The 70,431-nt window shown below is 43.5% G+C and overlaps 5 protein-coding genes across 12 annotated transcripts in view; 3 read left to right on the top strand and 2 right to left on the bottom strand.

The window, feature by feature from the left end:
- Positions 1-1,596: 1,596 nt before the first annotated feature.
- On the top strand, positions 1,597-7,804 carry f3a (coagulation factor III, tissue factor a). Its single transcript, XM_085172727.1, has 6 exons — positions 1,597-1,728; positions 2,326-2,437; positions 2,530-2,723; positions 3,461-3,636; positions 3,724-3,892; positions 7,270-7,804. The coding sequence occupies exons 1-6, from the start codon at positions 1,653-1,655 to the stop codon at positions 7,401-7,403; spliced, it is 861 nt and encodes a 286-aa protein (XP_085028853.1). The 5' UTR covers positions 1,597-1,652; the 3' UTR covers positions 7,404-7,804.
- A 1,860-nt stretch (positions 7,805-9,664) lies between these two features.
- Positions 9,665-17,147, bottom strand: LOC146510893 (tartrate-resistant acid phosphatase type 5-like). The gene is made up of 6 exons (XM_085172712.1): positions 17,032-17,147; positions 14,538-14,728; positions 12,577-12,704; positions 12,170-12,361; positions 11,810-11,957; positions 9,665-11,556 (listed from the first exon to the last, which is right to left on the bottom strand). The coding sequence occupies exons 1-6, from the start codon at positions 17,105-17,107 to the stop codon at positions 11,317-11,319; spliced, it is 975 nt and encodes a 324-aa protein (XP_085028838.1). The 5' UTR covers positions 17,108-17,147; the 3' UTR covers positions 9,665-11,316.
- A 1,557-nt stretch (positions 17,148-18,704) lies between these two features.
- Positions 18,705-35,642, bottom strand: abcd3a (ATP-binding cassette, sub-family D (ALD), member 3a). 4 transcript variants are annotated; one of them, XM_085172672.1, is made up of 23 exons: positions 35,463-35,642; positions 34,944-34,974; positions 34,756-34,854; positions 33,808-33,896; positions 33,473-33,542; positions 31,993-32,090; positions 30,297-30,420; positions 28,971-29,027; positions 28,427-28,569; positions 28,285-28,354; positions 28,051-28,120; positions 27,823-27,920; positions 25,369-25,460; positions 25,135-25,226; positions 24,991-25,057; positions 24,780-24,843; positions 24,495-24,572; positions 24,348-24,413; positions 23,935-24,024; positions 23,748-23,867; positions 22,104-22,208; positions 21,483-21,539; positions 18,705-20,030 (listed from the first exon to the last, which is right to left on the bottom strand). In XM_085172672.1, the coding sequence occupies exons 1-23, from the start codon at positions 35,567-35,569 to the stop codon at positions 19,953-19,955; spliced, it is 1,965 nt and encodes a 654-aa protein (XP_085028798.1). In that variant the 5' UTR covers positions 35,570-35,642; the 3' UTR covers positions 18,705-19,952. The 4 variants fall into 4 exon arrangements, with proteins under 4 accessions (XP_085028798.1, XP_085028797.1, XP_085028795.1 ...); XM_085172671.1 differs by lacking the exon at positions 33,473-33,542 and adding an exon at positions 32,372-32,441 and having other exon boundaries at positions 35,463-35,640; XM_085172669.1 differs by lacking the exon at positions 33,473-33,542 and adding an exon at positions 32,372-32,441 and having other exon boundaries at positions 24,991-25,063; positions 35,463-35,640.
- A 1,966-nt stretch (positions 35,643-37,608) lies between these two features.
- On the top strand, positions 37,609-42,069 carry LOC146510895 (neurogenic differentiation factor 6-A-like). Its single transcript, XM_085172708.1, has 2 exons — positions 37,609-38,751; positions 39,045-42,069. The coding sequence occupies exons 1-2, from the start codon at positions 38,623-38,625 to the stop codon at positions 39,972-39,974; spliced, it is 1,059 nt and encodes a 352-aa protein (XP_085028834.1). The 5' UTR covers positions 37,609-38,622; the 3' UTR covers positions 39,975-42,069.
- A 3,730-nt stretch (positions 42,070-45,799) lies between these two features.
- Positions 45,800-70,431, top strand: part of itprid1 (ITPR interacting domain containing 1) — a 28,172-nt gene continuing 3,540 nt past the window's right edge. The window contains exons 1-12 of one of the 5 annotated variants that reach the window (XM_085173085.1): positions 45,800-46,779; positions 46,850-46,979; positions 47,342-47,393; positions 49,852-50,003; positions 52,861-52,914; positions 53,925-53,973; positions 57,142-57,219; positions 57,307-57,509; positions 57,851-58,356; positions 58,878-58,938; positions 64,339-64,463; positions 64,633-66,756. In XM_085173085.1, the coding sequence (XP_085029211.1) occupies positions 46,874-46,979; positions 47,342-47,393; positions 49,852-50,003; positions 52,861-52,914; positions 53,925-53,973; positions 57,142-57,219; positions 57,307-57,509; positions 57,851-58,356; positions 58,878-58,938; positions 64,339-64,463; positions 64,633-66,756 (3,510 nt within the window). In that variant the 5' untranslated portion in view covers positions 45,800-46,779; positions 46,850-46,873. Of the gene's footprint in view, positions 46,980-47,341; positions 47,394-49,851; positions 50,004-52,860; positions 52,915-53,924; positions 53,974-57,141; positions 57,220-57,306; positions 57,510-57,850; positions 58,357-58,877; positions 58,939-64,338; positions 64,464-64,632; positions 66,757-70,431 lie in introns of all 5 variants that reach the window. The other 4 variants (XM_085173084.1, XM_085173086.1, XM_085173087.1 and 1 more) reach the window with 4 other exon arrangements.

Raw genomic sequence — 70,431 nt, forward strand, 5'->3', positions numbered from 1 at the left:
CTCCTCAGAAACAGGCTGTAAGTCTGACCAGCATCAGTGACTCATTAACCCTCATCAGTGTTCATGTGTTTGCCAGAAACTGCACGGATTTCAAAAGCAGACATAATAAGCCGAGCGTTGGGACAGTCCTGTCTGCCTCGACTACCTGAGTCTGAAGATTAAGATCGATGATTAAGACCCAGCTCCAGCTTCAATGTCCCAACTTGCCAAGAAAACAGCCTAAAGTGTTTGTTACTGGTCACCAGTTCCTTGCTGAATGCAGTAAACAGAGCAGTGTTACTGGTTAGTCGGTGATACGCTGCTGCTCCCTTCCTTCCTTTCAGGAATGAGCCTGTGAAAGTAATTAAGGCAGGAGGGAGGGCGACTCGCCCTGTGTGCAGGGTGCTCCCACACCGTGGTGCATTTCTCCATAACAGAACAGTAGCTGTTAGGAAATGCTTGAGATATGGTGACAGAGATAACTGCTGGGGTGAATAAGTGTTGTGGACGTTGACCACGTGAACCGGGGAAGCAGAACATGCACACTGAGTAATTCATTATCAGTGATGATCAGTGCTCCAAACATCAGGTTACATCTCAAACAGCTGAACTGCAAACGTTGAGACGAAGCAGGAAGCCGCCATTAGAAGCTCTCACGCCGCTTTTCTTCAGAGGAACTGTTGGACTCCAGCTTGTGTATTCACTCCTTCCTGTTTGAGACTTACTCGGTATTCAAAGCCACACTGTACCCTACGGCAGTCGGGCCTCTCATTATCTCTGCTCCGCCCTCTCAGAAGGAGGACGAGGGGGCCAGGGCTGCCAAAGTGCAGGCAGATCCATTAAAGGCTGAAACAGCCAGAATAACAGCCTGGAACAAACAAATCAGCTCCAGCTTTCTTTAGGTATCATTAACAAAGCCAAACTGTTATTGTGCTACACTGTTCAGGCTCTACGCCACTTTAACGTGTGCAAGTGTGCACTCTGAAACTGGACGAGAGGATTCCAGCATTTTGGGACAACCTCTCCATCCACATGTGTGTGAAATTCAGCAACAGTAATCAGATCTATAAATGGAGCGGTGACTAAAGGTCTTGACTCGGTGAGTTACAGTGAGCTGCGGTGACTGTAAGGGCCACGCTGCGTCATTCCACTGACCTCTCTAGATGTAGTCAGCATGAGCGCGCACTAAAACACGACCTGCACAGGGCTGCCTGCAGAAACACAACCGTGTGTCTGTAGCACCACACAAACCCAGAAATCTTGTGATTTCACATCAAACCTCTAAATAAACTGTTTCACTTTAAAACACTTTCAGCGACTCACTGAGAATAAAGTCAAACACAAAAACCATCATCAGGTAAGCAAACAACCCAAAGCTGGTTCCGTCCGGATCAACAGAAGTTCTTATGATGTAATAATGATCGGCTGAGTCCGAAGAAGCCATTGAGCCGCTATATCCGCTCAGTGACTTCAGCGGGACAGGCACGCAGCGCATACCGCAGCGATGTGATGACGAGGGAGCCGGACGCTCCTTATTTGGTCATGTTGGACTGAGTTAAACTGCTGCGAGCGGAGCTTTTTAGTCCTGAGCAGAGACGAAAAGTATCCCAGTGTGAAAGGAGGCTCCGCGCGCGGACAGCTGTGTGATCTGGACTACACTTCCCGAGGCTACCATGGCGACCACAAGAATAGAAGCTGGACTTTATTTTCTTTACTTTTCTTTTTTCCCCACGCTGCTGTCTGCCTCAGGTGAGTCCGGCGCGTTCTGTGGATGCAGCGACAGAAACTCTTCTTCTTCTCATGATTATTATTATTATTATTATTATTATTATTATTATTATTATTAGAGGCACAGTCAGAACACGTCTATTGTTTTTTTTGCCTCACTTGTGAAAGAGTGAGACAGCTGCAGTGCTGAAGGGGAAGGAGGTACTTACACCACAGAGGTCTGCAAACAACAATATTTCAGACAGATTTGCGATCCTCGGTGTAAGAGGGGGGAGGCTGTGGTGCGCTCTGTGGGTGGCACACTTTCTGTGGTCAAAGTGCAGCTCGAACAGTCCGTCTGTAAAACTACACGAGTGGGACCTTTTCCTCCACCCTGATAAGAGCGCAGCTCTGGGATGTTCACCATGTGAACCTGCTGAGATGATGAATCTGAGCTCAGTTTGGGTCGTTTTGCTGTTGATGTGCAACCCTGTGTTAAAGACCTTCAGTCACTCAGACACTGTCCTTCAAAAATAAATGGGTTTAAATGGGTTTAATCTAATATTGCTATAGTTGCTATTGCTATAATAATATAGAGTCTGATGTCCATCACGTGACTGATCCACTCCTTGTTTGCAGGCTCGTATCCACAAGCACAGAACGTCACCTGGAAATCCACCAATTTTAAAACGGTTCTGGTCTGGGAACCCAAACCATCAGCGGACTACTCTTACACAGTGGAGCTGTCTCCGTGAGTGCCACCCTCACAGCCCATCAGTTCACTTACGGCAGCACGTTTTCATGTATGTGGGTGTTTCATGTGTAACGTGTCACATGTTGCAGGGTTGGAGGGAACGCACAGAGGATCGCTTACTGCATCCGGTCGTCACAAACGATGTGCGATCTGTCCACCGCCATGACTGACCCCAAAGCCTGCTACGTAGCTGATGTCCTATCTCAGCCCCCACAGGGGGCGACCTCTGACCTCTCCGAGTTTCCCCACAAAACCTCGCCGAAATTCTGCCCATACCATGACAGTAAGACCCTTTGATGTTATTTTTATAAATCAGAATAACATAGAAATGAAAGCATGAAGCCAGCGTAGGAACAGCTTTGACATTAACACCCACTCTCATGGCCGCTGTCAGTGAGGATGATGAAGTCTCACCGTCACAGTCTGGGTTGTTTCCATCATCGCTCCCTGGATCTGTAGAATTTCACAAAGTTGTTGCCCATCCAATAAATAAATGCCCGTCACAGGAGGTCATTAGGTCTCAAACCCGAGGTCACCCTACCTCTGCGCTTGATTTAAACACGGACACAGTGACAGCAGCACTGCTGCCTCGAGTCACACAGAGACGTGTTTATTTAGTCGAACGGCTTCAGAGGGAGGAAATAAAGTTTAGTCTTGTTTTACAATATTTGAAATGTAAACAAACAAACTCCTGTTTTCTTGTTTTGTACACTTGAACACTGACGTGTCCTCCAATGAGACGACAGCGTCAGCCCACAGTGTGACGCCCTGTCATCAGGTGTCGTTCTGTCTAAAGGTCCAGAGAGCAATATTAATATCATCAGATTATTTATGTGATCATTCAGCAAACGCAAAGAAAAGTTGATCGTTTTACGTCAGCACTTTGAGAAATAAGCAGTTTTTCTGAAGCTGTCATTTCTCATTTAGTTCAGAGTGATATTGGAAGGTTAACAGAGACGTCAGTGATCACAGGACGTACGTGGGCACATGTCCAGCAGTTTAAAAACTTCTCCTCCACAGCTGAACTCGACAGGCCCAAGTTCACGCTGGAGGTCAGTAAAGGCATCGCCACCCTGAATGTGACCGACTCACCAACCGCCATCGTCAGCGGGAAACACCTGCAGACTTTGAGGGACGTCTTCTCCGAGCAGCTCCACTACAGAGTCACCTACTGGAAGAACAAGAGCACTGGCAAAGTGAGGAGCACCCACCACAGACAACATCACAGCAGCAGTCTTTATACGTGCATGACATCACCGGCCTTTTCCTTCTGCTGTCCACAGAAAACATCCGACTATAACACCAGCATGATAAACGTGACTGGCCTGGATCAAGGGGAGAGCTACTGCTTCCAGGTCCAAGCCTACATCCCCAGCCGCTCTTATGGCAAGCAGCTGGGAGACCTGAGTCACGCGCAGTGCTCAAGAGACGAGAACGAGACCATCTTAGACGGTGAGCTCTTATATTTCTTTTATTTTGAAAATATTTTTATTGAAAAAAGAAAACAACAGTACTCGCAGTTACCGAAATACAATTAACCTTTCTTCATTTTCCTAAGTAAACATACTTTTATATATATATATGAAAAAAAACAACTACCACACAGATCAACACAACCATCAAACATGTTAGAGGAATATAACAGTAGCAGAAGTACATTTAAACAGGTGATACCGCTAGACTAGCAAAATAAGAGATAAAGGGTTGGTGAGCACAGCACTGACCACGAGCTGCTGACAGCAGCGTTACAGCAGCGTTACAGCAGCGTTACAGCAGCGTTACAACAGCGTTACAGCAGCGTTACAGCAGCGTTACAGCAGCGTTACAGCAGCGTTACAGCAACGTTACAGCAGCGTTACAGCAGCGTTACAGCAATGTTACAGCAGCGTTACAGCAGCGTTACAGCAGCGTTACAACAGCGTTACAGCAATGTTACAGCAGCGTTACAGCAACGTTACAGCAACGTTACAGCAGCGTTACAGCAGCGTTACAGCAATGTTACAGCAGCGTTACAGCAACGTTACAGCAGCGTTACAGCAGCGTTACAGCAACGTTACAGCAGTGTTACAGCAGCGTTACAACAGCGTTACAACAGCGTTACAACAGCGTTACAGCAGCGTTACAGCAGCGTTACAGCAGCGTTACAGCAACGTTACAGCAGCGTTACAGCAACGTTACAGCAACGTTACAGCAGCGTTACAGCAACGTTACAGCAGCGTTACAGCAACGTTACAGCAACGTTACAGCAGCGTTACAGCAACGTTACAGCAGCGTTACAACAGCGTTACAACAGCGTTACAGCAGCGTTACAGCAACGTTACAGCAGCGTTACAGCAACGTTACAGCAGCGTTACAACAGCGTTACAACAGCGTTACAGCAGCGTTACAGCAACGTTACAGCAGCGTTACAGCAACGTTACAGCAACGTTACAACAGCGTTACAGCAGCGTTACAGCAGCGTTACAGCAGCGTTACAGCAGAATGTGTGTTTGTGATTTATTTGACTAGCCCAGGGGTGTCAAACTCAAACACACAGTGGGCCAAAATTCAAAACTGGAACAAAGTCGCGGGCTAATATTAATATTTATTGAAAAAATAAATCTTCCTCCAGATATAAGAATGAATCTTTTCTTATGGACTCAAACACGTTTTGCTGAAAAACTGAATATGGAACAAGCAAAGCTTAATACTAAACAATATATATATTAGCTGTATAAAACCAGTAGGCCAGCTCTAATAGTAATTTGGTATGGCTTCGCGGGCCAAATGTAATTAGGCTGTGGGCCAAATTTGGCCCGCGGGCCAGAGTTTGACACCTATGGACTAAACAATCGTCTGCAGAAGCCTGTTGACTTGATGAGTAACTTATCATTTTGTGAGGTGAAAATAGAGTTTTCACAAACTCCATGTGTTTTGATACGGAGGAGAACACAGGTCTGTAAAGTATTTGAACACTGGGCCAGGCTGTCTTCTCTGGTGTGTGTCTGTGTGGGTGTGAAGGAGCTGGGAAATAGAGGTGAGGCAGTGAATCGTGCCTGATCTGATTTATTACATGACTGTGACTCCACTACAGTTCAGTCTACAGAATGAGAGGGCAGGTACCAAAATACCAGAGCTCACACACACTGTGGTGCTGGGATGTCTGCCTCGGGGACAGGGGGCGCTCCCGGACCCCAGCACATCCACTTCCCACAGCCTTGTGCGTGTGTGCGTCCAGAGCATGTACATCGTCAGTAAATATTTGGACTATAAATTCACAGCATGTTTATTTATAGTCTTAGTGAAACAGGTGGTCGTGAAGCACCTCCAGAGGTCTTCAGGACTAAAACAACATTAAATCTACTTTTAATTCAGTTTTATTTACACAACACGTGACCTCAGTGTCCTTTATCTGTGAACAATAACACAAACGTGTTAAAGTGAGCATGTGTAGTAACATCAGGACATCAGGATGTTTGTGCACATAAACAACACTTTTATTTATTACTCTGAAGGTTTGTGATGAACGTACAGCTGCAGTGTGTGCCTATTCTTAATAGAAATCCCACAGCGCCCCCTTCAGGACGCTGCGACAGTAACAGGCAATAACCCCACACGGAGCCATGGAGACATCACTGTGGACGCACGTCAGTCTACAGATGTTAGTCTGAATTAGCAAACAGTGAAAGTAATCACATTACTCATCACTTTGTTTTGTTCTCAAAGTAATGCAGTATGTTCATTAGTTAGTAAAGATAAACCAAGTGTGTGAATAGTTATTAATCCTCCGTGGTCACAGCGTCTCCACAGCAGTAAGAACAGTGACTAAAGAGCCTGGTTCTGCTGGAGGTTTCTTCCTGTTAAAAGGGAGTTTTTCCTTCCCACTGTCACCAAAGTGCTGCTCATAGGGGGTCATATGATTGTTGGTTTTTCTCTGTATCTATGAAGCACCTTGAGGCGACTTGTGTGTTGTGATTTGGCGCTATATAAATAAAATTGAATTGAATTAAATAAATAATACAATATTTTACAAAATAGCTCCAATTACTGGAACATTTATAGGTACATACAAATATCATTACCTATAAATGTCACTTATGGATAATAATAATAATGGATTGCATTTATAAAGCGCTTCATTCACACACTGGTGGAGGCAGCTACAGTTGTAGCCACAGCTGCCCTGGGACAGACTGACAGAAGCGAGGCTGCCATATCGCGCCATCGGCCCCTCTGGCCATCACCAGTAGGTGAAGTGTCTCGCCCAAGGACACAACGACGAGACTGTCCGAGCCGGGGCTCGAACCGGCAACCGTCTGATTACAAGAAGAACTTCCCGCTCTTGAGCCGCGATCGCCCCGTTTGTTGAGCGGTTTGTTGAGTCTGTTGGCGTCTGTGAGCCTCCACAGAGACTCACAGAACATGCTGTCCGACAGATGTTGAACGACCTCAGAGACGACTGGCCCGTCCTGTAGAGGCGGTGGTGCTTTTAACCCAGTCCAGGTGTTTTCTGTGTGTGCTCTGAGGCATTTCTGCTCGTCCACGACGTCCACATCCACCTCCTGGACTGAAACAGGTCACAGGTTTCTCGGTCCTCCTACAGTCCACAGTCTTTGTCACGTTGAGCTGCAGATGATTCTGCTCACACAGCATGCATGTGACTGTGTTACACGGTTCAAACACCACACAGTCTGCCTGTGGATTTGTGTGAAAAGCTTCAGTGTGGCTTGTACTGTAGTCCTAAGTACTCTGAGTACTCTGACTACAGTAATCCGTAATCCCGTGTGGGTTAGTGGTTAGAAATGAGCAGTGAAGCTTTGGTGTGACAGACTGTGTTGTGTTTTCCACAGTGTACTCTCCTGCAGTGATCATTTCTGCCATCATCCTCATCCTCCTGCTGACCGGGATCATCATCACCGTCACAGTGGTGTGCTGCAAGCGCAAGAAAAAAGCTGCAAAAGCTGAAAAGAAGGGCGTAGTATAAAGTACGTGCTTCACTGCACATCTCTCGCGGTACGTTGAACTGGACACATGGACATATGTCGCATTCCTCAGCCAAACACTGGACTCTGGTTTAGTTTCTGTGAAACAACCTTATTTTTGACACTGGGAAGATGGGAAGACTCTGTTAAAGCTCTGCTGCAGTACTGATACTGCAAACACTGCATTTCCTGTGCTGTGCCTGTGACTACTATAGTAAAATATAACAGGTTATTTCTTTTATTTAATGTTACAGTCTGTTGTGTAAATCATGCTTATACTGTAGCGGGGATTTTCTCTTGAAACACATTTTTATGGAATCAAAATGTAGGATGTATATTTTTGTATCTGGTGTATTTATTTTATGTTTAACTGACATTAAAGACGATAAACATGTTACTCCAAATGTTTATTTCACTGATAACAGCAGAGCATCACTGGCTTTGGTGATCATCAGCAACACAACAACAACACACAGCAGGACGCTGTATGAGCTGATGCAGGATGAAACCCCGCGGTTGGCTCAGACCATCAGTTTAATACATTTGCTGCAGCAGGCTGGATGTGTCCCGTTGTTTATTTACAGATCATTTATAAACAAACACCTTCATTATGTGTTGATTTACTCAGGACACGTGCTTGTTTTTGTTATTTTACATTTTCCTGGTTCATTCATTTCTTCACCAGGTTCAAACGGCCAGTTATTATAACAATCCATGTTAAAATGTAAAATAATGGTGGTTAAAGGATTTAGACAGATATGGAATTTCTTTGAATATGTTTAACGAGTTTTCAAAGAGCATTTAAAATGTATATGGTCCATTTTGACCAGCATCCTGTTTTATTGTGAAAAGCTCGTGATTGTAAGAGGAAGTGAATGTGTTTGTGATCAGTTGCTGAGACCAGCTGTGAGGAAAGTACCAGATGTTTGTCCAAGTGTCTGCATGAGCCGGACTATCTGCTCGTCTTTGTCAGTCGCTGCATCCACGAGCAGCGTCTCTCGTTTGAGCATCAAGAGCCTGAAACATCCTGAACGTGTCCACTCATGACTCCTCCACAGTAACTCTTATGATCCAGTCCCGTTTCACAGGGCTCATACTGCTACTGTCTCAGCCACAGATGACAGCTGCAGACACAAAGCTACAGAAAAATGACCTGGTAGCTCACAGACATCATGTCCTCCACCCTCTGGAGACATCAGAGCCTATAGAAGCCAAGTTTGACGTTTAAAAGACGTCCACAATGACCACATAGGGACTGTAAATAGCCGCACACGTGAACACTAGACTAGAGATGGACCGATCCGATATTACGTATCGGTATCGGTCCGATACTGACCTAAATTACTGGATCGGATATCGGAGAGAAACAAAAAATGTAAACAATCCTTTAAATATCAAACAAGCACCTCACAAAACTAAGACACTCGGCTCATAACCGAGCAGTGTGCATCACGTGATAGAGCGGCTGTGTGTGTTTGTAGCGTCGCTACCAAACCAGCATTTCATCTCCGAGGAAGTTTTCCCAGAGAGAAGTAAAGCAAGTGTGTAAGTTCATCTCTGAATGTTTGTAAAGCGTTCCAGCTTTAAGCTTAACAACAGATATATGGAGTGACTGCCTCTCTCTCTCTCTCTCTCTCTCTCTCTCTCTCTCTCTCTCCTGCTTCAATCATAAACTGATCAATGATCAGCTGATCGTCTCTCTTGTTTGTTTTTGTCCCACTTTGCACCAGAAAGAGGAAACCAGCGGCTGAACAACAGCAGCACGTTTAAGCTTGATCAGCTGTTGTTAGAATTTATTTAATATTATTTCTACACCAGGATCTTTTTCTACAGCTGACGTAACTGTGCAGGGGCGGAGCTAGCAAAGTTTAGCCAGGGGGGCCGATAGGGCATGAACAGGGAAAAGGGGGCACAAAGACATACTTTTCTTTCTTATTCTCATTTAAAATGTCGAGGTTTTAATAAATAATTATCTGACTCTTACACCCAAAGTTTTAATCTGATGTAAAATATATAGAAGTCCATTACTGTATATAGTAACTGTTAAGTCTAATATACCCTAGTAAGCTGTAGTACTTTTTCCTTTGGGAACCATCTGTGCAATTCTGTTGAAGAAAGATGTTGAATCTATTTAATTATTCTTGAAAAATAATTTATTTCTGTGCATTTTTTTTCACACTGCATCAAATTAAAGTTGATTACATCGATTAAGCATCATGAGGAAGAGGTTGGGGGGTGGTTCCCTATTTTTTTTTGCTGGGAGTTTGCAACCCTATTAGTCAGGTTGCTTAATATTTCTGCTAAGTACTCTTTAAAATACCAGAATAGGGAGGATGGAGCAGGTTTAACTTTATTAGATTGATCTGTTTTGCTGAACTATGAAATATTTTGGGTGCAGTGTATTTTTTACATACAGGTATAACAGAATAGCTTTAGTGTTGTTGTTTATTTAAACTTGAGTATGAACTTATACAAAATGCAGCAAGATATTAAAAAATCAGTTTTATTGATTAAAAAACACTATATTGGATTCATATCGGTATCGGCCGATATCCAAATTTATGATATCGGTATCGGACATTAAAAAGTGGTATCGTGCCATCTCTATACTAGACGTTCAGTAGACGTTCCTGGTGTTACAAAACAGCTGCTTCAGTGGACCAAAATCACCAGGGGTCCAAAACTGACAGATCAAAGACGTCCCTTTGCACAGTCGGGGAACCTGGAAAAGCTGTAACGAAACCTTTAATTCACGAGTCGAAATGCAGATCTGCCACCACCAAAATGAAAAGTTCTTTAAAGTTTTGTAAACGTCTTGGTCAAATGAATTTTCTGATCTTGTAATCTGACAAATGTAATTCTGAGTGAGTGTAACAGGAAGAGGACGAGGCTGCACAGAGCCACTCATCAGTGGGACTGGACTCCATATATTACAAACGTATCAGGGACACATTAAGAGAAAAATATTGTCAATCATTCTGAGAAAAAAGTGTATTTCAAGAAAACAAGTATTTCTGTTACTTTGTGGTAACATATTGATTCCAGAGGGAACGTTGCACATGTTCTAAAGAACAAAGCTTTGACGTCAGCCGCAATCAGGTAGCTTCATTATAGATGATTATCACCATCATCATCATCAATCACAGCATCTGATCGATAACTGATCAGGAGCCGATCAATTCAATTCAATTCAATTTTATTTATATAGCGCCAAATCACAACAAAAGTCGCCTCAAGGCGCTTCATAGATACAGAGAAAAACCCAACAATCATATGACCCCCTATGAGCAGCACTTTGGTGACAGTGGGAAGGAAAAACTCCCTTTTAACAGGAAGAAACCTCCAGCAGAACCAGGCTCAGGGAGGGGCGGGGCCATCTGCTGTGATTGGTTGGGGTGAGAGAAGGAAGACAGGATAAAGACATCAGTGCTTAATTATTTTTAAACCGTCTGTGACCATGAATGTGAAACTGAATTTACATTAAATTTGTTTAACAAAAGCAAAGAAAACAGTGCTGATGGTTACAAAATAGTAACGAGTTATTCTTCACACAGGCTGCTTTTCTGTAACCAAAGCAACAGTACTCAACAAAGTAACTGTAGTGTTATTGCAGCACCTGTAACTTACAATATAAAGTGCTTTGAAGCGGCTGCTGTTGTGATGTGGCATCACATATATTTCCCTACATATTCATATGCAGGTATTACGCATACACGCTGGTCTATTCATAAAGATTAGAGGTGTAAAGCATTACATTTACTATTATTGACCAAACAGCTGTTTAATTTCACAATAATTAAAAGTTGTAATTAAAATGAAGGTTTTATATTTTACAGAAGGCCGGAGTAAATGACACAAAGCTGTGCAGCACATGAACAAACATGGCGGCTCCTGATGGTTACGCTCTCTGCGGCCTCAGACTTTGCGTTTTGGCAGCTCAGCCTGGTAAACACATTTCCCATCTGTCTGCATGTAGCTGACTGTCATCTGACGCTCAGTCACCTGGAAGAAAGCCAGGCCGCCGGCTGTGTGATTGACAGGACTGGAAAAGAGCTGCCAGGACGGAGGGACACTGCTGATGTGACGAGTGGAACGGTCACTGACCATCCCACTCCCGCTGACAACATACGAGCTCCCATCATCCTCTCTGATGAACTGTTGGAGGAGAGAACAGAGAAACTTTTGATGGGTTGCATTTTCACACTTTCTACACAAAGATCAGAAACCAGCATCTCTTTGTTTAACATTGATATGATCTCATCTGGTTTGGGCACAGAAACCGATCAGCAGTCAGGAAACACTTGGTCATAGCACAGGACTGGTTGTCCCAGCAGTTCAGTGCGATGGACGGAGACACTTCATTTACTGGTTTTAACTGGTGAACGTGATGTTCTGTATGTGAACACACCTGCAGATCATGATCATGGCCACACAGGTAAACTGTGGCTCCGTACTTCTTCAGCAGAGGCCGTAGTTGGTCGACTAGACAGGCTGTAGGTCCATGATTGCCAATAGACCACACAGGATAATGACCAGCCACCACCACATAGTCAGACCTGCACAAGTCAGACAGCCTTTAAGCTCACACAGAGGGACCAGCAACACCAGCAGAGCTAACTGGTTTAAACTGGTGGGTGTATGTTTCCCTCTCTTTGATGCTCTTCTTTATTTGGTATTCTGTACACTGTATATTTATTTAAATCCTCATTCTACAAACGTATCTTTGTTTGTATTGAGACATCTGCAGATAACTGGTCAAACGAATCACCTGCTGCTGGCCAGTTTAGCACTGATCCAGTTCCACTGGTTTGCTGCTGCCGTGGAGTCCTCTGGTCCCACAGGCTGGACCCGGTCATTCGTGTTTCCACAGAGCACCACCGTATCAATCATCAGGATGCTCACGGACACGTTTGTGTGTGGAACAGTAAACTGAAGATCGTAATAAAGAGCTGGGTAGTTCCTGCAGAGACAACACATCATAACGTCTGAGCAACACTGAGGTCTGGAACCTTGAATCATCTCAGTTATCACAGAAACGAGTGTACGAAACATCAGAGCACGTTTTAGCAACACCTGAAACATGATTTTAATGCAAGTCACATGATAACTAGTTCAGGTCAACGCTACAGGCGTAAGAAGACTGAGCTTCTCACTCAAACCTTGCTTGATATTTACCATCGGTGGGATATGTTAGAGTAAGCCATCTGTGCTGAGATGTTGCCAATATGGTCGTGGTTTCCAGCAGCTAGGTACCACTGTATATCCAGTAGAGATGGCTGCGAGAAGACACCTTCAAACGTGTTCTGTGGAAGAGAAATACCTCACAGTTTATGTCTGTGTAGGCTCACAGTCGTCCAGCTCATGGTAGTCTAGAAGCTTCGAAAGCACTGGACTTCTTCTGTTTCACCTGTCATCAAAGCAGCTTCTGCAAGTCTAAAGCCTGAGGTGTTTAAACCCAAGAGAGTCTACAGACACAAACACGAGTGTGCCATGGGCTCCCAGTGTCACCCATTATAGCCAACCTTTACATGGAGGAAAACAAAGCACTCAGCCACTGGCACAGATACGTGGATGACACCTGGGTCAGAACCCAGGAAGTAGAAGCCTTCACTGCTCACATGAGCTCTGTGGATAGAAACACACCAGGGCAGACACAAAGGATAACTGCTCACTGTTTCTGGACTGTGCCGCGCGCATGGAGGTGAACGGAAACCTCAACACTGACGTTCACCAGAACATCTGCATCTCAAGGACAAAGGTCTGTCGAGGATGTCAGTGTTCACATTGTGGGCAGAGAAGTTTGAAAGAGGAGTGAAAGAAGTTATCTATGTCCACTGTGAATAATCATCTTTAAATAAAGCCTTACATCACCAACTGTCTGCTGGCTACGATGCAGTTTTGAGATCTCTTGCCAGGACATTTACATCAGGTAACCTCAGCAGGTCACATGACAGGGTAAGGCAAGGTCTCACAATGGTTCCACCTGAAACATACTCATCACGCCTCCGTTCTTGTATCACACCTTGACTCGTGATGAGGCTCGTGATCACTAGTGGGTCAACAACTCTTAGCCTGCAGTCTGTTAGACTGATGATAGCATTAGCAAGCTGCTAGCTGCAAATAATCATGTTCTGAAAGCAGACTCTGACCTAACCTCAGCTAATGCCAGCGCGGTGGTGCCTCAGTAACACTAATAAATCACACAGCAGTAGTACATTCATGTAGGTGTAAACAGCAGGACAATAGTAAAGTATTCAGAATGCCTTACTCACATTGAGTAACTTAACATGTATTAACAGACCTCTCTGTATTGAATCGTATCTGTTATTAATCTTTGTCTCTCTTCCACAGCATGTCTTTATCCTGTCTTCCTTCTCTCACCCCAACCGGTCGCAGCAGATGGCCGCCCCTCCCTGAGCCTGGTTCTGCCGGAGGTTTCTTCCTGTTAAAAGGGAGTTTTTCCTTCCCACTGTCGCCAAAGTGCTTGCTCATAGGGGGTCATATGATTGTTGGGCTTTTCTCTGTATCTATGAAGCGCCTTGAGGCGACATTTGTTGTGATTTGGCGCTATATAAATAAAATTGAATTGAATTGAATTGAATTAACAGAATACGTTACAAACTACATTTTGGGGCATGTAATCTGTAATCTGTAGTGGAATACACTTTAAAAGTCACCTTCCCAACACTGGGTACCAGTACTGTCTCTCCAGTCTGCACTTTGCAGGGAATATGGTGATCGTGTGTGTGTTTGGAAATCTCAAGCCACATTCTGCAGCTTTCTGGAGTCCAGCAGAGATAAACATGGACAAGCTTCCTGTTGCTATGGGTTTCTTTTGGTTCTCTCACCTATTGTGAAGTTCACAAAGAAACTGTCAGAGAATAAATTATCCCTGCTGATCTTCACTGTAAACGAGTGAAGCAACACCAGTGAGAAGTGCTAACTACAAATCTAAAACTACGCTTTTGATTTGTAACATTTTAGTTTTTAGCCAAGGAAATGACATCACCCTGCATAATCCTTTAGGGTAGACTAAACTCTGAAGAGATGCTATTCATCGCAAAGTCTGGGGCTACAAGAAGAGCTCAACAGAATATATCAACAGCTGTTAATGCACGGGTCCTGATATGATATACCTTGAAGCGTGGGTCTTCCACATCCTTGACGCCGCTAAAATAGAAGTGGTCTCCAAGGCTGAGAACAAAGTCCACGCCCTCGGATTGGGCCAGTCTCTCCATCTCTGCAGCAACAGCTTTCTCTTGAGCAGTGTAGTAAGGAGGCAAAGGCAGCCCACCCCAGTCTGCAAGCACCACGAAGTTCAGGACACCTACAGACAATGAAGACACTTTTCTCAACACATGTGCACCATCCACAGACAGATACATACATGTGAATGGTTTTGTGGTTTAAAAACTGTGTGAAATGCCTTTATGAAAACAAATGGTGAACATTCAAACAGACAGGCCCTGGCCAGATGGTGGATTCACAACCTTCTTGTTTATTACTTTGGCTGGGCAACAACAGCACTAAATATTGTGCCCCATGCTGCCCTCTAGTGGTGCCATATGACCTAAATCAGTGGTTCTCAACCGTTTCACAATGAGCACCACCTCATAAAATATATGGCTCTTAAAGTACTTATGACTGACATTAAAGTACAGTAGTATGGGCCTATTTAACACCACATACAGTTTACACAAGACAATTTTATTTCTTATATGAATGTTATTTGTTTGAAGTGTCATAAACATGATGTGACGAGTGATAATAATAACAACTGTACTGCATTAAAACATTCACAGCAGGTGGGATAGCCAATCGTTAACTGATGAAACCTGCTTCAGTCCAAACTACTCTGTGATTATTAAGGCTGTTGTGTTTTCAACATGTTTTAATGCTTTTTATCTTGTTCTGTTTAATCTCAACAAGCCCCTAAAAACAGTCAGTGATCACTGTCGGCCTCTCTCGGTTTTTATCACCACTGTTCCTTTTAAAGCTCAGTTTTTAAACCCTTACGATGTAACTCCAGCCCAGCAGCAGTATATTAATGACTAACCTCGCAGTTGTTCTCCTGACTGAAGTTTGGTCCGTTTACAGCATCCTGTCATACGACTGCCAGGGGCGTAATTTCCAGAGGGGTTAGGGGGGTTATGACCCCCCCCCCCCATTAATCAGACCCAACCAATATAACCCCCCCAATAAAATTATGAATTATCTTGCATAAATAGGCTGTTGATTTTCTTTGCTCAGCAGCAAAATAGTTGAATGTTTAATCATCTGGGAGTTTACTCAGATTTATTTATTTATTTAGACGGAGATCTTGACCCCCCCCCCCCCCCCCCCCCAATGTTCAGCACAAAGTTACGCCGATGGCGACTGCATTTGTCTTTAACCATCAGGAACCCTCACGTTAACTTTTATCGAGTGGAAAAAAAGTTAGCGTTCATCCTCCAGCTTCACTGTTTATGCTAACATAGCTGTGTAGCTAGCGATCACGTAGCACATCGTTATATACCAGCTAGCCCAACTTCAGTAACCCTACAAACATCACTGCTGTTTAGTTTCTGTCTTCATTTATGTTGATAGCAGAGCTGTACGCTTGAATTTTTGTTGTGGCGGATTTTTGGCTTCACAACTCTTCGTGGTCCGTGGACATCGAACCTCAGTTTGCTCTTCGTGGCATTTCAGAAATGAAATAACATCATGTGGTGGCCTCGCTGGATCTGCTGTCCACCCGCTGTCTGCCGCCTTTGCAGTTTCAAGGCCCAGGGAAACGGATATAAAGGGAAACTTTATATTTTGCTTCCAAGGAGTCAGATTTCTGCCAGACTTTGCGTTTTTCTTTTTCAACACAGCGCTCGTGTGCTGGCTCATGCACTGCCCACCTCACGTTTGGGAGACTGTAACACCATTCTCTTTGCTCTCCTCAAAAACAAACTTCTCAGTTGGCTCCGAATGGTACAGATGGTACATCTACACAAATCTGCACCAATGACTGTTGCACCCATTCTCAGCTTCACTATCCACATTGTATTCAGTACAGTATCTTTGACTCTGACCTCCTTCAGCCTTAGACTCCTCCTCATGTCCTCTGCTCAGCTTCAGCTGCTCCTCACGTCAAACTGGACACGTCACGTGTTTGAGTCTTTCGCTGCACTGCACCTTGACTTTGAAATTCATTACTACACCTTCAACAGCTCGACTCTGACTCTGAGTCAAATCTCAGCTCAAAACTTGACGGTTTTCATTTGCATGTCAACTCTAATCATTCTTAACTTTTCAGTATTCCTATCTTCTAAAACTGTTCTTGTTGTTTTGTGTTGTAGGGGCCAACAAATAAATATTATCGTTATTATAAACTGACCTATCAGTCATTCAAGCCTTATAAAGGTACCCAGCTCAAGGGATGAACCAATGATGCAGCTACACTAAACACACAACTTGGTAACTTTGGGCACTTTATTAACAGCCTGTCACAACAAGGAAACAAAGTAATAATAATGTGTTTAAGCTCAAATATAAGGCTCGAACCTGACAGTCCGTAATCATGACTCTTCATGTACTTCCTGTGTGACAGGTCAACACTCTGTAAATCAAACCTAACACTGACTGACATGAGCAGCAGCCTACCTTGGTCCGCAGCGTCGAGGCCTTTCCACAAGTTCTGAAAGCTCAGAATCAACACTGTACACATGAGCCTGTCCATGGCTTCACTGTGCTGTTTAAAACTGAAACTAACCTGAAACTTCCTGCATCAGGCCGGGCGAGAAAAACAGGATATCAGCTGATCAGCAGGTCAAAGTACAAACCGACTGCAGTTGCTCTACGCAGACATGTTGTGACACACTGCAGTGAGTAAAAGTGCAGCCCATCACACGGATCAGTATTTCCTGCTCTGCATGAAGTCTTTAATTTAAATGATTTTAAAGGAAGCTCTAAAGACAAACCTCTCTGAAAGAAGCAAAAACATAACGAGATGAAACACCTGTGTGGGTGTTTCCTGTGGTTAGTGTGTAACTTTTATTATACTGTCATTCAAAGCTAACGACGACAGCAATTCCTAAATCAGAGTAATTTAACTAAACACAGGCTGTGCAGAGAGCGCTATGCTGACACTAACCCTGGTGCACTGACAGGGTCACAGCAGTGTGATGTTGTCAACCTGCGTGGAAAAGCCTCGTCATCACCGGAGGCTCCTCGGTGCAGATAGTGATGATGCTCTGCAACAACCCCACACAGCCGGGGACCGTCCAGCCCCCAAGATGACCATGCTTGTTCCAGTAGGAAGTGAATTCACTTTCACTGATATAGTGCCAGATAGTTTCTTCAGTCATCCCCTCTGATAAACACCAACGTATCAGATGTGACATTGGTAGAGAAAAATTTGGTGTTTCATGGATGCTGCACAACTCACAGGTGCATTGTCCTTGTTATTGTGTTACTATTTATGGGCAAATAAGAGAAACATTGTTACAAAATAAAATCAACCAACACAAAGTTTAGTTCTTTTGTGGTAATTTTATGAAAAGCAAAGTTTTTAAGTTTCTTAAAAATAGAGATGGTGAATCCAAACTGGGAGAACTTCAAAGGAAGCCAGTACAGGAGAAGCTCCCTGTCAGGACTCACTGTGGCGTTTTGGGTCAACTCTTTTCAGGGAGTTTTTAGGACTTCCTGTTGACAGCGATTACAGATAGAAGTAATAAACGTATGAAGAAAAGCAGTCGTACACATTTATATTTTCAGATATTTTGGTGAATGGTCTGGCTCTCATGCGCAGCCTGTCTACTCTCAGCACTTTATACAAGAGTCCTCATTCACCCCCGAATCACGTTTTTCCATGTTTAACTGAGCTCAGGCTGTAGTAACTACAGTGTGATGGGAACAGTGTCTGAAACTGGGGTGAAGACAGATGTCGTGACCAGCAAGCAGCAGTATGGATTCATGAGCAGGAGCTGGACCAGCACAGCGAGACGGTGGGGAGGCGTGTCATAGCTGAGGCCGATGGATCCCATCAGAGATCAGCTCTGAACCTCCTCGTGGTCACGACGCTGACGGACAGGTTGATGCTCACAGATTAAACGTGAGCTGCAGTGAGAGTGGAGGCGTGTGCTGGATCGCTTTCAAGATCGACCTCCATCACTGCAGAGCTGTTACCCGTGTTCCCCAAAAGAGTCTTTTTGTATAATTCTGAAATTATTATGTTTAACGTGTGGCAGTTCAACACTTTGTACCATTTCACTCGTTAAACGAACAACTGAAACGTTGGGCTGTTCTAAAACGTTACAGATGCACAGACACAACAATCGTTTCTGAAACTCTTTATTTCATTAATCTGAGGTGAGAGAACATAATTATAGAAAATACCAACACAGTTAAGGCTCCCCTTTACATTTTTAAACCATTAGTGTAAGGTACAAAACAAACAGGCTTCAGTCCCATCACCCACAGAATCTACGTTTCATTCATGAAAATTAGTGATGACACATCGGGAAGGGAAACGCTCAAAGTCATTATTTGCTGTTCGACCAGTTTCATCATCACTGATTAAAAACAGGAGAAGGTGCAGCTTGATAACCACCAGGTTCAATTGACTCTGAGCTCCAGAGCCACAGCTCGTACGGTTACCGACAGTTTTTCATAAAACGCTGAACTTAACGAGCTGCTTCTCCGTCTCTGTTTGTTTCAGAGTCAAGATATTCAGACCAGCTTTATAAACAAGAGCAAAGTTCTGGAAAACTACAGGCTGTGGCAGCACTTAATGTGTTTAACATGAAACAACCACAGGCCTCGATGACTTTGTCCCACAGGAAAAGTCATCGAGCAAACTTGTTTTAGCTCCGTGACACATTTAGACGGCGTTTATCCTTCGGCTCTGAGAGGAGGAGACACAGCCAGTAATGAAGCAGCAAGCACATTTATGCCATCAGATAAGGGGTCCCCCCCACAAACCCCCCCACAGGTTATGACCCACAGCTACATGTGGAAGTTGAAATGCTTGCTGGCGTCGTCACCTGTAGGTGGAGTGCAAGATGTCCCCTGGTACCACAATTGAAAACAAACAAAAACAAACATTGTGAATCTGAACCTAAACCCAGTTTAGCTAAAGGTTACCCGAGAGCGAGAGAGAAACGTGAGTGGTTGCAACAAGACGAGATGTCCTGTGTGACGTGTTTGTGATGCCACAGCCTCCTCACAAATGCTCCCATGAATTAGCTCAACTCTCATGTTCAGTCAGAAGCTCCCAGACAGACACATGTAAGCAGCATCGTCATTACAAGGAAACCTGGTGCTGTTATGATGCATGGCTGCAGCGTGACACAGTAGCATGACTCTACCTCTCAGTGTGAAACAGCCTAAAGGCCAGAAACAGATGTTTGGCAGTGAACAAATTATTGTTTCGACAGGACAACAGTGATAAGGATTTAACAGTGAGTAGTTTGAACTGCTGCCACGAGTGCAACCCACCCACCAAACCAAAACACTAAACAGAAAGAACACAGGACGGGTTTCTAAATCAACAGGAAGTCTGTGCCGGTGTCAGCAGCTGGTGGTTATGAACCAAACTCGACTGTTTCTTCTGTGATGGGCTTGAACTCGTAGTTTCCTCGTCCATCCATGTGCAGATAATACTACAGAAACAGAGAGAGTGTGGGAAGGAGGGAAATACAAAGAGACCAATGGGTTAAAACACATTTACCAATACAAAGAGATGTCGTTTACAACAGCAGAGATCAGTTACAAATGTAACCAAGTGTCAGATGGTTAGGTCTAGGTAACAGTAAGCACCAAGATCAGCATGTTTCTGTACACACATGAAGAAGAACTGGCAGGTCCGTCACTATTCACACGTCTAAAGTGACACAAAGGCTTTGTTGTCATTGGTTGACTGTACTGCACAAACTAATGAGCAGTAATCCTTTTTGTGCTGATTCTGAGCTGCAGGTTTTGTCTCCAACCAAAATTCACCGAGTCAGCAGCAACAGAAGCAGCAAACTCCGCTTCACATTTGATCAACGTCGTCATGAACCCCCTCTGACTGTTGCTGTTTTGCTTCCACCACGATAAAAATCACACTTCCTGCACAGCTCTCTGTGTACTTCAGGAACAGTTTCCTGTCTTGAATCTGTTTTCTGCATTATTCATTCACTTATCACCCACCAGTCTACCGTTGTTTACAGCGCTGTCTTTTTCTGTTTTCACTTAAATGACCTCGGACAAGAAAGCCTAATTTCTGCTGTTCAATACTGAAGAAATTTAAACTTTATATGCAGAATATTGTAGAATATTTTTAAGGTTATCTGCTATAAAAAGCCAGACCAGGAAAATCTCCTTCATGTTTTTCTGTGTTTTATTCTCAGTTACTTTCACACAAAGTCTGCTGTGATGATCACAATGCTGATGAAGTCTCATGTGTATCAGTACTGATAAATGATCAGAATTATAATATTTATGACTGTCTGAGGCTAAATTGAATCAAATCAGGACTTTGAGAACCGGAATCGAATGGATTATAGAAATCAGTGATGATACCCAGCCCTAGTGAGCAGCCTAGGCCTGAGAGAAGTGAATGTAGCTGTAATAAGAACAGATGAAAAGAACTATTGATAACTTTTCTGTTAAGGCCTGATCCGTCTGAAATTCATAGCCAGCTCTGACACGGTGCCATCAACCTCTGAATGCTGAAAAAGCAGCAGTGTATCCAGGAAACACATTATATGCAGTGATAAATGCCCAAGTGTCCCTCTAACACTGCCTTTCAGCAACAGACAGCAGCAAACAGGTCGTCAGAGGAGCCGAGACGATGATGAAGTTTAACATTTTCTACAATATTGACAAAGCACTTTAAGCACAAGTTTGTTAGTTAATAATTTAGAAATGAATATTGTCTGTATGGACTTCCCCCCCCAAAGAAAGTGCACATGTAAAACTGCAGTGATAAGCGATACGGTTGAAAAATTTGAGTGCGCCTAACTTTTGTGCTGGAAGCGCCTAAATTTTTAAAGTTAGGCGTACCGGTGCACCCATGTCAAAAAGTTAGTCTAGAGCCTTGGACTTTGAATCATAAGAACATCCAGTCCTACCTCGTGATGCTTCCACAGGGATTTCCTGTGAGACACCGTGAACAAGGTGATGCCCACCTGTTGAGATAAAAAACAAACCCCGTTTTAAAGAATACCATGGTGAGATTTCGCCTCATCATCTCCAACCCTGCTGCAAAAGCTCAGTGTGTTACGGCCCCAGCAGGGCCTCCTTTCAAACGGGTTCATACAGCTGACCCCCATCAGAGTTTAAAGGTACTTCAGGCCAGAGAAAGCTGAGCTCTAGTGCCAGAGAGCCTTGTTGGGTAGCAGCCAGCGAGCTGTGTGGTGGCTGATTAACTAACTAACTGACTTTTCAGCTTTTTGACCAACACCTCAGTTTTGTTGCTCTCTCTTTAAAGCTGACAGCAGCTGATAACAGCTGACATCACTGAGAAGTCAAACTAATATTTAACTGTTCAGTTTCTGTAAACAGGGAAACTTCTAGAAACCAATGAATCCACGATGCACTTTGATATGACTGAATGAAGAATGATTAAACTGGACGGGAGGAGCCAGTGAGCAGGTTCACATAATCAGTCACTGTGTAACTGGCCCCAGTTCAGCAGAGCCCCCCCAACAAATGTGCTCATGTGCTACATTTATGTGTATGCAAAGACATACCGTCCTGCAATGGGTGTAGATGTAATCCTCAACATCCACACTCACTGCACTGGTGCACTCGTCCAGGATCGCAAACTGGGGCTTGTGGTAGAACAGTCTGGCCATCTACATGAAATAGATGTGTCAGGTAAGTCAGTCACTGCTGATACTCAAATCCACAGTCACAGCACAACTCCTGCATCACACTGCAGGTTTAGGTGTGAGAATAAAGCGCTCCTTCAAATGTGTCTGTTAGCAAGCAGAGAAGGAGCTTTGATCCCCCGCAGACCCGCCCCCGCAGAGGGTGAAAGCCCAAACTTCATGCATCTGCCAAACCATGACTGGTTGGGCCAGAAAAACAAAGGAGCGACAGTAGAGGTGACAGTTAGGGCTGTTCAATATAACGATATACATCAGCTGACGATATAAAAACATCTGTCGTTTCATTTTACGCTATCGTTACACGTTACACGCCGTGTAATAAATACTCAAAGAAAACGGCGCTGTTACAACTTATGTCTAAAAATGTATCGTTTCATGCATCGGTTAAAAAACTCGACTCAGCTACATGACGCACAGCTGGAAACACTTCACGCAAGTCGAGATTCACAGAATTTACAGGAAATGTTACATTTTTGTGATTTATATTGTTATCGGGACGATAGATGTTTTATATCGGGAGATGAGACTTTGGTCATATGGCACAGCCCTAGTGACAGTAGAGGCGACAGTAGAGGCGACAGTAGAGGCGACAGCAGAGGTGACAGTAGAGGCGACAGCAGAGGCGACAGAGGAGGCGACAGAGGAGGTGACAGTAGAGGCGACAGTAGAGGCGACAGTAGAGGTGACAGTAGAGGTGACAGTAGAGGCGACAGCAGAGGCGACAGAGGAGGCGACAGAGGAGGTGACAGAGGAGGTGACAGTAGAGGCGACAGTAGAGGTGACAGTAGAGGTGACAGTAAAGTCGACAGTAGAGGCGACAGTAAAGTCGACAGTAGAGGCGACAGTAGAGGTGACAGTAAAGGCGACAGTAAAGGCGACAGTAGAGGCGACAGTAGAGGCGACAGTAGAAGTGACAGTAGAGGTGACAGTAAAGTCGACAGTAGAGGCGACAGCAGAGGTGACAGTAGAGGCGACAGTAGAGGCGACAGTAGAGTCGACAGTAGAGGCGACAGCAGAGGCGACAGTAGAGGTGACAGTAGAGGCGACAGCAGAGGCGACAGCAGAGGCGACAGAGGAGGCGACAGTAGAGGCGACAGTAGAGGCGACAGTAGAGGCGACAGTAAAGTCGACAGTAGAGTCGACAGTAGAGTCGACAGTAGAGGCGACAGTAGAGGTGACAGTAGAGGCGACAGCAGAGGCGACAGCAGAGGCGACAGAGGAGGCGACAGAGGAGGTGACAGTAGAGGCGACAGTAGAGGCGACAGTGAATGAGAGAACCACACTGGCTGCAGCGTACAGTTCATTGTTCAACACATGCTTCAGACATGATCACGTTGAGACATGGAGGCAGTGTGTCTGTCTGATGGACCCACAATAGATGAGCCATCCCCTCACTGCCAGCATACTGCCCCCCACCCCGGACTATGAATAAAGAAAGGCCTGAAGAGTTTAACACGTTTATGGCTGTTCAGCAGAAATAGGCTGGTACAAGTGAGTCCTTACAGCCATCCTCTGTTTTTCCCCTCCACTGAGAACGTCCATCCAGTCCTGCACAGTATCCCAGCTGCCCTCCCGGTCCAGGATGTGACCCAGCTGAACATTATCCAGGTATTCCTTCAGCACCTGTACACAAACATAGAGTCATACACACAAACACATGGCAGTGTGGAGGAAGTGTGCAGTGTCGTACCTGATCAGAGATGCCTTTCCTTTTCTGTTCTTCGTGGGTGTCGGGGTAAATGACTTGGTCCCTCAGAGAACCCAGAGTCATGTAGGGTCTCTGGGCAGAAACAGAGGAGGACTTGTGAAGGGATGCATTAATGCTGTGCTTTCCAAGCTGACCCTTAGACATGTGTGTGGGTAACATCTCAGCAGAGACCTACACTCATGAAATGAGCATCTACTGAAGCATCGCTCAGACCTGTGGAGGCTTTAACTAACTAACATGCTCCTGGTGAAGAGTGCAGGAAGCCAGGGAGACTATGGAGCAGTCTATAAATAAACTCTGACAGTGTTGTGTTTTGATCCCGTCTCATTTTTAGAGACCATCTTCCTCAAACTGAGTCAGAGTTAGAGTTAGCCAAACACTTCCTGAACACTCACCTGTGGGACGTAGAAAAGCTTCCCCCTCTCAGGTTTCGTCAGATGCCCACCAAACAGAGGCCACAACTGAAACACAACCACATAAATCCACATTATCAAAGTGAAACCAGCCTGAGATGAAACTGATTACTGATGGTGCAGCCCTACCTCTCCCAGCACCCTGAACAGGGAGCTCTTCCCACAGCCGTTGGGTCCACACACAAGAACGTTAGTGCCAGACTTCACCTTCAGAAAAGAGAGAACAGCGTCTACACAATGTTGAACATCAGACACAGGGACAAAGCTTTCTGAGCCCCGGCTGATCTCACGTAGACAGCATCACCACACATGCTGCCACGAAAGGTTTGAACTGTGTCAGCACACCACTGAGTGAAACAAGTATGTGACCCTACAACATGTCGATGGAGATGAGGTAATGCATGCACACTTTACTTCAAACGTAAGATTTCTGATCAGGACGTCTCCGTTGGGTGTTGCTAGGGGAGTATTCTCAAATCTGCAGAGAGGAAAACACAAATCAGACTCGATATCGCACCAAAGCACAAAGTGAAACCACACCAGCAGCACAAAGTGAAACCACACCAGCAGCACAAAGTGAAACCACACCAGCAGCACAAAGTGAAACCACACCAGCAGCACATACTTGATGAGGTTGTCTTTGTTAATAATGTGACCACTGCCCGGGACCAGCACCAGTTTCTCTGCAGCATCTGCTTCTAAACACACAAAAACAAATGATGGCAGCCGTCGCAAACCCACTTCACCGTACATCAGGAAGCACGCGTACCCTTCTCCTGCTGGGACACCATGGTGCGCTCGTATTTGCCAGCATTAAGGTCCTTGAGCACCTTCATCAGTTCGACGATACGAGCCGTGAACCTGTCGGGGGCACAATTCAACACAACTCAGTGAACAGCACACAGCTGTGTTTGGAAACACACAACCCAGACAGGCAGAGCTCATCATGCCAATGCTGTCGGACATTATTAACCATTTAAAGCTCCCCTCCTGCAACACTCACCCTGAGAGGCGGCTCATCTCCCGGCCAGCCAGAACAATCCTGCCCAGGGCCTGGGACATCCTCAGCAGCATCCTGCCGCTCTGGTAGTAGTCCTACGAACACCAGTCAGTCAGACCTCAAACCAAACATTACTACAGCAGTTTGTCAAAGCTGCGCTCCTGCTGCACGTCCTGACTGCAGCATAAACACACACTTAAAAAAGCTTTAAATCTACGTGTGAAAACAAAGCTGGATGTCTAACATGAGGACTGAAGGGACGCCACATCGTTGGATAGACATTAAATGATGAGGACAGAGGGCCGAGTTCACCGACACCCTGATAATCAATCATGGACCCTTTCACTGATCTGGAATCAGTCGGCACGGAGCTCCCGGACAGTCGGAGGCGGAGCCTGGCAGCAGCAGATGAAGCACGGAGCTCCCGGACAGTCGGAGGCGGAGCCTGGCAGCAGCAGATGAAGCACGGAGCTCCCGGACAGTCGGAGGCGGAGCCTGGCAGCAGCAGATGAAGCACGGAGCTCCCGGACAGTCGGAGGCGGAGCCTGACAGCAGCAGATTGAAGCACGGAGCTCCCAGACAGTCGGAGGCGGAGCCTGGCAGCAGCAGATGAAGCACAGAGCTCCCAGACAGTCGGAGGCGGAGCCTGGCAGCAGCAGATTGAAGCACGGAGCTCCCGGACAGTCGGAGGCGGAGCCTGGCAGCAGCAGATGAAGCACGGAGCTCTCGGACAGTCGGAGGCGGAGCCTGGCAGCAGCAGATGAAGCACGGAGCTCCCGGACAGTCGGAGGCGGAGCCTGGCAGCAGCAGATGAAGCACGGAGCTCCCGGACAGTCGGAGGCGGAGCCTGGCAGCAGCAGATGAAGCACGGAGCCCTTTAAAGGCAACACAGATACTGCACTGTTGCCACAGGAGGCTGGAGTCACCAGTGGGACTCACCATGATCCATATCACTTATCAATACCTCTGTCATTGGCTCTGAGAGTCAACAGCATCGCAGCATGGTGTGCAATATAACTGCATGTCCCCTCTTTGCTGCGATCAGTGTTAGAGTTGGTGCTCTACAGTGTAATGCATCACACAGAAGTGTTTACTTTACTTTCCTGTCTGTTAATGACCTGAAACACATCCTTTCATAGTTACGGTTGAATAGAAACCCACAGGTCTGCAGGGCCACACTACAGATGCACCAGACCACTTTTTATGTCCGATACCACAAATTTGGATATCTGCCGATAACTAAAGTAATCTGGTGTTGTGTCTTTTTAATCAAAACGGTTTTTATAAGTATCTTGCTGCATTTTGTTTAAGTTCATACTCAAGTTTTTAAAAACAAGAGACTGAAGCTATTCTGTTAAACCTGTATGCAAAAAACACACTGCAGCCAAAACATCTCATAGTTCAGCAACACTGATCAATCTAATAAAGATAAACCTGCTCCATCCTCCATATTCTGGTGTTTTAAAGAGTACTTAGCAGAAATATTAAACAACCCAACTAACAGGGTTCCAACTCTCAGCGACAGGAGAACGGTGGCTAAGCTGTCATCCCTGATGGACAACATCTCCCACCAGGAGTCTGACAGCACTGAGCAGCTTGGCTCAGGTCTGCAGCCGCTCAGTTAGCCAGCTGTCAACCGCAGCCCAACAGCTAGGTTGGTGTTAGCATTAGCATGCTGTCTGTGCAGGTGCTTGTAAAGAGCTGAAGTTGTGTTAGCAGCAGCATGTATATTTGTGCCTGTCCTGGATGCAGTTTGCCCTTTACCACCACACTCTTAAGTCCTGTTCACATCCACGCTGCCGACTGCAGCTATTCTCCTCCTCTGGCACTTGAACTGAAATCAGTTGCAGTGGAACCGATGAGCAGGATCGATAGACAAGCACACTAACGACTCCAAGGAATTCATCTACTGGGAAGCCACAGCATCTTCTAGTGGGCGTGTGGAGCCTGACTGGCCTTTGCCACAGAATCCCACACCGGCAGGTCCACTGGTGGGGTTTTCACAGGTGACAGACATGAAGGATCTGGAGAAGCTGTGGAGGATGCTAGGCTCAGCATGACAGCGCTTGTTGGTGGGAGGAGACCATCAGCTACGCACAGACCTCGACTGCCATCAGGTGTTAGCATGGCGCCCATCGTCCGGCTGCTGTCAGAACTTGTGGCGTGCGACTGTGGCAGACCTCATGGATGCAGGCAGTTCCTGGAGAAGGAACCGATACCACCGACTGGTTCCCACGATCACCTGACCCAAACTAACGTAACAGCTGTTCGTTCTGTCTGATGCTGCCAGGCTACACCTCAGACCGTACCTCCTGCTGCCACAGTACTAAAGTCAAGGTTGTTGTGGCGATGCTGACAGAAGCTACAGTTCATTAACACATTTGTAATCTCGAGTCATCGCGGCTTTATGAAGGACTCTTTCAGACACGTGTTAAGCTACAGTGCAGCTGCGCTCACCTCCAGCAGCTCCGAGTGGGTGCTGTGTGTGTGCCGTGGGTGGGAAAGGTTCAGGAACGGCCGGCTAACCACCAGATATCCCACCACGGTGGCCAGATCTGCAAAGGAACACACACACAGGACGACACTTTATGTTGTTGGGGTGAACGAGATGAAGATGGCTTCATTCTGCCAGTTACAGGCTGTTACTGGTGCTCGTGGAGGACTGGAGGAGGAGCAAATACTTACACTTAGCAATTATACTGTCCACGACGCCCATGGAGAAGCGGAAGAAGATGAAGTCATGCAGGTGGTCCACCTGGAAGAACAGTCTGGATTACACTCCCATATTCACTCTAGTTACAGGAACTTTTCCTGCTTTACTGGTTTCATCCTTCAAAAGCAAAATGTTTGAAGTTTCTCTACACGAGTACTTCCTGAGGTCACCGTCCCTCAGCCTGGGCTGAACCCAGGACTACTCACCAGTTTCTGGAAAACGCTATGAATGGTCTGCTTTTCCCTCTTGTTCCCGTTGTAGAAGGCGATCTCCTCACTAACGAGAAGATGCATCATTAACAAACACGCCAAGCCTACACAGTCACAGACGAGTCGCTGACAGGTTTACCTGTTGGTGATGAGGCGAGAGTTCACGTAGCGGTACTCGCCCTCGTAACGCTGCTCGGCCACGGTCATCTTGCCTACTGGCCTCCTTAATCTGGTCAGGAACAGGCCTGAGATCAGCAGGTAGACCATCATGGTGGCTGGACCCTGGTGATGATGAAGAAAGAGACAGCAGCTGAGCTTGAGATGTGCCCGAGGCAAACAATGAGGAGACGTAACAGACGTGAGCAGGTGGAGGAAACATCCTGGTCAAAAACGACTTCAGTCCTTTGATTTAGTAGAAATACTTCAGCACTATTGGAGGCACCGGAAGTCTGGGTAGACACGTTTGTCTGGTACAACACAGGAGCTCAACCTCGGGATTGTTTCAGAAGGAGAACTTTAGGTGTTTATGTTGGACCAGACAGCGATTTGTAGCAGAAAGAAAGGAAGTGTTTCACGATGAGTGATTGTCAGCTGACAGTGCTGATCACACAGACCTCCTCAACAGGAATCATTGTACTCGTTCCATCCCAAAATAAAAGGACATTCCTTGGAAACTTGCTCACCTGGGCACCGATGGCACTCGTCAGTTTGAAGATGTAGAGGCCGATATCTAACAGAGGCTGCAGGACACAAACAGGAAAGAGTTAGAAACAGGAAACGCCACAGGACGCCTCACGAGTCTGCTGTGGATTTTAACACAGACACCAAACAGAAGGTGAACAGCTGTAGCTACAGACGCAAACACGTCCCGTGCAGAAAGCCCCGCCCACGTGGTAGAGGGCGGCCCCACCACGAGGGCGGGGCAATATGGCCAAAAATATTTATCTCCATATATTTGAAAATGTGTGATAACGATATAACTGCTGCGAGACAAAATACTTTCACTTAAACAAGCAGCTGTTTTTCATGTGCATTAAAGCTGTGCAACAGTTTAACCAAAAGGCGTCTCCAGGGGAAACTGGCCGACACGTCCTCAGCATGTGTCCACACGAGTTAAAACGAGCTGCTGTGCAGCATCAAACTGCAGTGTGATGTGATGATTAGGGGTGGGGAAAATGGATACTGTGTAGCATGGTGATATTTTGTTTGCTAATAATGTATGGATACAGGGACAGCAGAAATCGATACTTTGTTACAAAAAGGTTTTTGTGCTCTGACTTCAGAGCATGTTGATCCTTTTTCTGAGCAAGAATCCTGACATTCCTTCACTGTCCAAATGTGTTTAATTAACATGACAGTTTACTTATTTCAATTTAAGACATGTTTTATTTTAATTAAGTTTAAAACTTTTATTTAATGTAAAATTATATTTTGTTTTAATTTACTTTCAAATTCTTCAGTTGCTGAAGGGGCTGCATAGTTTTCATAAACTGCATAGTTCAGAATAGCTATAATTGTACCAGATGGTTGATTCAGTTAAGTTGGACTAGACTGTAATACAAACCGTTCAGTTTGTCAACAATCAAACTGAAATGAGAGAAAGACTGAGTGTGAGACTTTGATATTAGAGAAAATGAATATTGATAAAGTTTACCTTTATGTACAGAATCTGAATATCGCAAAATATTTTTAAAAAATACAATAATATCGTATCGTGCGTTAAGTATTGTGATAATATCGTATCGTGGGATGTATGGTGATTCCCACCTCTAGCGACGATCTTGTTAAATTATTGCAGTCAGAGGTTTTTACTACATATATCCATGATATCAATTCGACTCTGCTGGGTCACCTTGCTCTCCATCCACCCGCCCCACAGGGTGATGGTACTCTGATGTGCACAGTGTGTTTACATCCCACTGTGGCCGAATTACACCTGCATGATGGGGGAGTGCAGCTGTGTCGGTACACTGACTGGTCTGACTGATCATTAACATGTATGGCAGTACCTTGCTGACGTTGGAGTACAGATCCACCACACTGTTGCAGAACTTCTCCACATCCTGTGTCAGCAGCTGGTCTGCGTTGGCTACACGGTTGTCCAAGTTTCCCATTTTGTAGTAAGTGTAACCTCTGAAGAAGGAAACAGAGAGCAGCAATCACACAACAGGTCTACGAGTCGGGTTAGAGAATTGAAACTGAAAGAGTGTACGAAAATAAATTTCTTGGAGTGATAATTGATGATAAGCTGAGTTGGAAGTCTCATATAAACCATGTGAAAACAAAAATGTCAAAAACCATTGCTATTCTCTATAAAACAAAGCATGTCCTGAACAAAAAATCATTATACACACTCTATTGTACTCTATTGTATATATATTCCATATATGACTTACTGTCTGGAGATATGGGGTAATGCATATAAAACGAACACTCTTCCTATTTTCAAGTTGCAAAAAAGAGCTATAAGAATTATAAACCAATCAAACTATATAGAACCAACTAACATTTTGTTTATTAATCTGAATACCCTGAAATTTTATGATTTAGTTGAATATAAAATGGCACAGATAATGTATAAAGCACAAAATAACTTGCTTTGCCCCAGTACTCAGAAGCTGTTCAAAGTCAGAGAGAGTCAATATGACTTAAGGGGAACAGATTTCTTTAAAAAAAACAAGATAAGGACAAATATAAAGCAGAGATGTGTTTCTGTTAGAGGAGTTAACCTGTGGAATAGTTATGACAGTGATTTAAAAAGGTGTAGTTCATTTTCCTTGTTTAAAAATATGTTTAAAAATAGAGAATTAGAAAAATATATATATCAAGAATGAAAAGAGCAAAAAAAAAACCAAAAAACAAAAAACAGAAAACCTCTTGATTCTTTTGCTTTGATGTAGTTACTTACTAAGGTGGTGGTGTTTTTTCTTGTTTGTTTGTTTGTTTGTTTTGTTTTTGCTTTGTTTGCCTTCTCTCACCCCAACCGGTCGCAGCAGATGGCCGCCCCTCCCTGAGCCGGGTTCTGCCGGAGGTTTCTTCCTGTTAAAAGGGAGTTTTTCCTTCCCACTGTCGCCAAAGTGCTTGCTCATAGGGGGTCATATGATTGTTGGGCTTTTCTCTCTGTATCTATGAAGCGCCTTGAGGCGACATTTGTTGTGATTTGGCGCTATATAAATGAAATTGAATTGAATTGAATTTTATTATTTGCTTCGAGCCCTGTGTACAGGAGCTGCATGCTAAAAGATCTTTTGTTAAAAGGGTTGGCGTAATAAGCAAATGCTTCAGCCAATACCTTTTGATTAGCCTTGTCTCATGCTTTCTTGCTTTGTGGTAAATCTTTGTTCTGTCTTCACTGAGATATTTGAATGCTAATCAATAAACATATCAATCCTAAAAAAAAAAAAAAAAAAAAAAAAAAATCCTGTGATGATGACACTGTTTGCTTTGGCTCTCCTCAGTTACGTCTGCAGGGTCAAAGTTCAGTAGAGCCGAGCTGATAGTAGCAAACAGGAAACCGCTGCAGCCACACAGCGCTAGCTTACATGCATTTGAACATGTTCCAGGTGTTGTGTCATTTAGCAAACAAAGCCGCTCGTTTCATTGATGTTTAGCTTGAAATACAGCAGCCTGACCCTGCTGCTGTCAGTGTCTCATGCACTGAAGGTGAACCCCTCTGCACACGGCGAGCATCACTGGTGTACTTACTGCAGGTACTGGTTGTAGAGATGCTGGGTTAGCCTCTCACGAAACCTCAGCTTCAGCTCATTCAGACCAAACTTCAGGAAGTTGTTCACCAAGGAGATCTGGAAACAGCCAGTCACACATTCAAAGAAAGCTCCAGGAGAACAGCGTGCAGTAACACAGCTACAGGTGATGAAGGCCATGCAAGCTACAGACAGTCAGCCGGTGCATGCTCAGTTCATGTCAGTGTGATAATTACACCAGTTTCTGTGCCGTAGAGCTCAACCATGCAGTCAGTCACACAGTCATTCGCACTGTTAGCCAAGCACATGCTAGTGTGGTGATGGGATGTGGGAGCATGAAATCAACGTGGGTGTCACAAACCTCCAGAGTTCACACTTACAATTGGCATGAATTCAATAAACTTCAACAAGCAGATCTTGAAATCTTTAGTGGAGCGACCGATAATTGCACTGCAAACCACAACAAGAACAAAGATGAGCAAACAAAGGTCAGAGACAAACACTGAAGCTTGCTGTGTGCAATTTATGATGTGACACGAACAGGACGGTGGGATCCTGACACGGAGCAACACTGGAACACTATTCAATCTACGCACTTCCATGTTGTTAGCTGCTGTGCACAGAGCCCGACTCTGAAGGCTTCACTGTGCCACGGACAGTGGCGTTAAACTGGATTTGTTCCATACGTTACAAACATTTGTTCCATACGTTACAAACATTTGTTCCATACGTTACAAACATTTGTTACATACGTTACAAACATTTGTTCCATACGTTACAAACATTTGTTCCATACGTTACAAATATTTGTCAGATCCACCTGATCGCACAGAAAAATAACAAAATATGGCAGCCCATACCCAAGTGCAGTGTGTGTGTGCTCGTAATTCACAATCTGCAGCAATATCAAATCTATAATCAATAGTACTTCAGTCTGCTCTAGAGCAGCTTCGACTCCGGGATCAAAGCGTGGCGTCTCCGCCATGAAGAAATGGATCAAACCACGGTCTGGGTTCACATCTGGATCAAACCACAGATGAGCATCAGGCCCAGCTCTCTCTCCTGGGTGTCTGACATTTGCAGAGTGCACACAGAACACGTCTGCGTTTGAGAAACTCTCAGCTTCAGGCGCTTCTTAAGCGTGCCACGGCTTTCACTGCTCCAAAGATGCAGCACTCGTACGCAGCGCTCTGTGTGCTCGGGTCATGTGATACGTGAAACGGCGCGCACAGTATCTGAAGCAGAACAAGTTCATACTGCACGCCACGTCTGATCCGCTGCAGGTGGAGCCAGCTGATCCAGAGCCGGCCGGCTGAGTAACGAGCACACACCGAGTAGCATTCCAGTGAATCTGTGCCAAGATGTTACACGTCCCCGTGACGACCACAGGTCAGAGTTTTACCACACAAAGCACAACAACTGCAAAGCAGATGTTAGAGCGACCATGCTAATGTTCTAGCACAGCACTTGTTGACAGTTACCCCTGGTATGACTGACAGGTAGGAAAAAAAGTGTGTGTTGAACACACAGCTGTCTCTGCTTATAATGCCACTGTGAAGAGTCAAAACAGAGTTCATCACTTCCTGTAAAGACAGCAAAGCAAAATCAACATTTTCAAACTCTCGTTGTGTGAGCAGCAGCAGAGAAACGGGAACGCCCTGTGTGCTGCATCGGCCTGGTAGGGCATCAACATCGCTGACGTACACTACGACCACACACTGCCCGCCCCCCACGTACACCACGCCGGTGATTTATCACCGTTTCATCGTCTGATTTACTCCTGTAACAAAAACAAACATAAACACTGAAGCCTGACCTTTCGATCATGGTCCCATTCTGGATCATCCACACGTCGCAGTAGGTTCTGGCCACCAGCATGGCAGCAATAAACATGAGGTAGCCCGCCTGTGGAGGAGAGGGGAGACAGCGCCCACAGACTGGTTAGTGTGTAAAAGATGTTTATGGTCCTACCTTTGACTCTGCTCGTATCTAATGAGCTGATGAGATAAGACGAGACCAGCAGCAGCCATGTGGCTGTGACCTTGACCTGTGGAGTTATTGTTTCTGTGTCAAAGGGCTCTGCTGCAATCACAGTAACGCCAGTTTCACAGTATCTTTGAACCATGGTTATGGTTGGCCCAGTCATCACTGGTCACATGAAAGGCCTCAGTGATTGGGGCTGTCACAAAACTAGAATTACAATTTAATACCAATAACCATGAAAATGTCAGAGAGCAGCCAATCGAACACCACGGGGACCAGTACGTTTAAATGGGAGGACTGGAAACAGGTGCCTCAACATTAATGCTGACCAGAAGGAAGCAAAGATGAAGAGCTGGCATCACTACGACCTTATCAGGTCATTACTGTCCAAGTATCATCACACCTGCTGTGTGTATTTCACTGACAGTGATGTGAAGATGTGAACACAGCAACCTCACTGTGACACGAACCAAAGCACCTGCTGATCCAGAACTTTCCAGAGTACGCTTTGTGTTCTGGGATCCAGCAAGGTGCTATAGATATGTAGTACTCTTCTGCTAGCTTCTAGAATAAAAGATGCAGTGTGGACACCATGCATGAAGCCTTTAAACGCAGCATCCACGTAAGGGCCGTTTTTCCTCCTGATAATCGTTTAACAGCGATCAGGAGAAATGTACAGCATGTCTACACTGGCATGATGACCTGGAGTCGAACCAAAGCACATGTATGAAGAGAGCAGTGAGTGCAGGCGGTCGCTGGTTCAAGTCCACGCTAATCTCACCTCCATGCAGAAAACGCGAGGCACCAAGACCCGGAGGATCCGGAGGATCCGGAGGAAGAAGACTTTGTCCACAGCTGCGCGATCTTTCTTGCCATCCTTCTGCACGAAGAGGAACAGACGAGAATTAAATGCACCAAACTAAGTATTATGTAGACTTTGGACACTGCGGTCAGGGTGTTTCAACATACCTGTGTGTTCAGCACCAGGTCTGAGCTTCCTCTGAAAAACAAGCATTAAACGATAAACACGCTGTTAACTGTGGCCTCCGCTGCCATCCGGAGGCCCGTTTACAGGAGCCACACACGGGCTACAAACTCAGCGTTCACCGCCTCAGAGAGACCTCTTTCCCACAACATTCACCTGCGGGGTTAATGCTGTCGTGGCCGACAGATAACTACTAGCTTATTAAATGATACACACACAGCTTCGGCTGACAGCACGACGTTACTTAGAAAGAAACAGTAGAAGACACCAAGCCACAGATTTCCCAGTCAGCCCAGTCACAGACAGGTTGTCAGGGACACGCGTTATTTCTGTGTGTTGGGATGTATGCCGAAACAAGAGGACCCCGGAGAGCACACAGAAACGTGCCTGCTTAGAAAGGAGCCTCAGGAGCCCCGAGCAGCGGCAGGTCACCTGTCAGCTGCTAGCCGCTCCTCGGTAGCAGGACTGACAACCAGCTGCTGAGCGACACAGCAGCCGCTTACCTGTGTGACTTGGTCCGCTTCCTGTGCTTCAGCAGCACGAACACAAACAAAATGCTGCCCGCTATGGAGGAGTTCCTAGCCGTCAGGTATTTACTGAAACCCGCCATGACTGGGACACAACGACCGGCCTGCTCTCCACGGTCTTTCGGTCGAAGTCTTCTTCGTCTTTATCGGCGGCTGACAACAACTATAGGGATGCATTACTGCCACCTACCTGTGGCTACAATAACAATAATAGTAAATTATCATTATTATTATGTGTGTGTGTGTGTTGGCCCTGCGACAGACCGGCGACCTGTCCAGGGTGGACCCCGCCCCTCGCCCTATGACAGCTGGGATGGGCTCCAGCGACCCCGCGACCCTGAGAAGCGGAAGCGAATGGATGGATTATTTATCTATTTTTACTTTGACGCATCAAGTACAAATATACGAATGGATGAACTGCCAAAGAGATCAGTAACAATGAATGAAAACAGTCAGTGAATAAATGTACATACATATGTCTATGCAAAAAATGAGCATGTGAACGCAGTGTAATATTTAATCAAAGCTGCACTTACTTTACAATAGCATGTGTGTTTTTGTGGTTTAGTCGTTTTAAAGTACCTGTAAAGTTAAATTCTAACTTAAATTAGCTCAATTAGTTTAAGATCTAACCCAGCTTTAGACATAATAATCAATGATGGTGATAATGAGGTAGCTCTTCTGCCTTAAGCCATGTGCTTGGCCAGAGGTTGTTTGGTTTCAATCATCCTGGCACTTACTGGTGTATTACTACTCTAATATTGTATTACTACTCTAATAGTGTATTACTACTCTAATAGTGTATTACTTCTCTAATAGTGTATTACTACTCTAATAGTGTATTAGTAATCTGTGCCGGGGGACTGTGGGTGGATTACTTTTTGGCGTAGCATGTTTTGGAGTTAAAAGCCATAAAAACCTGGTCTTTAGAGAAGATATGTGTCAGCTGTTCTAATAGCACTGACACATAACCAATCGTTAAAGTGTTTCATTTACACAGCAGTGTAACTGGGCCCTATGCAGTGAAGTGAGTTTGGCATACTCTGGGTTCACTTACCCAACACTGGTGATCAGGACAAACAGTCACACAAAGCTTGTTATTAACTTGGTAAGCTAACCCACGGTTTCCCCTGGGGTTTCTGTCCTCTAATAAAGCAAATATGGGATTCTCTACAGTAACAGGAACTGTGCACGTTTCTGTGACAGTGCAATGCCACTCAGCAGTTCTGTAGACCTGCACATATAAAAGGTATCCCCCCAGGACTGAGTCTCTATCACACTTAAAACAAGCTGTAAATACAAATGTTCTCTCAGCTTAAAGGGTTTGAAACTAAAAAGAGAAACATGGGCTAAATCTATCTACAAATTTGACATGAGGTCAGTGTAGGTCCATGAAGGACCACGATCCTTATAGAACAACAAATTGTTGTAAAAATGTTTTGTTCCCAACAGAAAAAAACAATCAAAGAATAAATTTGCATCTTTGTGATATAAAGAGCTCTTACATTCTTTCAATAATATCAAAAATGTGAAGGTCACGTACTGTATCCAAACAGCAAGAGAATTCAAAAGTTTTATTTGACACAATCAGAAACATTGTCACGTCTGCACGTCTTGCTCCAGCTGTTCAGTCAAATAAAGAGTGTGAAACCTTTCTGTGTTAGACCCATAATATCAAGAACATATTAGCTGCTCACTCTTTGCACCAACCTCTCTGAACAGTCTCATCAGTTTGGTTGATGAAATGAAGCCATTCTTTTGCCCACTTTACCAACTTCACTGTTCAAAAAGGTCTCATATACAGAATATACAGAATCTGAATATCGCAAAATATTTTTAAAAATTGCAATAATATCGTGCGTTAAGTATTGTGATAATATCGTATCGTGGGATGTATGGTGATTCCCACCTCTAATAGATAAATACCCTGTTACTAAATTCTGCTCACCACAGTCTTTTTACCAATACAAGTATAGATATTGGCACATCAGGCATCACTATGGCTCTCGTCTGTGCCAAGAGTTGCACCTGATGCATGGATTCTCTGCGGTCCATAAACTATGTGCAGATCAAGTTGAAAATTCACAGCAGGCCAAAACGAGGCTACTGGTCCTCTGATGGCTTCCAGGCTGGACTACTGCAATTCATTATTATCAGGATGTCCAAAAAACTCACTGAAAAGCCTTCAGCTAATCCAAAATGCTGCAGCAAGAGTACTGACAGGGACTAGAAAGAGAGAGCATATTTCTCCTGTTTTGGCTTCCCTTCATTGGCTTCCTGTTAAATCCAGAATTGAATTCAAAATCCTGCTCCTCACATACAAGGTCTTAAATAATCAGGCCCCATCTTATCTTAATGACCTTGTAGTACCATATCACCCTATTAGAGCACTTCGCTCCCGCTCTGCAGGCCTACTTGTTGTTCCTAGAGTATTTAAAAGTAGAATGGGAGGCAGAGCCTTCAGTTTTCAGGCCCCTCTTCTGTGGAACCAGCTTCCAGTTTGGATTCGGGAGACAGACACTATCTCTACTTTTAAGATTAGGCTTAAAACTTTCCTTTTTGCTAAAGCATATAGTTAGGGCTGGACCAGGTGACCCTGAATCCTCCCTTAGTTATGCTGCAATAGATGTAGGCTGCCGGGGGATTCCCATGATGCATTGAGTTTTTTCCTTTCCAGTCACCTTTCTCACTCACTATGTATTAACAGACCTCTCTGTATTGAATCATATCTGTTATTAACCTCTGTCTCTCTTCCACAGCATGTCTTTATCCTGTCTTCCTTCTCTCACCCCAACCAATCACAGCAGATGGCCCCGCCCCTCCCTGAGCCTGGTTCTGCTGGAGGTTTCTTCCTGTTAAAAGGGAGTTTTTCCTTCCCACTGTCGCCAAAGTGCTGCTCATAGGGGGTCATACGATTGTTGGGCTTTTCTCTGTATCTATGAAGCGCCTTGAGGCGACTTTTGTTGTGATTTGGCGCTATATAAATAAAATTGAAAGAGAAAGAAAAAAAGAAAGAGATCAGCATCCACCATAGGAGCAGAGGGAAAGAGGCACAGGCAGAGTGATGCAGAGAGAAAAGAGGGATACGAAGCTAGTTTGCATGAGTGTGTGAGGGAGAGAGAGAGGACATCAGCAGATGGCATCAGTGTCTGTGAGGCTGCAACAAGAAGAAGACGCTAGCAGGAGAACGAGGGAGGAGAACGTGTTTGTCGAGATATTTGGAGGCTTCAGGACGATACCTTTTAAGATTGAACAACAAAGCTGGGTGAGTTATTTAGTGCGTCATTGAACAATAATAACAGCCTACTATAAAAGAGGTAAGTCGGGTAATTAATTTCAGCTGTATCTATCACAGCTGTTGTTTTCACATGATAAAGACTTTTGTTATATCCCAGTTTTTCCTAATTGTTGTGATTTTTTGCACAAATATTATGATGTTTCTTATGTGTACAGTCAAATTTTCTGCTAAAAATCCAGTTTTTCCTAATTTGGGGATTTGTATCCTCTGAGGTTTGAAGCCTTGTATCTAATTTTTCTTTCCCCACCATTAATGTGCAGGACAGCATGCTGACTTTGCCATTTGATGAACAGTCCTCCAATCAAACCATCAGTTCAGTAAGGATGAGTTGGACCTCGAACAAATTAGTCAAATTGATTAAGCCAGAGATCGACAGAGCCCCAGAGGAAAGCCTTGACACCAGGAGGGAGGATGAACTGAGGGATGCTGCAGTGAAGGAGGAAAGTGAAGCAGGAGATCCAGCTTGGCTCAGACGAAGGGCTTCTCAAAAGAAGAAACTGAGCCACTCTCGCCTGGACCGGGTTCGACTACGACGGATGGAAGCGAATGCGCGGGAAAGACACCGTATGCATGGACTTAACAATGCATTGGACAGCCTGAGGAAGGTGGTTCCCTGTTATTCCAAGACACAGAAGCTGTCCAAAATAGAAACCCTCCGCTTGGCCAAGAACTACATCTGGCTTCTCAGTGAGATCCTGAGCACTGGCCAAAGGCTGGACTCGCTCACATTCGTTCAGACTCTGTGCAAAGGTCTCTCTCAGCCGACCACTAACCTTGTCGCTGGCTGTCTCCAGCTCAACACCTGCAGCGTCATCTCACAACCCGACGAGGAGTCGTTGTCTCTGTGCGCAGCCTATGATCCTGGTCTCGAGGCTGGGGGCTCCACCACAGCGGGTCGGTCTCTGCGACCCTTTGGCTCTTTCTGCAGCCCCTTTGAGTCTGTAAACGACAGTTCCTCTCCAGACAGTTCTGCTTCTCTGGATATGGGGCCTCTCAGCCCACCCTTCAACTTCAGTGGGCTTTTCACCCTCAAACACGAGGAACCAGTCGACTACCAAAGTTGTCACAATGGTCTCCGCTATTGTCCCATCAATCAGGCCTCCAGCTCAGGCCTCGGTCCCTATGACGTCCAACTGCGGGGACAGTTTTACCAGGTGCAGGGGGAATTAAACAAGCCTTTCCATAATTAATAAACAGCATATAAATGGATGAGTTCTTAAGAAGTTCAGTAGTGCCAACAATAACAGGGGGAAAACTAATCCAGCATGATGAGAAAGCAGTAAGTCATCTCCACTGAACTGTCTGCAGACGACAACCTGTAATGTGACACATGCAGAGTCCCATAATAATAATAATAATGATAATAATAATAATAATAATAATAATAATAATAATAATAATAATAATAATCTGTTATCTTCTTGTGGGCCAAATCGCTGAAGGTTTTATCCAAAACACACACTTTTGAACTATCAGGGCATTTATCCAGAACTCCCTGAAACGACATTTAAATCGAATGCTCGGCCGTTTCCATGGTGTTTTTGCTGCAGCTGTCATGTTGGATGAACAGAACAAATGTGGTGTGATATTGTAATCCTCTCTGTTTTGCTTTACGTAGTAAATTATTATAAGGATGTCAAATGCATTTTGTTTCTGTGACTCCACTTTGTTTGTTTTTAGCAGCTGCTGGTGAATATTTGATGGTGAGCTGTTGTTCTGCATCACATCTTTACCACATTTGTCACAGCTTTGTTTTCACTGACAAATACATGATAAAAATAATAATCTGCTGATAACAACGAGTCTCTGTTTCATTAATGTTTGGATTCATTGTGTTACAATGATGAAAGTGTCAGTGTTTCAGCAGCTTTTCAGAGCTGACTCCAGGCAGGTATATACTGTGTATATGGACGTGTATGTTGAACTATGTGTACTATTTACTATCATTTAAAGTCTTATTATGTTCCTTGTGATTGATGATGATTTGGCACTGTGTTAAAATGTAATTAATTTGGCCCAATAAATGTAACAACAATAGTTACTGTTCACTTCAGCTCAGCATTAACAATCATATTTGATTCTTGAACTCTGCAGATATTTGGCAGCTTCGGCTTCGGTGGTCAAAGAGAAGATTTACACGTAAAGTCAGCACTTTGAGTGAAATGTAACTGTTAACTGGTGCTATGTTAATAAAACTCACATATCATAATGTGACTAATGGCAGATGTTACAGTGGTCGTGCACTAAACACTGACGATAAACGTCTTCCCAGCTGTTCACATGCTCCGTACATTTAATGAACAATTTCCTCTTCCTACGATTTTTACATTACAAATTCAGGACATTGGTCCGTCTTTTTCACAGCAGATCTTCATGGATTGATGGATTAAAGCTCTGATGTGAATGACAGATAGAAGATGCAGAGGTTTCTCTGTTATTAAAGCAATGAATTGAACTTGTGATGCATGAAGCTAGTCGCTGACAGAGGTTTCCAACAAGCTCCGGAGTCACAGGTCGACCGAAGCAGCAGGAAGCTGAATGTTGCCAGGAGCATTTTAATAAGAAAGTGCTCAGAGGCCCTCGTGGGCTTAACAGCCAGTCAACAGCTGATTTGCATTTTATATCTGAATCACTTTGGGATGACTCAATATATCTTCCACGACCTCTGGACCCAGAAGACGTCGTCCCGTTTCTGTGGTTGGCCCTGTCCCTCCTTTTGTTTTGGCTTGTCGTGTGTAATCCTGTAAAGGTTTAGAGAAACACTGGGACACTTGCTGTTATAAGTTTAAACTACTTCCTGTTTCAAAGGTCCAGTTTCCACCCATCCATGCATTCATCTCATCATTCTTCTCTTCTGTTTTAACGTTTCAATTTTAAGCAAATGCCACACATGGAAACTCTGCACTGCTTTCTTTTATCGCTTCTATTTTGTGATATAATTTTAATCTTGTGTCTTTGCCTTAGAAAAGCTCAGCTATTTTTGTTATAACAACTTAAATATTTATCCAAAAAAGGGGGAAAAAGTTTGCTTTGTCTTTGTTTATCATGGACTGGGAAACCCAGCAGTAACTACAGGGGAGAGTCTGGCTTTGTTAAAGGGGTTGAAGAAATATCAGTCACCCCACTGGTCTGGGATCAGATACAGCACCAGGTCATGTCAAGAACACCAGGTCATGATATTTCAAACTACTCGATAGATCAATCAATCAATCAATCAATCACTCAATCAATCAATCAATCAATCAATCAATCAATCAATCAATCAATCAATCAATCAATCAATCAATCAATTTTATTTATATAGCACTAAAAACAACAACTGTTGACCAAAGTACTGAATAATAAAATAATCAAAAAAATTAAAAGGAGAATAAAATGAAAGACAATAATAAGAATAAAACAACGACAGACTCAGACAGAATTAAAAGCCAAAGAGTAAAAATGGGTCTTTGAACGAGTTTTAAAAGTGTCCAGTGCTGGAGAGGTCCTGATATGTAGTTTATTCCACAGAGCGGTCACAGCAAAAGCCTGATCTCCTCTGTGTTTTAATCTGGACCTGGGGACAACTAGAAGCATTTGGTCCGCAGACCTCAAGCATCTTGCCGGAGTATACCGATTTAAAAGATCAGAAAGATATAGGAGCTGGTCCAGTCCTGTCTGATGACAGGTGGGGAAGGCAGCCAGACGTGTGGTGCTACCAGAACATTCTGCAGGAAGTGCTGTTTGTGTTTATTTGTTCTATCCTTGTCTAATATTTGAATGTGTTTGATGATCTGAAATATTTAAGTGTTACATACACCCCCCCCCCCCCACACACACACACACACTGCTGTACATGCATACCCCAAATAGCCTCTGTTCTCACACTGTGACCGACCTCTGACAGACCACAGAAAGCAAGAAGTGAACTCAAGGCTGTGGCAGCTTTGAGCCTCTACGAGTCTTTCACAGATAAGTATCACATTTGCTGCTCTTACACAAAGTCCACCAGAGAGACCCCTGTGTCAGTGACCTCGTGCTGTCACAGCGTGTGGCTGAGTTAACACTGTCTGGAATGAATGACAGCAGAGCTCCCGCTGAGCCAACACAGCAGCAATAATGAACGTGGGACTCATTGAACACATGAGCCTGTGAGAGCTGTCGGTCTGTAAAATCTTTGTAAAAACAAAAGGACATAGTACTAGAAATAGAAATAGAAACGCAGAGCCGGGACGTTATCAGCCAGACTGGCACGGAGAGACCGAGAGGCGGGATGCTGGGATATAAACCAAAGCTTCAGCCCAATAAAGATGATCTCCACAGGTGAGCAGGCACACAGGCACTCCTGCAAGGACAATGCTCCGACACTAGACATAAGAACGCTTCTGATGAATGCGTCTGGTGAAGAACAGGTGTGCCACAGGCTCAGTGTAGCCCCGCCCACCTGTGCCAAAAAAGGAGACACAAAAGCAGACAAAGACAAAAACAGCACACAGCAATAACGGGGCTCCTAATAACATCATCTCCTTCTGTTTACTGAATGTGTGAGTGTTTCTCAGCTGTGAACGATGTCACTCAGCATGAGTAAACGCAGAGCCACCTGTAGCCCCTCCCACACCACCCCAAACAACAACAGTGTTGTACAGATTTCATTTTGTTCGACTATAACTAACTTTCAGTAATAAATGCTAGTGATTAGTAATGTTAGTAACAAACGTAAACTGTAATATTTAAGAATAATAACAATATAATAATCTTATAGCAGTAATATTTACCATGACAGTGGACTAGTGCACTTCCATCTGTCAGGAGGGCTGTTTCAAAAAGCCTTTTAAAGCAGTTGCACAAACAATACCCCTGATATCATCTTGATGATATCATAATGATTTTGTTATGTATTAAATCAAATATCATGTTGTTTCTCAGCCAGAAAGTTGTGTAACAACAAAATGGCGTGCGCACGTTTCCTTCTGTCAATCTTTGAGCTGATTGGTTGGCTGCTTGCTGTCTCTTGGGGCCACAGATGATCCAAAAGGCCCATCTGGCAGCCTTCTCAGGGTGCTGATTAGTAATGGATACAGTCCACTGCCTATACCAACTCCCTTGGGTGTCTTGTACATGCCACCCACTTACAAGCTGGGCACATGGCAGGCCTTTCTGAGAAGCTTTCCCCCAACAACCACGACACACATAACAACAAAAATAACAAAAATTAAATAGTTTTCCCAAAAAAGCCTCGGTTGCTTCTCTTCAGGTTAACCAGCTGTGATAACTCAGAGCTCACACGGTTAACGTGCTTTGATATGACCCCCCAGGTGCTATCAGTGCATCATTTTTGTTTTCATATTGTTTTGTAATGTTTTGATTGTATATTTTGTCATATTTGTAAAGCCTCACGTAATTGTGGACCCTTGCACATCAGCTTTGTTAGTTTACATTTTTATTGAGCTTAACCTGCTGTCTCTGGTTAAACAGCAGTGCGGCTGCAGCTGAAAGAATAAGAACGTAAACTGTCTCATAGAGCATGCTTTGGCTCTCAAACACACCTCTCATTTCCCTGTGCTGCTTTCAGTCTGTGCTTAATGTCTTCGTGGTGTCTCTCTCTTAACATATTGTAGTTTGTAAAATCAGTTGCTCTGCTGCTGATGACCGGTCTGATGCTGCCAGTGTGTGAATGTGCACAGACAGACCAGGAAACGCTGGGCTGACTCGTTAGGTAACAGTGACCACTTACTCCAGCTGCTGAAATGAGATGAAGCTGTATGGGTATCCTGTAACTACTACTCTGTAAAAAATATCCTTCATTAGGAAACACAGAGATTAATTTACAGATCACTTTAGTTACCCTGAGACAGTTTACATGCTGTTTTGAGGAAGGCAGCTTCATTCAGTCCTGCAGGTGTTAGCTCAAGAATGATGTGTGATTTTAGATGTTTTGGTGACACCTAGTGGTAAAAAAAAGAAAGACATTAACTGAGGGTGCGATCAAAGGTTTCTAAGGGGAGTAAAGGCACCTGGAACTAGTGATGTGCGGATCGATACTAAAATATCGATTCCTCCGATACCAGTCATTTATGTTCTAGAATCGATTCTCATATTAAAATATCGATATTTTAGTCATGTAGGGTAAATTTGTAGTTTATCATTAACAGGAACACAGTGGAAAGAAACTATATCATTTGGATTGTCTACATTGGAAGGAACTACTTCCTCTTCCGCCTTTAATAGTCATGTGCGAAATACGGCTGTATAAATGTGTCGCAGCCCCTTGACGTGCGCACTCACAACAATGGTTGAGCGTAAATGGAGTAATGTGTGGACGTATTTTACCTCCACAAACAGCCAAGATGCGGTTTGTGATACATGTGGCAAGAAAGTGAGGTGTTGTGGCAACACCATTTACCTCGTCAAACACCTCAGAGTAAATCATATCACAGAATATGACGAGCGTATGTTGAGGCAACTGAAGAGGAGGAGAGGGACAGGTGCTGCTAGGGCGAGACAGACGTCTCACGGAGTCCTTTAGTGCTGCAGGCAGGCAACATGCTCAAATAGCCAAAACTTTAGTTTTCTATATGATAATTCTGCATTATTAAGTGATAAGAACAAGTAATCTGATGTCCTGTAATCATTATGAAGCTATAATTTGAGATACAATAAAAGATACAGTAAAAAAAAAGATTTTGGACAAAGTATTGGTATCGGATCAGTATCGCCGATACCACCCTGAATTTTACTTGGTATCGGATCGGAAAGCAAATCAGTGGTATCGCACATCACTACCTGGAACTATCTGTAACAGTTACTTTGTTCTTTACTGTCATCACCGTAGGACACACTCAACATTGGTTTTTATGAAAGTCAAAGAAATGTCAAAAATGAAACAGTTTAGACTGATACTGTCTGTAATTTTAGGTTTCACACCAAAATCTGATGATATTCAAAAGCAGACTGTGAACATTTAATCTGGCTTCATGAAAGGCAGGAGTTACACAACCTCTCCACCAGGAAGAGGGAATATCTGCGGGAATACATCTCATGTCAGTATAACAAACCTTTTCACTATTTATTCCTGATTAATATGTTAACAGGATATAATTCATATATATTTTTCCCTGGTAGTTTATCTGTTGTATGACTTGCGTAAACAAGCACAATAATCTTCAGGACTCGACTGTTACCACAGCAACCCACATCAGTATCTTCTCTGTGCTCGTGGATGTTCTGTGCTTCTCTTCACGGTTATCAGGAAAGGTACACTTTTGGACTGCATGCATCCTTTTAATTCCCTCTTTCTAACTTTAGGGCAGACATTACTCATAAAACTGCTCATAAAAGAAAATCACTTTGCATTTTAAAGTCAGCCTATCAGCTCTTCCTGCCTGCTGAGGCCTGCTGCCATTAAAGTTCATGCAAAGTGTCCCTGATAGGAAAGCCACTTTGCAGAGACAACACATGCTACTTTAATGACCAAAACTTTCCTTTAACCCCCCCAAAAAGAAAAACACAGGACAATACTTCAACTTCCTATCAGCAGGAAAACCTGAAACACTTTGTAAAATGATATTTACAGAGAACAAAAGCTTGTATTAGGACATGAACTCTGGAACCAGCAGAGGAAGTAACAAGTAATTAAAAAATGAACAAAACTCTGATGAGATCGTTTCACACAGTTGCACGTTTTGCACAATTATATGTTTTTATAACACTCTTAGAATAAAGCTTGACGACATGTCCTGGGGAGGAGTACAAAGACATTTTCATGTGGATGTACGCAGACACACTGATAAAATAAGAGCAGGAAGTATTCAAAGGCATTAACCGCTCAACCAGGAAACAGTATTTCCTTGTAGGGCTGAAAAGTCTAAGCAGGTCATTTGCATGTCCCTCCTTTGCTCAGTCATGTTTACAGTGTGGGAAGAGAGCGCGATGAAAGCTGCTCTGTGTTGATCCAGTTATAGGCTGAGCTGTCTTGGTGCTGGTTCCACAGCAATGTGAAGCCTGAAATTCACACTGGTAAGTCATGTGTACGTCAGCCTATACTTTTGTATACTTCATACTGATGTTCTGAAGTTTCTCTCTGTAGTTGTCTCCGTCCTACCGTCCTTTCATGGCATTTGAAGGAGCTGCGGCCAAAAGGGCCAAACTCGTTGCATCCAGGGTCCACTGGGGCAACACGGGCCCCTGTGTTTCCATTACAGACCAGGACACTCACGGTATGGAAACTACGTGCACTTTACACACCAAAACTAAACAATAGTTGTTTGCCAGTTTTATTCTCGTCTGCTTAAAATCTCATGTTGCTAATATAAAGAGAACTAAAGATGAATCAGAATAATAGTTTCCCAGATCATGTTAGTGTTTTCATTACTTTCTGACATGTGACCCACAATACGTCCAACTTGTTTCCAAAAACAGCCACATGCTTCTTATTGTATTAGAAAGGACGTCTTTACTGTTAAAGTGTAAAATGACCACGTCATTGTTGCTGTTATGGTGCAATCTGTTAGTAGAAGCGTCTTGCTGCGTCTCTTTGTGTTTACTGTCAGTGGTTTCTTTATTTGTTTGTCCACGACAGGAAATTCAAGTCAGGACAGTATTGGGAAGTGGCTCAGCACCAATGTCACTCAGTGAGTATCGAGGCATGACTACAGACTGCTTTGTCAGTGTAAACAGTTAGCGATCAACCTCTAAGATTACAAAACACCACTTCACTTATTTGTAGTTTTGTCACATTTTAACTTACCCAATATGATAGAAAAACGCATAATAGACGCAGCATTTCATGCCTGCAGAAGTAGCATCACCAGCAGGGAGAGATGATATCAGCAGTGAACAAAAACATGTCAGAACCATTAAGCTAAGGGCCTGGTATGTAATACATGTAATAATGTCTGTAATAATAATGTAATAATGCGTTCCCATTATTACGTTCATGTTGGCTTGAACATATCTCCCTCTGCTGGCAGCACACTGCAACTTCTGCAAGTGTGTCCATTTCATGTTGAGGAGCGGCACGGCGTGCCTGTTACACGCTTCGCCGCCGCACTTTGCTATGAATTTTTCACACGCCTAGTTGGGAACTGTTAAGCCCAAAATACAATTATTATTTTAAATCACTCATCTAATGAGTGACTAAGCTAGCAGCAAAATGAAGGGTTCAAATCAAACGTTTGGAGTCTAAATTTGACCGAATAGTGAATGGAAATGACTTTTTTTTAAATCAAATCTCAATTACACAGAAAACCTGTGTTCACCTGGACACCCCCCCAGCTGGTTTGTAAGGATTCACAGAAAGTATCCTGGACTTATATATATAATGTTGAAACATGAAGTAAATCCTTGTGTGGGAGAACGTATGTGAAGACACACTTTACTGACTTGGCCTCTTGATGCAAGAGGAAAGGTGATCATTGCAACCTTCTCTGGTGACGATGGCTTTATTAACTCTTCTTCTATGATCACAAGCTGAAAGTTACAATGGCACCAGGGTCAGTAGTCGGTATACTGTCAGCTTACGTTGCAACAACACCAACAATGTGTTCTTAGAATAGAATAGAATAGAATTCAACTTTATTGTCATTGCACATGCACAGGTACAGGGCAACGAAATGCAGTTTGCATCCATCCAGAAGTGCTTTAGTGATATAGATATATTACAATATATATTAGCAATAATATAGATATGTAAGTATGTTACAGAAATGGGTCTATTATGGTATGTTATAATGTACACGGTGTGAAGTATGTTATGAATATTCTATAACTATAAGTATGTACAGGCTATGAACAGGATATAAATATGAAATAAAAAAAAAAAACTATACAGAAATCTGAGATATACAGTTATACAGAAATGTGAACTATGCAAGTTATAAACAGTTGTAGGATTAAAAATTATCGTATGATTATTTACACAGAACTATACAGTAGTGCAGTTAAGATAAGTGAGATATGTGGATAATTTCTACAGAGGTATATAAAGTGCTGGTGGTTGTGAGTGGTGGTTCAGTCCATGTTATTATTGTGTGTTTGAGGGTACGGTTGTCCATTGGGTGTGTGTGTAGGTGGTTGTGGGTGTGTGTATGTCCAGTCCATGAGTTTAACGTGGGTCAGATGTCAGGAGGCAGAGTTCAGGAGTCTGACAGCTGTGGGGAAGAAGCTGTTCCGGTACCTGGTGGTCTTAGTCTGGAGGCTCCTGTAGCGCCTCCTAGAGGGCAGGAGGGTGAAGAGTCTATGTGATGGGTGACTGGGGTCTTTGATGATTTTCCCAGTCCTTTTCAGACACCGCTTCCTGTATATGTCTTTTATGGCAGGAAGTGGTGCTCCGGCGATGCGCTGGGCAGTTTTCACGACCCTCTGCAACGCCTTCCACACAGTACAGACAGCTGGTCAGGCCTGAGGACTGCTTTTAATAGATGATGAGTTTTTATTGGGGTATTAAATTAAACAAAGACAAAAGATGAACTAAGCCACACTGATCAATATGATTTTGAGACTTCCTAACATCATTGTTGTTCTGTTATGCTTTGTGCGTCATAGTTTTTATTTGATCATGAGAAACATCCTCAGGTGTACTCAAACTCTAGACTAAAGTAAAACACGAGCAAAATAAGTAATAAACTATTTACTACTACTTAGTAAATAGTTTATTACTATGACTACTTTACTACTATACAGTATTTACTATTTAAAGAAATAGTAAATACTGTATAATTGACCTCATTTTTGTCATATCTGTGGAGGAGATTGAGGATGAAGATGGAGCATACTGTTGCCACCCTTCACACACAGTACCCAGTGTTAATAAAGGTGCCCACAACAATATTACCGTATACTGCCCACATTATGTGTGCTTAAGTGGACTACTTAGGATGTTTATTTGATGAATGAAATAAAAATATAAATAGTTTATTTTTAGCTTGGAGACGAGCTGCAGGGATATTTTAAGAGCATGTTTAGAATATGATAGGTGGTGATAGTAAACGTATCCCGACTCAGCGAAATGATCTCAGAAGTGATGGAAACTTACCTCTGTGTGTGAGCACTCTGTTCCTCCTTCTCATAAAATGTGACCTGTGTTTGCAGGGAAGATGCAAAGCAAGAGCCACAGCAGGAAGACGCAGGTACGAACAATGGGAATCCTTCTGTTTCTCTTTTGCCTGTCAGCTATTTCACGCCTTCACTCCGGCTCAGCTGTATATTGTTTTATTCTTTGTGTGAGTTTGTGCTACAGAGTGGTGAGTACTTTGTTTGGATTCGATTGTTTCTGTAGTCATCTAGAGCGCTTTTAAATGAGGCAGAGAGCTCCGCCTGCAAATACGAGCAGAAAATGTTGGTTGTTCTATCCTGTAGAGTAGACGCTGCAGATCCTTGATAGACGAAGCTGTCTGATCAACAGATGTTGTTCCTGCTGTGCGTTTGTTATACAGTCTATTTGAGATGATCCAGTCTCAACATCCTTTGCTGTTTAATGTTTTAATGAGTTGTTTTTATCCAAAACGGCTGCCGCAGTCATCATCATGCTTTTTACTGAAGAATGTAACTACATTTGAACTAAAACTGAAAATCTGGTGGTTTGGAAATTAAAAGCTGTACCAACAACATGCACACATTTATGCATGGAGCAGTATGAATTATGTAAGCCTGCCTTACCCCATCCTGAAGCAAGCCTATTCAAACAGCATGCAAATAGTGGTTGAGAACACCATGGGAACAACAAATAGTCCTTATGCCTCTTTCCCGCTCCCTGAAGAAAAACATCCAGCTCGCCATTGTGTCTGTAATTCAAGGCACTGTTGCTTCTTTGTTACACGTGTTTAAATCAAACGAACCTCACACTCTTCTCTGTTTGACTATAACGAGTCACTCACAGTGATTCTGTGGACTTTACAGAACGATGAGTTTGGGCTACAATATGTAGAGAAGAAAATATAACTTTAAGAGAATAAAAACATGGTCATTCGTGACATTATTATTCAACAATCATGAATAAACACATGTTTCTTCAATATTTCTACGTACCTGCACTGGAACCATGTATTTTAACATGGCGTTATAGATCTCAAATCAATGTGCTGTTCTGTCAGTGACAAACAAAATCTAATGTGTGAAAGGGAAAAGTAATAGACAAAGATCTTCTTCATTATTATTATTATTATTATTATTATTATTATTATTATTATTATTATTATTATTATTAATAATAATAATAATAAATGAAAGTGAACAAAAAGTGAATGAAAAATATGCTAGAAGGCGTGGTATACATGCAACAGCATAACCAAGGGGCTGGCATAGTTTGCAGTAATATTTGTGGTGGTCCAAAGGAGATACGTCACCAGGGGTGGTTGAGAATAACCAAGCTAAGCTCCCATGGGACTTTCCGATACAGACGGACAAAGTGCTAATGGCTAACCAACCAGACATAGTGGTGGCCGACAAGCAGAGAAGGAAGGTCGTGATCAAAGATGTAGCTATACATGGTGATAGCAAGATCAGGGAGAAGGAAGACAAGGAACTCAAGAAATACCGAGGTCTGAGAGAGGATCTGGAGAAGAGGTTGAGAGTAACAGTGGCAATAGTGGTTCCTGTGGTAATCAGAGCACTCTGGGCAGTGACTCCCAAACTGGGTGAGTGGCTCCAGCAGATCTCAGTAATGACATCTGAGATCTCTGTCCTAGGAACACAAAGATACTGCGCACACTGTCCTACTGGTCAAAAGTGTTACAAGGAAGGAAGAGTGGTGAACAAGCAAAATTAGCCAAGACTAATTAAAGAGCAAAGGCTGGTCCGTACACAACGGACAAGTTACTATAGAAGCTCAAACTGATGAAAGACAGAAGGTGACCTCATCTGATGAAACACATTTTCTTTTCGTGGAAACGTTTGTAAAAGACATGGATGCACTATGGGAAGAAAACAAGCTGGTGGAGTCAGTGTGATGGTTATGTGTGGCTGGGAGTCCTTGGCTTCAACCATCCATGTGGAGGTGTCTTTGCCACTTACCTGAGCATTGTTGCACTATCCCATGGAAACTGTATTCAGCAGGCCACTGTGCCCTGCCACAAAGCAGGAATGGGCCTCAGTCCATGGAGGCTACAGCCCACAATTCACAGCACTGAAAGGGTCTGTTGCTAACATGTTAGCATCAGATACCTCTGCACACCTTCAGGGGTCTAGTAGAGTCCAAGGTCTGTGTAGCTGAAGGGGGACCAACCCAATATTAGGCAGACATGATGTTATGCCTGATGACTGCAACATAGTTTCAGTTGTACGTACACTGGGTGGCTGTAGCTCAGGTGGTAGAGCAGGTCATCTACTGATCAGAAGGTTGGTGGTTCGATCCCTGGCTTCCCCAGTCTGCATGCCAAATATCCTTGGGCAAGATACTAACCCCAAATTGCTCTCCGATGCATCCATCGGAGTATGAATGTGTGTGAATGTTATCTAGAAAAGCACCTAGAGAAATGTGCTTGTGCGAATGGGTGTGAATGGGTGAATGCACAAGTTGTGTAAAGCGCTTTGAGTGCTCAGAAGAGTAGAAAAGCGCTATATAAGAACCAGTCCATTTACCATTTACTTACATATATCATGTTCAATTTCAAACTAAAGGTATATTTAAATGATAATTAACCTTCTATATTCAGGAGGAAAAATGAACCTTGACAGAAATAAAGATTTGATTCATATTGCGACATGGAAAACATATAATTATACGATTCTTTCCATGTTGACCTGGCCCTGTAAAATACTGTAGACATTTGTGTGATTTCATGTTGCAGTCAGTGGTATACTTTCATCTAAGTGTATCTGCTTTGGCAGAAATAGAAAATGGAAACTGCATTTACACTTTTTGCACTTTTCTAAATGTCTAAATGAGCATCAAAGACATTCTTACTGTAAACACCTAATCTGCCATTAATGGCCAATTAAATCACCAGTTACCCTTACATGTCTTTGGACTGGCAGGAAGCCAGAGTGGATGCTTGTATATCACTTCCTCTTGGGATTGTCTGTAAATCTTAGGCCCTGACGCTGTTGATGCACATTGCTGTAGTATTTTCTGGTTCTCACAATGCTGTATGTTCCCTTTAGGGCCTGTGCAGAGGAACCCCAGCAGTGACGATGACTTGGCGCTCGGTGTAGAAGGTAAATAGTGTCATTTCCTGGACTTGTAAGGCAACATCACCAGCAGGGATTCCTTACAAGCAAACAGAGCTCGCAGTTTAGGAAAATAAGTCACGATTAATCTTTCAGTGTATATCTTTCAACACCAGCAGAAAGTTGCCAGGATATCTTGTGTATTTATACTGAGGACAGAGTTGCTGTGTTGACACGTCACCACAACTATCTCAGTGTTTAGCTCACAGACATCAGGACAGACTTCTTCGAGTACAGATTTAGTCACAAACATGAACTACAGCCATCACAAAAACAATCTGACGTTTGATGCACCAGGATATAAAAAGGGTCATTTATTCGCTGCCAAGTCTTAAAATGAGGGAACCTCAGAGAAGCTATAGGAATGACATCATCATCATATCAGTGTAAAGGTGCATTGACTCATTTCACACACTGCTTTTTGGCTTCATGTGTGTTAGATAAACACGGTGGAATATGTAGCGTGTTGTTGCCCGTCTGAGGTGAGACTGCACACATGGTTTTCTATCACAGACTGATTTTTAAAACCATGTCCTGTACTTTCTTTTTATTATGTGTGTTTGCACTGTTGGCTTGGTCTGCGGCTCATTTGCTGATGACCTGTCGATCAACATGGTTTATTCAGTATAACATTAAACAAACAACGAAGCTCATAAAATCACCATGAACGGGTTTACTGAGGTCTCAAAGCCACGAAGCTGAGGACGTAATGATCACAGAGCTACAGACCTGTTTCTGACTCCCAGTCTGGGAGAGGGAGGCAGGGGCAAGTGCCAAAGCTTAAACATCCTCCAGAAGAAAAAAGGTGGGAGGGTGAGGGACAGAGAAACACTTTCCTAATATAGCTCACGTTTGACAGCAGACCTTTACAGGTTGTACCGACTTTGAGATGTGTTGTTCCTGCCTTCCTGATGTTTCTGTCTGTGTTTCTGTCATTTATACCTCCACATGCTCTTTTTACTTTGCTGTTTGGCTAACACGACCTTTCTTCCCTGCAGCGTCTTTATACGCCAAACAAGGAGTGAAGACGGTCCAGGAGTTTCTGCGGTAAGGAGATCGCTCTTCTGTCAGTCATCAGAACCACACAAACAGCAGTACAGACGGAGTCTGTTGTGACACAGCACAGAGCTCCATTTAAATGCATTTACAGAAGAATAGCTCATAATCAACCAGCACAGACGGATGAGTTTGTTGTTATCAGTGAAGGTGATTTGAATATGGAAGTGCTGATCGTTTTACATCAAGGACTAACTATTGAGGATGCTTTTAGAGGTTGGATTTAATATGGTGAAATTTAAGGTGGGAATTAATCGAGGTACGTGCCAACATTGAATTTCTCAATGAACAATATGTTAGGGTGCACAATAGCAACAGTAAGATGTTTATTATAGTTCAGAGCCAAGGAGTTTCCAAATCTGACTGTAACCGACATGGTGGCATGGTAATTAGCTCTGCTGCCTCACAGCAAGAAGGCTCCGGCTGTTTCTGTGTGGAGTTTGCATGTTCTCCCATGTGTGGGTCTCCCACAGTCCACAGACATGCAGTGTTGAATCTAAAGTGCCCATCGGTGTGCATGGTTGTCTGTCTCACTGTGTTAGGCCTGCGTCAGGCCCCGCCTCTCGCCCAATGCTAGCTGGGACAGGCTCCAGCCCCCCCTCAGCCCTGACAAGGAGAATGGATGGATGGATCTATAACCTACTAAAAACTATAAAACTATTAAATAAAAAAAAGAAGCAAAGACTTTCAGGGTTTAACTCAGCGCCAGGGAGAGGCTGCTACAAACACATATAACTTTCAGTTGAAGCAGACTATAAGATATTACACATCATTACATTAGAGCTAAGTGGTGAGTGAGTGCCACTTCCAAACTGTGCTTCATTAGAATTAATAAAACATGTTACAGTGATACCATCTAAAACTACAAATATAGTTGCACAACTACAAGTAATATTTACTAGGCAAATGAGCTCACGCTCCCCCTCTGCAAAGCACATCGTTTGCATAGAAAGTAAAAGGATCATGGAAAAGCTATTAGTACAATAAATATGAATCAGCCAAGAGCAAAGGGCCAAAGACAACAGGCTCAATCGGGTAGTGATCACCAAAGACCAGCAGAAGATGTGAGTGCACAATTAAATGTATTTTCTCTTTTCTGTCTCTTCTTTAGTCTTGATTAGCAGGTCTGGAAAGATTGTGTGCTTCTGCTAGCTTACAATATTAATCAGATCTGATGGTTGAAATACCCAAACACTGTACTCTAATGTAACTTGAATGTTTACAAATAAGCATAATAAATAAAATAACACTAAATGTAGGTATCTATCATAGTGTTTGAGCCTTTAAAGAATATAATGGGATTTCTGGTTTGGGTTGCATGCGCACGTATGTAGAAGGAGGTACGAGATAAAAAGCTGGTCACTCTGATGAGCTACAGGTCACATCATTTAACATCGGTAAGAAAGAAGCTAGGCCATTAAATATAATGCAATAATCCACACATGACAGGTGTCATTGTCTCTGGCTCTCAACTCCAAACCACCTGGTTACTAATGAATATGTAACTGAAGGACTTCATCTATGAAAGCTTTTTTAAACTAGAGCTGCACCATCGTCGCTAATTCAGATTTGAACCTGCCAAATCAAGTTTTGCAGAGTCTGATTTCCAGCATATGCAAATAAAAGCTCACTTTTCTTCAACAGAAAAAGGTTTCATAATAAAATGACTTATTAAACTTTGTACTCTCTTTTAAACTACAATAAGTTACAGTATCTTATCTCACATACAGTGCTCTGCTGTACTTTTATTTTCATTTTTTGTATACTTGATTAATCCCCTGTAGGGAAATTACACTCTGCATTTAACCCATTCAGTCAGTGAGGCAGCCACCAATCCAGCCCCGGGGAGCAGTGTGTGGGGACGGTGCCTTGCTCAGGGGTATCTCAGGGTAGCCATTGATCGTGGTGTGAACGCTCTACCTACTGAGCTATCTCCTCCCCCCCTTTATGCTAAAAAATTCCGGTTGCTAGCTGATCGAGACACATCAATGCACTTGTTCGATATTATTTTTCTTATGTTACGAGCTGAGCAAATTCATTGCCATAGTTTTGGAAGCCATAGAGTTTTACCATTCTTGATTGAGTTAAGTTATAAGGTACTTATGACTCAATAGCCTCCTTAAATGTGCTTTTCTTTTCCTAATGCTAATTCAAATATTGTCAGTGTGTCAGGATTAATTTAGCCCAACACAATCATGTGGCTTGATATTGTCTATCTTGCTGAAATAAGGAAGCTTCCCCTGAAAAACAGCCCTGTGACATTACATGATCAAAAGCAGTGGGGGAACCTGCAGGATCCATGGAAACCTATGCCATGGAGCTCCGGGCACGGAACGTTTATTCCAATGCTAATGCTAAAGGAGGTCTGGAATTCTGCAGGCCGACTTGGTGACTCCTCACTATAACTATCTGGCTGAGCTGCTGTGGTTCCCCAACACTTTGCAATAATACCAGTTATGGTTAATTGTTGAAGTGGAGAACATTCAGTGAGCTCTTTCCAATGAGTCATTCTGTCACAAATGTTTTAAAGGCACACTGCTCGGTGGTTGGTTTTATAGACCCATGGCAATGGGAGAGAAAACACCTGAATTCAAAGGTTCAGTGGTCTGTCTATTTAATATATGCTGCTCTAAAATCCATGTTTATCATAGTGTGTTAATAGGCTTTCACAGATGCACTAATCCACTAATCATCAGTGATGATTCTTAGATAAACATAAATTACTCTGACAGTTGGTACGGATTCAGATTGAAGGATCAACATCACTGGCATTAACGGAGTCAATCGAGGAGATTACAAATGCTATAGATCAGAAACAGTATGCAGCTGGATTGACACAATCAGTCATGTCTTAATCAATAAACGGTAAATAGTACGGGATCAGGGGGATTGTACTGCACTGGGTGACAGGAAACAACTTGTGAAGCTGGGTGACTATTCTTCATCATGCTTGGACATCACATGTGGCTCTGTACTGGGTCAAAAATTGTTCATTATCTATAATAATGTATTATAAATTATATTTGTAAGGTATCTAATAATAATAATAATAATAATAATAATAATAATAATAATATTTTAAAATACTGTTAAGTATCCTCGATTTATATATAAATGCATTAAATCAAATAAAACCTCTGCTTTGATTGTATCATACAGGTGGAGCAGCTCAGGTCCAGCCCTTAGTAGGTGGAACAGCATTAGCTCAACAACTTCAGGTCACTCTGGACCACTCAGGTTAAACACTGACCGACACACAACAGAACTATACAACTGGAACTATTTGAATCGGTTCTGAGCAATTATACCTTCTCATACTTGCAGAGTGATGGATGTACTTAACCTATGGAACGACGACCCAGAAGAGATCCTCTTGGACCTGGGCTTTGGCTGTGATGAGCCTGACCTCTCTGGACGCATTCCTGCACGATTCATTAATTATCAGTCTCATGCAAGAGGAATAAATCTCCAAGTGTTTCTAGAGGCTCAGAAAAACCGTCTGGACCTGGAGAACCCAGACGTCAGTAGTGAGTCCAACTGATTCCTTTTTTCTTATATAAAATATTGACATCTGGTCACATTTGCTTTCATACTGTCATCAGTGAGGTCCACACTAATGGAGGCTGATGAGATCTGGGTCACAGTCAAGCCCCCATCAAACTCAGATTGTTGATAGAAAAACAAACAAAAGCCTGTTTTCAAAAGTATCTTGAAGGCATCAGACTTCAGCACACACAAGGAATACTAAATCTGTGCTACAAATACACAAAACAATGGAGAGACATTGTGTTTGTGACGCTGTACGTTGTATAATCAAGTCCATATTTCCGAAAACAAGACTTTCTTGTTTTTTTTCTTCCTATCTCAGATCGGTTTAGACAACTTGAGGTTCTACAGCAGGTCACTACAGCATTCTCCAGCTTTATGGGATCTTCCTCCTCTCCAATGAAAGCAACACAAGTATCTCCTGAGGCCCAGGAGAGGAGAAGGCGCATGAGCATGCTGTTCAGACGAGCATCAAAAAAGTCACTTGGCCAAATACACAGGAATAAAACCCAGGGCCTGACTACACCTGCTGCCAACTGTGTTCCTGCATCTGAGTCACAGCAACCCACATCCAGCCCTAGAGACAAAAACGTCGGCTTAAAAAGAGTTAAACCAGGCTCTCTAGAGACTGCGTCTCTGAGTACTTTGGCAGAGGAACAAGGAAATGACCCAGATCTTCAATCCCAACATCCCTTGGTTTATTTACTATCCCAGGAGGGAGCGCTCAAATCTGCACCCCTGAGAGAAGGTCACCCCTTGGCAGCTAAATCTTTCTTACAGAGGAAGAAGAGCCAAGGACAGATCAGGGAATCGTTTGAAATGGAGGAGGCAAGTTGAAGTCTGTTATAGAACAGAGAAGCCCTTAAAACCTGAAATATGAAAAAATGGACAGTTTTTTAAAATAGAGAGTTTAGTGAACAATTTTGTTTACAAAATTAATTACATATTAATTTCCATATATGACTTTTCATTTGTATCATTTATGCTACATCTGGTATTTTTTTAAATAATTGCTTAAAAATGTGTTGTGCAATTTAATTCGGTTTTTCACACCATTGTTTTTCTTGTGACATTACCAATAAGTTTGATGTGTCACATGGCCCTCTTCCTATTGTATCCAAGATGGCCGACTTCTAAATGGCCACCATGGTCACCACCCATCTTGAGGAGTTTGCCCCTCACATATACTAATGTGCCACAAACAGGACTTTAATATCACCAACCATTCCCATGTTATTGCGGTGTATCCATATAAATGGCCCACCCTGTATATCTAATATTTTTCCTTCTGTGTTGACTTCCTGTGAGTTTTACTAATCACACACGTTATATTTTATGTCTCATTCTAGATACAGAGCTTTGAGGAAAGCAGTGTCGCAGTGAGCTACGTGGGAGGAGCAGAAAACTTTGGTTAGTAAAACTGTACAATTACAAAGTAACAAGACTGTAGCAATTAAAGAAATATCAGCAAAGTTTTCTCTTCATAGAAGTAACATGGAAAGAGGACAAAGTGGATGCTTCATTCAGGTGCTACATGATCTGTTAAATCTCTGCTGTTTTTTATTCGCTCACTATTTTTTATTCAGTCCCAATTATAAAAGGATAAAAACTTCCTCATACATGAAACATCTGGGATTCTTTGTAGGTATGTAATTCATGGACATAAACAGAGCACAATTACATTATTTGCATGCAGTTTTACCATCATGGAAGAGTCTACCATGATCCAGAGATGCAAAGTCGTTACAGGCTTTGGTCATTTTCATATTTGGATCATCGCTGTCAAACCAAGTATTACATCAATCGTCATCATGTTGTAATTGCAGCATTAATATGTGATCGAGGGAATTTTATTGCATTGCTCTATCGCACCCTCAAGTGCAGAGACCAGAGCATGTTTAATATTTACACAGTTGTGTTTTAGGTACATCTAATTAAGCTTTTGCTTAAAAAGCATACACTTGACCATACTATACTTCAAATACACTTGACTTATACTTGAACCTACACTGAAGAGCTTGAGATGTTGTCCAATTATAGGCCCATATGGTAAATGCTAAATGGGTTGTTTCTTATATAGCAGCTTTCTATTCTCTCAAAACACTCAAACCACTTAAGTTTCCAACTTAACTTTCATGCTTTTTTGTTCCTGGAAAAGCTATTAGACTTACTACATTTTCAATGGTCTAAAGATTAAACAAGCACTAAGCAGCACTAAGAGGAACTTCTACAAGATCTTTGCACAACCAAAAAAAAGTATCTGCCTTGGACTTGACCTGCTTTATCTGTGATACAATCATATCCGGCCCACAAGATAATTTCATATGCCAAGGCAGACCTTCCGAAGACAGTAGTGGTACAGACCAGGTGCACAAAGAGACGGGGAGCCGGATTTAAATGCAAGCATGTCAGGAAAAAAGTGGAGAACTGAGCGAAAAATGTAAAATGAGCAGCATCTGGCTGCAGTTCAATGATATTGGAGACTGCAAAGCGGAGTGCAGAATTTATAAAATTAGGAACTGGATGAGGTGATACCGGTGTTTATTTTCAGCCACTTTTATTGTGGAGGACATAAGGTTTCAAACTTGTCCAAGGCTTAAACCTCATGTGTGTTCTCCCATTAAGTTAAGTCAAGTGGCTTTATTGTCATTCCAACCATGCATAGTGGTACAGTACAGAGACAACGTTACTCCAAGACCATGGTGCTACATATCAACACAGGATGACATAAAGTGCAATGTGCAAAAACAAAGACAGTGCAACAGTAGACAAAACAGAACAATACAGAGACAAGACAGTGCGGACACAATAGTGCAATAGAAATGTGCAAAAAGTAACTTGGTGTATGAAGGTGTGTGTGTGTCGGTCCAGTCACTGGGTGTTCAGGAGTCTGGCGGCTTGGGGAAAGAAACTGTTTCACAGTCTGGCAGTGAGGGCCCAAATGGTCCGGTACCTCTTGCCTGAAGGCAGCAAGATGAAGAGTGTATGTGAGGGGTGTGTGGGGTCCTCCACAATGCTGGTGGCTTTGCAGATGCAGTGGGTGCCATAAGTGTCTGTGATGGAGGGAAGAGAGGCTCCAACGATCTTCTCAGCTGTTCTCACTGTCTGTTGTAGGGTATTGCGATCGGATACGGTGCAGTTACCATACCAGACAGTGATGCAGCTGCTCAGGACGCCCTCGATAGCCCCTCTGTAGAACATAGTGAGAATGGATGGAGGGAGGTGGGCTTTTCTCAGCTTCTGCAAGAAGTAGAGATGCTGTTCGACCTTCTTAGTCATGGAGCTGGTGTTGAGGGACAAGGAGATGTTCTCCGCCAGGTGGACACCAAGGAATTTGGTGCTCTTGACGACCTCCACAGAGGATTCATCAATGTTCAGTGGACAGTGATCTCTCCATGCTCTCCTAAAGTCAACAATTATCTCTTTTGTCCACATTCAGAGACAGGTTGTTGACTCTACACCAGTCTGTTAGCTGTTGCACCTCCTCTCTGTATGCTGACTCGTCATTCTTGCTGATGAGACCCACCACAGTCATGTCATCGGTGAACTTGATGATGTGGTTTGAACTGTGCATTGTTGCACAGTCGTGAGTCAGCAGAGTGAACAGCATTGGGCTGAGCTCACAGCCCTGAGGGGCTCCAGTGCTCAGTGTGGTGGTGTTGGAGATGCTGTTGCTGATCCGGTCTGTCTGAGGCCTCTCCGTCAGAAAGGATCCAGTTGCAGAGGGAGGTGTTCAGGCCCAGTAGACTCAGGTTTCCAATCAGGTGCTGAGGAATGATTGTGTTGAATGCTGAACTGAAGTCTATGAACAGCATTCGTTGAGGCAGGACACTGGGGACTTCTTTGGCACGGGAACGATGGTGTTGGCCTTGAAGCACATTGGGACAACAGCAGTGCTCAGGAAGAGGTTGAAGATATCAGTGAGGACATCAGCTGGTCTGCACATTCCCTGAGCACTCTCCCAGGATGTTATCTGGATCAGCAGCTTTCTGTGGGTTAACTCTGCGAAGCGTTTTCCTCACTCAGCAGAGGTCAGACACAGAACCTGGTTGTTGTGAGGGGGTGGACTTCCTCACCAATACATCTTTCTGAGCATCAAACTGTGTTCAGCAGAAGTTGTTCAGCACATCTGGTAGAGAGGTGTGAAGAAATATTATTGTTATTGTTATTATTATTAGGTGTTGCTACCAGTAGTTGGTGATGGCCTGGAAGTGGCTGTGGATTCTTCTGCCATGCGCGTGCTTCGCTGCTCTGACGGCTTAAGACAGTTTGGCCCTCGCTGTTCCCAAGGCTGCCTTGTAACCTGCTCTGAAGGCGGAGTCTCGAGTCTTTAGCAGCTCACGCACTTCTGCAGTCATCCACAGTTTCTGGTTGGAGCGTGTTATGATAGTCTTGGAGTCAGTGACATCATCGATGCACTTGCCTGTGTGCTGGTCACAGATGATGTGTTCTCCTCCAAGTTGGTGCAGTCGCCATTTCATAGAGCTTCCCTGAACATGTCCCAGTCACTTTGCTCAAAACAGTCCTGAAAAGCAGAGAGAGCTCCTGCAGGCCAAGTTCTCACCTGTTCAGAACTGGTTTCCAGCGTCTGACGAGCGGTCTGCATGCTGGAAATAGCATAACAAGTGGTCTGAGTGTCTGAGGTGGGGGCGAGACTTTGCTCTCTACATGCTGAAATGTTTGTATAAATAAGATCCAGCCCATTTTTTCCCCTCACCGCAAAGTACACATGTTGATGCAATTTCAGAAGCAGTGACTTGAGATTTGAGTGGTTGAAATCTCTGGCGATAATAAACAGTCCATCGGGTGTGAGTTCTGCAGCTCGCTGATTGCCCCCTTAGCGTTAGTGCTGGGTGGCATTTACACTGCTGTAATGAACACCGCAGTGAATTCCCGAGGAAAGTTAAAAAGGTCTGCATCTAACAGTCCTAAACTCTACCAGCAATGAGCAGTAATAAGAAACAAGCACAGAGTTCTTGCACCATTCCAAGTTTATGTCGACACACAAGCCACCACCAGGAGTCACACAGAGCTGCATTTCTGTCTGCACGTAATGAAATGAGCCCGTGAAGCTGAATGGTGGCGTCTGGAGCTCTGTCACTGCGCCATGCTTCTGTAAAATGCTGCATGCTGCATCTCTGTAGAAACAAAGATGCAGCAGTCCCTAAATTCCCACTGTGTGGTCTGCTCACTGGACAATAAACTGGACTACATCTGACTCAAACAGCAAACGTTTGAGAGCAGGATAGATGGGAGAGCTTGGATTTAAGCTTAGTAGTAAATGCATAAAAATAAGTCTCAGTTCAGTATTGAGCATTAATAATAATAATAATAATAATAATAATAATAATAATAATATTTCTTAACTTGTTTGATCTGCTAGGTTTCACAGCATTTCCTGCTGATAAAAATAACCCTATGCCCATTCATACTACACAAAGTAATTAAGCAATAAACAATTAAATGACTGTGTGACAGAAAAGTTTCTGTTTTACATTTTCTACTACAAGATCAAAGTGGTCTGGGGCATCCGTTGTCAAACTGGGGGACTACTGGAGGGATGTGATTGGGAGGAACAGCTTGCCTAATCTAAATCCTGAGAGTACAGAGTCTCGTCTTTATTATTGAACCTTTGTGATTCTTTCAGTTTGTCTATAATACCCTTTATGTTTAGCTTAAGGGCATTTATATAAGGTAGGGCAGTGAAGGGAATACTTTGAATCTCCTGATTCGCACTAAAATGCCTTCCTGGAAGGAAGCAAAGACCAAGGATAAGTAGGACATCTTGCACATCACTGGGAATGTATAAACTTCAAAGGGAGTCCCTACTGTGGTCACAAAACAAGGTGGAGTCTAACCAGTAATTTTCTGTCAAAGACATTGTTTATTAACACATACTTGGTCACAAGCAATACCAGTAACTGACTCCAGGATGAACCAATGCCAAAACAACAAACAAAAGCAGCTATCTTTCAAGGAGCTGTGCTAACTTATTCCTATGTGACAAAAAAACAAGCAAAAAACGAAACAAACAGAAGACATATGCTAAACCTAACTCCCTAAATGAGCAACAGGAGAACAAGTGTTCAGAGCAAAAAAGCAGTTCAGCTCTTACGTTTCAGTGATCTGTATATATACACAATGAGTAAGTTAAGCACAAGGACTAGCAAGAAACCAGCTCACAGACACAAGGCCAAGCAAAGCTAAGGGTCTCTCCACAAGGAACCAGAGAATAATGTTGCTGCTGTCATTTGCTGCAAGGGAAAAGCTGTTGGGGACCGGTGGTTTTGACATGCCCATATGTTCAAAGTACCAAATATCATGGATATACATGGATTCGACCAATCTGGAGGAAAGGTTTGTGAGGTCACAATCTTATAAAAACAGCGCACAGTAAAAACACAGAAAAAAAGCTACAATGAACAAGGGTTAAAAACAATTAAATCCATTATATTCAGCTCCATACGATTATCGCAGCAATTCAACTAGCATGAGTTGACTGATCTCGGTTCGTTCTATGACCCTGAGCTGTGGCTGCTGATGGAAAGAATGAGACTATGTATGCAAATTTCTTTCTCTGAAGGGTGTCTGAGCCTGGGGCAGGCACTGGACATGCTGGAGAGATTGTTTCTATTAGCTGGCCTGGGAACAATAGACCTCTAGAAAGTGTGGAATAAAAAACAGATTTCCCACAACATGTTTTTAAAACGTTTTAAATTCCAGTGTTGAGACAAATACCAGAGATTTTGATAAGTTGTGGATATAATTCCATGTCCTCTTTCTCTTTGTCTCCTTCATTTGTTTGAGCAGCGAGAGGTGTAATGCGGACCAACAGCTGCCAGTCAGACAGCAGTGGCTTTCTAGAAGAACCCTTCATACCACTGGTCCCTCATTTGGCATCACCAGGATCTGAAATCATCAAGGTCTCTTCTCTTGTCAGTGCAGTCTCACTTTTCTCACAGTCTGTCAAGTTTATTGAAATGCAGGGCACTACCCTAATGCATAACACTGACACTAGATCGTAGAGTATACTAAGTTGATATTTAGGATATTCAGAGCATTTGAATGTTTAGATGTTTGACTGTATTTCCTGTTTGATTTCAGGCTCGCTCAGGGTTTTCAGGAATGAGTGGTGACAATCAGGACAGTGAGAAACCAGAGTCTTCTGCTTTTTCTCCTCATACTGACAAATCTCCCACCCCTGCCTCAACAATGACCTCTTGTGGTGTTAATAAATATCTCCCTTCCTCACCCTGCCCTTCACCACATTCTACTATAGACTCGAGCTCTTCCATAGCTTCTGCCTCACTGCCTCTCTCAAGTTGTGACCTGCAAATTGCAAACACTGAAACAGCACCAAATCAGGATCAGTCTCCACCCGCTTCAATACAAAGTTTTTCTTCTGGTCCTATATCGTCTCAGCATCCCACTTCTCCTCCTTTACCTCACTCTGCTAACAGAGAGATCTGTTCTCCACCCTCTTTGGTCTCTCCCAAATCACTCAAGTTAATCTCACAAACTCCCGAAAGCAACAAAAACAAATCTTTTTTTCTAGATTCTGATGGAGTAAGTTTTTCAAAGTCAACTGCTGAAACACAAAAGGAAGAGGATGAAAGTCTCCCTTTGCTCTCTTTTCATTTGGACAAAGCTACTCCATCAGCACCACCTGTTTTGGACTTCTCAAAATTAGAGGAAGGTTTTCCCACACCTTCCTCCCTTTCTTATAAACTTTACATCCCAGTTTGTCAGCCTGATGTGTCATCACAATCACATCATCAAAATGACCTCATAGACCCAGCTTCAGGAGAAATTTCAGACCAGTCAGAGCAAGTTGTCTCTGAACAGCATAGTGCAGTCTTACCCCCAGAGAACAGACAGCATTCTCACGATAACAATGATCTTGCTCTATCCTGTCCGATCCAAAATGGTACCAAGATGAATGATATACTGTTGGAAAAATTTCAGAGGAATGAAAAACATCAGGAAGAAAGTGAGGGACACGTTCCCCAACTTTCTCAAGAAGCTGTCGTTTACATCTCAGACACAGAAACTCCCACTAATCTGTCAGAAGGTTCTGCACCTTCACCTTCTGAAGTAGAAAGCCAGTCAGAAATGGATACACTGGTCACCTCCTCTACTGTGCATGATGACATGTCAGCAAAGACAAAACACAACGATATTAGAAAACTCTATCAAAAACACGTTGCTGGTAAAGAAAGTGAATCACCCGGGAGTTACATATATTTACACAATCAAGCTGCACAGGCACACAGTGGAGATGAAGTAAAACCCAATAATCTCATTGCGATTGAGAACTTAGATCTGGTATTTGAAACCTCAGTAGATGACTCTGACAATGAGAATATAGATTTAGATGACTTTTTTCAGCAGCTTGATACTGAAGGGCGAGTCTATTGGGCAGAACCCATCCAGTTGTCCAATCCAACCCCTGAAGCGTCAGGAAGCTTTGAAGTCTCAGATGGAACTCCTGGAAATCTTCCTGTAGATTCATTTCCTTCCACGGGCAATCCCATCCCTTTACCGTTGTCATACTCAGCGAACACAGACAGAGGCCAGACCTCAAGAGCTGCAAATGGCTCCTTGGATGTACCTTCCTCACTGACATCCACATCCCAGTCTGCAATCCCGAATGTCAGACCATCAAATCGTTCTGTTTCAGTTCAAATGCCGTCATATCTGTCTTCTCATATCGTCCACAGAAAGGATGTTCCATACACTCCTGAGTCAAAAAGCACTCGTCTCCCTATCGTTCTACCTTTGGACACCTCCAGCCCCTTTCGTGCTGTCCAGTCATGGACAGACCTGCAAATTCAGCGCAATACTCTGACCAAGAATTTATCATACGGGGCTCTTCATGCTGTTCCAAACAAAACGAATTTGTCCATGAGTTGCCCAGGAATGACACAAAGACCAACACATCAAGAGCTCTTCTCTTCATCTCCTTCTTTCTTTCACCTGTCTAATAATTGGAAATCACAGGAGACTATCCCTGAGATGGCTATAAATTGTAAGCCAGAGTCAGTATCTGTAGATACAGGACTGTGGCCGGATGAGCAGGAAGAAGACATGAACAGAAATGGAAATGAAACTCAGAAGCAACTTTGGGAGGGCAATCAGCAAGACACCATGGCCTGCTGCTGCTCCTGTGACCATACCTGCTGTATTCACAAGAGTAACAACAAGGAACCCACTTTCGGAAACAGTCCTGTGAGTAATACCACACTGTCCAGTATCCTTACTTAATTTTGTGTATTTAGCCAAATAGATTTATGTTGATACCCTCATATAAAATTCACACCCTTTTACGTATAACTTCAGTTGCTGGACTACATGTATTTAAGCACCACAGTGAGTAAGGTTTGGTTTTATTTTACGTCTATAGTCTTACAGTTTTTCAGGTTCCAAGGCCGATAGGCAGTGTCTGATGAAAGTAGTTTATTTGAGTTCCATTCAGAGCTGAACTTTTAGGCCCCGAGGACTAAAGTTATTGGGACTGCTGTCCCTCATCCAGCACTTCCCCACAGCTGGTTCTTATGACTGTGAGTTTGTCTGTATCAACCAGTTCTTCCACATTAAACTGTTCAATAAGGTGCACTGGGCACACAGGGTAGGTAGGAGCAGGGATGGTTGCATTAAGAGATTTGATTGAGCAAGAATGAGCTGCTGTCAGTGCTTGTGGGGCTGGTGTGCAGCAACCCTGCAATCTAACTGAAACCTATTTATTTATTTGCACGGCTAGAATGGGACTGGTAATTTTGTTTCAGGCAGCCCATCGTGTTTGCTAAAGAAATCAGATCACACACACAAAAAACCCCATACTGCTTCACTCCTACACTTCTCCACATCTGGTGCTAAAAACAGCAGCCTCCTGTGACCGTGAGGCTGGTTACTAGTTGTTGTTGGTACTACTGTTGACAGTGCAACATCACCAAAAGCTAATGTCATTAATTTGAAACACTTTGCTACATTTATTGTTAGTTTCTTCTTTTTTTCTGTTTTAGCTTTTGAGCTCCACCTTTTTGGCCATTCTTCCACACAATAATCTGTTCTACAAGGTGCGTGAGCACACAGCGAAGATAGGGGAGCGCCCGGTTGCGTTATGAGATTTGATTGGGCAAAAAAGTGTCAGTAATGAAAATGAACAAATGGGCTACTGTCAGCGCCCGATGTTGCACATCTTTCATTGGCCCAATGCATTCAACTCATTGGCCTAAAAGTGCGTCGGCCCACTGGGAAAATCCCCGGTATGCCGGATAACCAGTCCAGCGCTGTTTATTAGGGATGGAAATCAAGAACCGGTTCCAGAAGCACAGTTCCTTGGAATTGTTAGGCTGTTTGCCTATCAATCTTGCTTATTGGTTACACTACAACTAGGTGATTTGACTTCATTTGTCAGAGAAGGAAAATGCTAGTGTATATGGACAACTTTTATTTTTATTGCACAAAAGGATGTGAGCGATGGTAAAGCGGAAGTTGCCTCCAGGACAGAAACAGCTGCATTATGCTGCTAACATCACTTTGGCTTTTTGAAAGCATCTGCACAGACAGCATGCTAATGCTAAGATAGCAAGACGGCATGCAAACACCAAGCTAGCCAAAAGTCCAGAGTGATGTAAGCTGAAAGCTGTGTGAAAGCTGACCAAACTCATGAGAGGTCTGGCTGCAGCTTCTGTTTCTACCTGCTTCTGTTCCTAAAGTAAAATCACTGTGATACTTGGTTTGAAATATCGTTTTGCTGGTTTTCACTTTTGCTTTGTGGTGTTGGACTCATGTAAATGGACTGATTCTTATATAAATGGATTGATTCTTATATAGCGCTTTTCTACTCTCTCTGAGGACTCAAAACACTGTATACAACATGCCTCATTCACCTATTCACACCTACTCATACAAACACTTCTATACTCAAGTGCAATCTAAAAACATTCACACTCCGATGGACGCAGTGGAGAGCAAAATTATAAAATTATATTATTATTATTATATAAAAATTATAGACCCAAATACTGAGATAAAGATTATACAGTGGGATGCAAATGTTTGGGCAACCTTGTTAATAGTCATTATTTTCCTGTATAAATCATTGGTTGTTACAATAAAAAATGTCAGTTAAATATATCATACAGGAAACACACACAGTGATATTTGAGAAGTGAAATGAAGTGTATTGGATTTACAGAAAGTGCAATAATTGTTTAAACAAAATCAGGCAGGTGCGTAAATTTGGGCTCCACAAAAAAAGAGATGAAATCAATATTTAGTAGATCCGCCTTCTGCAGAAATTCCAGTCTCTAAACGCTTCCTGTAGGTTCCAATGAGAGTCTGGATTGTGGTTGAAGGTATTTTGTACGATTCCTCTTTACAAAACATCTCTAGTTCAGTCAGGTTTGATGGCTTCTGAGCATGGACAGCTCTCTAACTCACACCACAGATGTTCAATAATATTCAGGTCTGGGCTGAGATGAACGTTCCAGAACGTTGTACTTATTCTTCTGCATGAAAGCCTTAGTGGATTTTGAGCAGTGTTTCGGGTCGCTGTCTTGTTGAAAGATCCAGCCCCGGCGCAGCTTCAGCTTTGTCACTGATTCTCCAGAATCTGCTAATACTGAGTGGAATCCATGTGTCCCTCAACTTTGACAAGATTCCCAGTCCCTGCACTGGCCACACAGCCCACAGCGTGATGGAACCACCACCATATTTTACTGGAGGCAGCAGGTGTTTTTCTTGGACTGCTGTGTTCTTTTCCCTCCATGCATAACGCCCCTTGTTATGTCCAAATAACTCAGTGTTAGTTTCATCCGTCCACAGCAGCTTATTCCAGAATGAAGCTGGTTTGTCCAAATGTGCTTTAGCGGCTCTGTTTGTGCTGTGGGCGGAGCAAAGGCTTCTCTGCATCACTCTCACATACAGCATCTCCTTGTGTAAAGTGCGCCAAATGGTTGAACGATGCACAGCGACTCCATCTGCTGCAAGATGATGTTGTAGGTCTTTGGTGCTGGTCTGTGGGTCGACTCTGACTGTTCTCACCATTCGTCTGTCTATTCGAGATTTTTCATGGTCTGCCACTTCCAGCCTTAACTTGAACTGAGCCTGTGGTTTTCCATTGTCTCAATATGTTCCTAACTGTGGAAACAGACAGCTTTAATATCTGAGACAGCTTTCTGTATCCTTCCCCTGAACCAGACCTTCCCAAAGTGTGGGGCCCACCCCCTAGGGGGGGCGCAGAGCCATTGCAGAGGGGGCGCGGTATGAAAAGGGGGGGGGGTGGTGGTAACAAAATGCTTGGACACTTCCAGCACAGGGCGCCCACAGAAATGCAAAGCAGGAGATGAAGCATCGCTGAATATGTTTCCAAACTAACTTCATTCTGAGACAAAGACTAGAAAATATGGTGAAGCAAATCTTCACTTTGGCTTCACCTGCACAAGTGCTGAGGTAGGTCTCCCTGCAGGATTGGTTTTCCCTGCGTCAGGAGCAGCGCTGGGCTGTTTAAATCAAGGACAAACAGGATCCCACAGCTGTTTATGTTTTTAAACCCATTTTGCACAGAGAGGCATTTTTGAAAAATGTATTGACAGCAATGTTGAATATTATTACACAGGAAAAAACAACTACATGTAAAATGACAGCATGACGCCTCTGCCTTTGTAAACAGAGGGACAGTAACTGCGTGTAAAACCTGCAGACAGTCAGATTAACAGTATTTTGTCTCTATCATTCTGCAATTCATCTCATGTAAACAATAACGTGGCCACAGCGTGACGTGAAAAAAGGCACATACCTTTGACGCTGGTGAGGAACTCTGTATTCCTCGTCCACACGTAATACCCGTGTAGGTGTTAGTAGTTTACTTTATTACTACCTGCAGATTACTTGTATTTG

Source organism: Neolamprologus multifasciatus, chromosome 9 (assembly GCF_963576455.1).
Source record: "Neolamprologus multifasciatus chromosome 9, fNeoMul1.2, whole genome shotgun sequence".
NCBI classification, from domain to species: domain Eukaryota; kingdom Metazoa; phylum Chordata; class Actinopteri; order Cichliformes; family Cichlidae; genus Neolamprologus; species Neolamprologus multifasciatus.

What these genes read in the sequence shown, in the direction of transcription:
- f3a (XM_085172727.1), top strand. Translation starts at nt 1,653, where the DNA reads ATGGCGACCACAAGAATAGAAGCTGGACTTTATTTTCTTTACTTTTCT. An exon ending in ATTCTGCCCATACCATGACA is followed by an intron (nt 2,724 to 3,460) that starts GTAAGACCCTTT and finishes TCTCCTCCACAG; the next exon opens with CTGAACTCGACAGGCCCAAG. An exon ending in GAACGAGACCATCTTAGACG is followed by an intron (nt 3,893 to 7,269) that starts GTGAGCTCTTAT and finishes TGTTTTCCACAG; the next exon opens with TGTACTCTCCTGCAGTGATC.
- LOC146510893 (XM_085172712.1), bottom strand. Translation starts at nt 17,107, where the DNA reads ATGGACAGGCTCATGTGTACAGTGTTGATTCTGAGCTTTCAGAACTTG. An exon ending in TCTAACATATCCCACCGATG is followed by an intron (nt 12,362 to 12,576) that starts GTAAATATCAAG and finishes TTGTCTCTGCAG; the next exon opens with GAACTACCCAGCTCTTTATT. An exon ending in GCCATGATCATGATCTGCAG is followed by an intron (nt 11,557 to 11,809) that starts GTGTGTTCACAT and finishes CTCCTCCAACAG; the next exon opens with TTCATCAGAGAGGATGATGG.
- abcd3a (XM_085172669.1), bottom strand. Translation starts at nt 35,569, where the DNA reads ATGGCGGGTTTCAGTAAATACCTGACGGCTAGGAACTCCTCCATAGCG. An exon ending in AATGGGACCATGATCGAAAG is followed by an intron (nt 32,442 to 33,807) that starts GTCAGGCTTCAG and finishes TGTGGTTTGCAG; the next exon opens with TGCAATTATCGGTCGCTCCA. An exon ending in CGAGTGCCATCGGTGCCCAG is followed by an intron (nt 28,570 to 28,970) that starts GTGAGCAAGTTT and finishes CATCATCACCAG; the next exon opens with GGTCCAGCCACCATGATGGT.
- LOC146510895 (XM_085172708.1), top strand. Translation starts at nt 38,623, where the DNA reads ATGGCATCAGTGTCTGTGAGGCTGCAACAAGAAGAAGACGCTAGCAGG. An exon ending in AGATTGAACAACAAAGCTGG is followed by an intron (nt 38,752 to 39,044) that starts GTGAGTTATTTA and finishes ATTAATGTGCAG; the next exon opens with GACAGCATGCTGACTTTGCC.